Genomic DNA, 72089 nt, shown 5'->3' with positions numbered 1-72089 from the left:
CAAACTGAATCAACCAATAAAAGTTTGCTAAAGATTATCAAAAGAACACTAGATGATAATAAGAAGGCATGGGATTCCAAGCTTCATCTAGCAGTTTGGGTTGACAGAGTGAAAATTAACAAAGCAATATATGTTTCACCTTTTGACCTAGTATATGGAATTCAAGAAAGAAAGCCTCAAGAGAACCTGATTTTTCTATATAATTACATCCAAATGTATGATGAGGACATCATAGATGACATGCAAGAAAGGATAGATGAATTGGTAGGACTGACTGAGATCGAGATTGAAGCTTCTATCAAGAATGCTAAATTGCAATTACAGGCAAAACATTTATATGATAAAAGGGCATTTGCAAGAAAAATTGAATCAAATGATTTGATATTGATGTGGAATGCTAGAATGGAAGACAAGGATAAACTTAGAAAGCTTGACCCAATCTGGCTAGGCCCATATCTGATTCATGAAAAGTTTAGAGGAGATTCATATCTTCTCAAAGAATTATTAGGGAATATTCTCAAATTTCTAGTTCATGGACAATTCTTAAAGAAGTACTTATGTTCAAGGTACTTATTTTTCCATAAATAGTAGTTTAGGTTCTTGTATAATTGTAAATTCTTGTATATATTTTGTTCTCTCTCTCTCTCTCTCTCTCTCTCTCTCTCTCTCTCTCTCTCTCTCTCTCTCTCTCTCTCTCTCTCTCTATATATATATATATATATATATATATATATATGTTTTGTGTTTTCTTATTGTGTGTGCATAGCTCTCTCAAAAAGTTGTCAATTTGCCAAGTGTGTGGTCTGCTTAACCCAAAGAATTTGAATCCTTATATGGATTCTAGCTACCTATTATCCCAAGATAGAGCCATTGTTGGCCTATTTTTCCACTTTATTTAAATCCTAAAAATATGTTGTGAAAATCCAGTGTTCATTCTATGCAGTTAGGGATTTCAATTTTAATGTGCATAGTGTTACCCTAGAAAAACCCTAGCTTCATAATCTTCATTCTTGTTTTCTTTCTAGAAACTCTCTTTGTTTCAAAATGTGCTTCATTTTCTTAAAAGACTTCAAAAAAAATTGAGGTGCAACCATGCGACCAAGGTGATCGCATGGTCGATGCATGGTTAAACTCTTTGTATTTTATGGCACGACGATGCAACGTAGTTAAGTGCTCATTGTTCACCTGGTCATAGTGGTTTATTACAAACAATTATTTTAGACAAAAAAGGTGTGACACAGTTAACTAAGGGTTGATTGTAGGGTTGCATGGTTAAAAGTGAAGTCAAAATTAAAGCTACAACTACGCAAAAAGGGTATTCACGCTCAGTCACAACCCTATTAAGAGCACAAAGATAAGACACATGGAGGCATTTGAGAGAAATATTTTGTTCTAACATAAAGATTATGGTGTGACGGTGTGCCTGAGGTTAGAGAAATGTCAATCACCATTTCACAACCTAAAGTTCAAATAGTCAAAGTAATGGAGTGACTTAATGACTAGTTGTGATCGCATGGTCGAAGGCTTAAAGATGCAGTGCTATGAGATAGTTGCAATGGTACAAAATTGTTAGTGAAGGGAAATAAAATACTTGATCATGTAGACACGAGGTTTGATTTAAGAAGAAATGTAAATTGTGACTTGGCGATCAAGGTTAAAAACTTGAGCAAAATTCTTTGATTGTGTGGTCACACAATTAGAAGATGAAGGATAAGATCAAGTCATGACCAAATGATAAGAATTGACCACATAGTTGCATGGATGAAGATTACAGTTAAGTGGTAACCAGATACCTAGCAAAGCTATTAAGTATGGTGCATGAGATGTTAGTCACACGGTGACGCAGTTAAAACCTTAAGGTGAAAAGGAAGCTACGAAGCAACAAAATAGTTAAGAGCTTATAAAGAATTCAATCTTCAAATGGTCGCAAGCCTAAGATGCTAATGTTATAACCAAGCCACAATGGTGTGGCTTGTATTGTTTAGAGATTCACAATCAATGAAGCACAATAAGGTTAACAGGGTGCAATCATGCAACAAGGTCAAGAAATGAAGAAGCTTATGTGGTCGCTCAATAACATAGTTAAGAGAATGGTATAAGATATAAGCCACGAAGCAGTGACCATGATATAATGAGACTAATCGCTCAATCGCACAATTAAGGGATTAAGTATGAAATCAAACAGTGAAGCAATGATCAAAGGTTTCATATAGTCATGAGTAATAACAGGATTTAGCAGATAAGCGTTGCAAAGCCACAAACAACTAGCAATGTCTAGTGTTCGTTTGTTCACAGTATTAAAAAATTAAGAGAAAAATGACTGGTGTAACCTCATGATTTCTAGAAAAAAGGCATTGTCTGAAAAGATGCAAAAAAATATTTTGAAAGCTAATAGTACAAGCATCATAAAGCCAGATTGTGACACTTTTTGAGTTTTCAAAAATGATCATGCATGTTGACTTAAAGACACCATTAATGTTTTTCTCTAGGCTTAACTATTATTAAAAGGTAATGCAACGGATTTCTAGTTATAGAATTTACAAAATTTTAGAGCCAAAAGAGAATTGAGTGCAAATTTGTTTTGGAGAATTCAGTTGTATAAGAAGTGTTTGGAGAAATCAAATTGAGAGAAAAATGGCATGGGAAGAGGATAAGCTAATAGGAAAATTCAATGGAGAAGAAGCCGCTCAAGGTGTTGAACAATACAAAACAAAACTAGCCAGTCTGTATGCAAAGGAGTGGGATTACTTTCTCTCAGGATCATCCCATGCCTAGATAGTGAATTCCCACATTTTCAAAGACACATATAGCTTTTACAGAGATGCGATCATGCCAGAAACTAATGGTACTAACTTATTCTAGTATTTTTACAATAATAGGTTTGTAAAACCACCTATCTACAACCCTCAGAATAGAAACTTAGCAAAGCTAATTATGCCAGAGGTAATAGTTGACATAGACTTGGTAAAGGCCCTAATAAAATCTTACAATCCTACAACTCATGGATTCTATAGGAAGGATATGAGTCTATTATGAAAATTGGATAGGGAGACCTTCAGAGATGTTTTTGACCTTAGAGGACCAATGAAAAGGGTCATTGAGAAAGAGAAGATAATGAGATACTTAAGAGTCAAAAGAATTTCTTCACTAGAAGGGTTATGCAAAGACATATCCCTAAGTCCGAAAAGGAGAAGGGAAAGCTCCAAAAGAAGGTAGGAGACTTCATGCCTCTAGAATCCATCAACAAATACTTCTAGTATACTTTGTTTGGAGTGGATAAGGTGATTGGACTAGATGGCACAATGAATGCTCCTAGAAATGTGTATATCAGGGCCCTAGACATACAATATTCACACCACAATGTAGGGCATGATTTTGTGACACTTATTATAAATATGATACACAATGAAATTACTACTGCTCAAAGAGGAGAGATGGGGAAATTTAAATTCTACCACTACTCATTGTTGATGCATATCATCCTCTACAAAAATATAGGCCACATCATTCTTGATTTCATTGAAGGGATAGAGGAGAATGGAGAAAACTTGCCAATGCAACGATGGACAAGATTATGGCAAAGGATTTATTCCTATTCCAATGTTATTGCTTTTTATAATGATTTTGTTTTCCCAATTTCAAACATGTTAGTTGATATAGTAAAGAGGGTTCCTAGAGGGGTTAAGATGTTGATTAGACCCTTTGCATTCCCTAATGGGGATAGGAGGTTAGGCCATGATTGGACACGCCTTTTTCTTCTTGAAAATTTTTCTTTATTAAGGGTTTATGGATTCCCCCAACCCCTTCACGTTTTTCCCAAATACATTCCAGAGAGAATGGGGACAACAAAAAATTTCTGGCAACTAGTAATGATGAACATGGAATGCCTAGGGCCTACAATGAAAAATGGTTCCTTTGTTCTTAGAAATGTCAAAATAGGAGAATTTTTCATAGGTAAAGATGTAACTAAGGAAATAGATGGATTTATTAGTGAATTCTCATTGTCCATTGCTCTTGCTAGGACCTATGATCCTAATGGCCTTGTTAGGAATGCCTTGAAGTACATGAGGAAGTACATTCTTCCAAATAGAAAACCCTATTGGGAAGAAGATGTGATAATGAATTGTTTGGATATAGAGGACTACAGAGACAAGACCTTAAAATGAAGAGAAATTATCAAAGTAGAAGAGGAGATGAAAAGAGTTGATCCCTCCTTTAAAAGTGTAAGGAAGAACTAAAGAAGACATATGTATTGGAGCAGAGAGTGGCTACCCTCAAGAATGAGGTAAGGACTTTGAGAAGTGCAACCAGACCTATCATAGAGGTCAAAGATCAAGAGACCCAAACTAATGTTGATGTAATAGATATGGTAATGGACCAATAGATGGACATGGAAAAGTTGGAAGAAGGGTAAGAAATAGAAATCATAACAATGGAGAGAATGCTCTCACACAAAAAAATTGCTCTCAAACATGCTTCTTACAGTATTCACAATAGCTACATCACACTATAGGGAGCAGAGTACCAATGTACAAAGGCATTGTCCATTCATTCTCTCTTGTTCATTAAGTGGGGTCCCTATATTTCATTTTCTGACATATTGGTCCCAATTTTTCCCTGAAAGAAAAAACTACCCAAAGAAACCATCATTTCCACAAGGAAAATGGTAAATAATGGTTAAAGAATTAAAAACTTTTTTTTTTTGGTAAGTTGTAGATAATAAGCAATAAAATGAAGAAAATTGCCAATGGTACACCTGACTTCATACCAAAAATTATTGATGATGATAATAAGATGAGAGAATGACAAGAATGGGCAATTTCTTTTGATAATATTTTGAAGCACGAAAGGTTTGTTGCCTATAGCAATGGAGGAACTAACATAGAAATAGTTTTTGATATTGTTGATTTTCTATATAAGCTTGAAGCAGATATGAACAAAACTATTGTGGAGGTTAGATATTTAACTGATGCGAAATGGAATAAATGCCTAAATGAATTGAATATAGTTAGGGGAGTCACTTGGCCAGATGAGGAGTCAGATATTACTATCTGGGAGGTAATAACTGACATAAAGGTGATTCCATTTGGAGATAGCAATTGAATGATGAAGGAAAAGTCAAAGAACTTCAAGGAGGAGAACTATCTAATAGAGACACCTTATCTTTGTAGTTCACATGTTGCAAGTTTTCTCTCATTACAAATTACAAAGTTGATCCTGAACATCCATACTAACAACTATTCAAATTTTGGCTATCTTCAACATTCTTTTTGCAACTATTTTTTCTCATATGTAAAACTTGTTGTATCTTGATTTTGAACATGTGTCTTCCCATTTGAAGCTTGTTGCAATCCTTTTTTCTATAAAAGGATTTCCAAGATGTTGAGTGATGGTTTGATATTTTATTTTAAATAGAGTTTTTTTCATCTTGTGAGTCAGTCCATGCATATTGTATAATTTTGATCCAAAGATTGAATGAAAAACATTAACAGTTGTTGACCTAATAGAGTTTTTTTCTGATAGGGATTGTCATTGAATTGTTGATCTCATATTGGTTTTGACAAGTGAGTGTCAACGCACTTAAGCCAATTACTTAGTTCATGCCGAACTAGTAATGCATGCTAAGTACAACATGTAAATATTAGACCATGTCGAGTTGCAATGAGTGTTGAGTCACTTGTGTGCTAAGTCACTCAAGTGTCAAGAAGATAGACCATGTCGGGTGATTTAAGTGCCCAGTAAATAGTAGATGCCAATCAGTTCAAATGTCGAGTCAAAATAGTGTATTTCGAGTATCAAAAACTACATATGTCGAGTGACACAAATTGGAGATATTTTTTTGTTATGGCACAAATAACTATGTAAACCATTCTTTAGCTGACCTAAGGATAGATTTTGATCTTTTAGAGATAAGAATGAATCTGCATGCAGATTCCCTATGCAATTACATGCAGCCAATTAGAAAATGGGAAGGTTTAAGTGGCAAAATGGATGAATCTCAGTTGTAGATTCATACCTAACCCTAAGCCACCTAAATCTTCTTAAGGAGGACCAAGCCCTAAATTTTTAACGATGTTGAGAGTTTTGCAAAGAGGTGAATGATCAAATTAGAGAAGCGAACAAGACAATTTTGCAAAGCATTCAAGGTGACTTAGTAGTAAGAGTAAATTGCATAATCAGTTAAGTGAAGAACAGAGGATAGAGGATACAACATTGATACATTAGATCGTGAAGGATCAATTAGAGATTGGATAGAGGTGATAGGTTATTAGGCAAGCAAGTGCTAACCATAGGATCTGTGCTGAGACATTTTGACAGGTGATTTTAGTTAAATCTCTTAATAGAGTAGTCTTAACAGGGTGCTTACTTAATTGTGTTGAAGTCCTCTAACAAGACACACTTCTAACAAGGTCTTGAAATCCTCTAACAAGGTGGGACTTAACAATCTCTGTAAGCCTTTAATAGGGAAGATCATGATTCATGGTCAAACCATTGTAACCTTAATTGGATACACTTTATTTCTATAGTAGTGAAGATTTGTGGGTGTCACCCCCACCCCAATTTTACCTTCTCATTTGGAGGGTTTCTGGGTAATCATATCTAGTGTTAAGAGTGTGTGTTTGATTCCATGTTTACATGATTGATGCATATGCTTTATATGTTATTTCAATTTATTATGCATGTGATATACGAAAGGTGAAAGTTTTATAGATCCAAGTTTAAATTCTTGATTCATGCCACCCCCCCTCTCAAAAGTTTACTTCTTTCCCACTTGTAATTCCAACAATTGGTATCAAAGCCAAGTTCTCTAAAAGATAAGCTTTATAGCTTAAAGGAAAGATCTTGAAATGGAAGTCTACGAATTGGGAAAGACTATTGAGAATTAGGAGATTGAAGTACATCTTATACGACATCAACTAAATGAAGCTAGAGATGCTTTAAAGAGTTCCTTGAAGAGAAGGAAATAAATTGCTATTGTAGAGAATGACACATTATACAAAGAGATAGACACCACCAAGCTATTTGCATATGGTAACTCTAGTGAATTTGATGCATTAATTGTAGACCTAATGGACAAGAATAGAATCCAAGCTGAAGAAGTCAGAAATCTCAAGTTGGAGCAAGAATCACAAGCTATACTACTATGTGAGGTGACTAAACAAAAGAAGAAAGCCATGGAAGTCAAAGCCATGATTGAAGAAGACAACATAATTCTAGCAAATAGATTGGAGGAAAAGTCAACAGAGCCAACCAAGATCTTCAACATGCAATTGGATACTCTAAGTCAAATGATGAATGCCAACTATGAACTAAATGTCAAGGACATTGAGATAACCACATTTAAGTTGCAGAATGAACGACTGTAGAATGACCTAAAAAGAGAAAAGGAATTTGTTGAAAGTTTCAACAAGCCAAATGAAGCCATCAAATACTTTGAGCAATTACTAAGATCCCCTAGATCTAACAAAGATAAATCAGGATTGAGCTACACAAGCACTAAAGAAGGAGAATCATCCAATGTTGCTAAAGAAAGGAATAATAGAGGTAAGAATTCCAAACCTACTTGTCATAGTTGTGGAAAGAAAGGACATACTGCTAATGTGTGTAGGAGCAACAATACAAATCAAAATGTTAAGCCTAAGAACATGGTTAATTGTCATAAGTGGAATAAACAAAGTCATCAGGCACATGAATGTAGAACCAGGACCATGCATAAACAAAAATTTGAAGGAGATTGCTACAATTGTCAAAAGTATGGACATAGAGCCTTTGAATGCAGATCCAAGTCCATGTGGTCATCAAAAAAGCCAATAAAGGTAAGAAGCTATGGAAACTCTTATAATTGGGATTATAATACAAGATATAGTTACCACTATTGTCAAGAATATGGACATATTCTTGAGAATTGTATTAGGACACACTTCAATGGTAACTACAAAAGGTGGTTGAGTCAAACCACATGCTTTAGCTATTTGAAGACTTGTCACATTAGTAAGCATTGTCCAACTAGATCAAAGGCACCAAGTTGTGAATTTGATAAAGGCAAAGGCAAGGCAAATGTTGAACACACTAGAGATGGGATGAACAAGACATGGAAAAAGAAAGATGCCTACAACACATCAAATGAAGAAGGGATCACTTCACCCAATGGGTCAAGTGATCACACCTCATCAAATTGAACAATCAAGAGGTATGTGGGATTGATATTTAAAGTATTATATCATACATCAATTCCAAAAGAAGTTAATACTGAAAGGACTACATTAGCATGAATGAAGATGTAAGATGTTGTTGAAAATTCAAGATTAAATCTTTAAGTTTTCATGTTGTTGCCGAGCATGGAAAGTTTTCAATGGATGCCAAGTAGAATGCTAGTTGATGCCAAGTTTGTAGTATCTATCGAGTGATGATAATACTAATGGATGCCAAATGATTTTGAAATCAAGTTGATGCCAATTTTATAGTTGTACAAGTACTAAGCATTAATTGCAAGGGTTTTGAAGGGTATATGGTCATTTTTCACTCATTTTTTATCATTTTAAATTCGATCAAAGAGAAAATAGAGCAAAAGGCAATTCAAAAACTTGTTCAAAGAGATTGCAAAGATTTTAGCGATGATCTCACACTAGCATACAAATTTTATAAGGTATTTATCACAAGTCAAGCTACATAGTTTTTATTGTACGCAAACCCTAGTTTGACAAATGGCATCTAGCTCAAGGAATGTAGAAGGTGTAAGAATTTTCCTTAGGGAAAAATCACCCAAGACCAAGAAGCACAATAACTAGCACAAAATAGACTAACAAAGTATGATCAAAATAACAATATGATATTCAATTGATGTTGTATTGATTGTACTCTATTGGTCTATTTTGTGCTAGTTATTGTGCTTCTTGGTCTTGGGTGATTTTTTCCTAAGGAAAATTCTTACATGGTATTAGAGCTATACCAAATTCTTACAGAAGGGAGAGAGGTTTTAAATGTTCAGGTAGTTAGTAACGAGGTCAAACAACACATATTCAAGGCCATCCCTGACATATTATACAAACAAGATCCCTTTGGCACACTTTCAATGATCTCGCCTAAATGTTATTATGGTTCAGGATGTTAGGAAATGTTACAATTGTAAGATTGGTAGCATTTGAGATCTAGAAATCAGAGAAGCCTACAATAGATTATGTGATAATGGTGTTCTAAAAGAAGAATATAAAATTGTTGAGAAAAAGGGTTTGATCCGTGCCCTAGATTTTCCTATTGTTTTCAAGACTGAATGGATCAAAATTGTCTTAAGCTAAATACATAATGGATCCCTATGGCTAGAAGGAGGACCAATTAAGATATCACAGAGGATAATTCATAGGGTGACTGGCTATCCAACCTTGGATTGGCCCAAGACTCTGAGGAGTGATTCCAAAGAAGTGATAGAGAGGAACACAGGGGAAAAGTGGAACAAGAGAGGGATGGCAGTTGATACTATCACTAATCCACTACTAGACTTTGCCATTAGGGTAATCTCACAAAAATTCTATCAATCTATCAGATTGAATAGTGTACCTTGTATTGCAGTGGATGTTGGCTATAAAATTGTGAAGAAAGATCATACTTATGATCTAGCTGAGCTACAGTTACAACAATTGATGGAGAACCTAGGAGCTATAAGGAAAACCAAAAGTGCACAATGCAAGTTTTGTTCAGTACTTATTTGTATATTCTTTTATGCGCAGAATACATTCCCCTCTTTTGGTATAGTTGGATGGAAGACCAATAGGTCAATAACAGTGCAAATAAATGAATTTATTGCACAAATGGGAGAAAATTTTGAAACATTGATGACTAGCTACTTTGAGGACTTTAAGAAGTCAATGAAACAAAGAATGAGGATACCAGTTTCATTAGTTGAGCGACACTATAATCATATATGCTTTCTAGTTGATGCTGATTACACCTTTATACAGGCTGCTACACCAAGGGTCAGATGGTTAAGACCACTTGGATATGAGATCAATGTTGATGAAGCATCAACAACAATTGCAACACTTCTAGTAGAGGAAGTTGACACGACTGCAAAAATCTTTGGGAACTATGATGTGATGAAATCAAAGATTGAAATGGAGTTGAAAACTACCTCCACACTTAAAAAGAAAGATAAGCTAGTAAAGAAGCTAAAGGCTAAATTTGGTGAAGGTGTACGTGAGGAAGAAGAGGAAGAAGATGAAGAGGATGAAGAAGAAGAACAAGAAAAAACACAAGGACCTCTTGCATTGACCCAAGACCTAGGAAAGGACAAGGAAGAAGAAGATATAGAAGGTGTCGAGGAAGAAGAAGTTGAGGAAGCACCCATACAAGCCGAGCCAAAGAAGAGAAAGGCTAAGGCACAACTCATGACCAAGGCAAAGAAAGTTGTCAAACCTAGCCCATCTAAGCCTACTGCTCCTACCACTAGAGCCAGCACACGTGCAAACACATAGAAAGCCAAGGAGAAGACTAAGGCTATAGATCAAGGAGGCCAAGTGCAAAAGAAACAAAGAAGAAAATATGTTGCATAGCCTGACTTAGATGAAGAGAAGATTGAATTAGATGATTTGAGTCAATTCAAAGTGGTAAGTCATAAACCACTTTTTGATATTGAAAATGTGTGTGAAAATGTCTGAAATAATGCAGATTTGTCTAGATTTAAGCATATTGATTTTGAGAAACTTGAGAAAGAAGAACAAAAGTTAGTAGAAGATACCCTACATGCAATGATGTCTAAACTTAAGACTATGCCGTTAGAATTTGCTAACTCAATACCTAAGAAATTATATGATTTAGTTGAGCAAAAATGCCATTATTGTTTAAATTTGGAAAAACAAATAAGGGAAACTACTTTGGCCCAAGTAATGCCAGAACTGACAAAAGGGCAAATTGATAAGGCTACTAAGAAATATGGAGTTAGGTTTAAACCTAAGTATAGAGCCTTCAACATACTTCAAAACAACATTGAAGATGTGGTCGAAAAATCTACCCAAATATGGAAACTAATCTATGGGTTGACCACTGTAAAACAAGGGGAAGCTAACCCTTTTGAGGGTAAAAATGATGATAAAGATGAAGATGACAAAGAAGATGATGACATGGCTACAGCTGAATAGTAGCAAGATGAACAGAGTGTGCACGACACAAAAGTGCCAAGTGTTAGTCCCCCACATGACACAATCAAGTCAACTGAAACTATTATTATCAAGGATGTTCTTAATACTTCAACTCATAACATCAATCCTTTGACTGTAGATGACTTGAAGAAAATATTGGACCAATCTATACTACATGCTAAGTTATGTGATAATCTAGTCTTGGTGAGTGTAGATAAGCTCCAAAAGGCAGTAACTGATATCACAAGGAACAAGGTAAAACCATAAGAACCACCTTCTACCATCCCTTCAATTACTCAAGTGCAACCTTTGATTCAAACTATAGTAGATACACCCACTAAGGTTGATACACTTGTGAAAGTTGTTACTCTTGAGAAGAAGCAAACTAAAGAAGAAAAAGATAGTGCAACTAGACAACATGAAGCAAGACAGATAGTTTTATCTATACCTGAAGCACAAGGACAAAGTGTTATTCAAGTCATTGTATTAGACAAGAGACAATCTGAAGAAGGTGAACAAATGCCTAAGGTAAAGGAGCAAGAAGCCATCCAAGCACTAGTAACCCTACCAACATCTAACACTTCTCCTAGAAAAGTTCTTCAAAATCTGAGCACAAAAGCTATACCATTGCAGATCTCAGTGTCAGGCTTAAGCTCTTCAAAAGCTAAAAAGGTAATTCATGGTGATATCACTCTTGATGAAGAGATCATTATTCCAAAATTTCATTATGATATAATGACCTTAGATCAAATAAACATTTTACAACAAGCTTTAGAAAAGAAGAAGCATCAAGAAATGCTTAGGAGAGAATACAGACAGAAGCAAGCTCTTCAAGTAATAAAATACATCTTTTTAGATGCATTTAGTTTGCCTACTCCTGAAGACACCAAGCCACTACTAGAACAATTGTCAGACATAGTGGAAAACGTTAACAATGAAGACATTGATACAAGTGCTAAACTTTTAGAGTGGTCAAAAAAGAAATTCCAGAGCAAGGTCAATGAGAAGATATCTAGTGAAATAGCACTGACTCAAATTGCATTAGCAAGAAAGGTTGAGGATCTGAGGAAGGTACTTGAGAATAAATTCTTATTGTACATGAAATTGTGTGACCCTACACTCTTCACCCAAGAAACCAGGCATCATATTCTAAGCCTGGAAAGAAATCTCAACATATCAAGTACAAGGTTGCCTTAGAACCCAACTCAGAGTGAGAAGCATTTTAATACATTACTTCAAACACAAAGTCAATTAGTTGTATTAATAGTAGAAGAGGCTAGCATAAGAGTCAAATTGATAAGTATGCAGACATCTCTCACCCCTCATATGGAGATACTGCACAAGGAGCTAGGCTATGCAGAAACTTTGCTAAAGAAAGACCCCAATATTTCTACTCTAGATGGCCTAGTACACCTTGCTATCGAGCTTGCCATCCAACTCAAGTAACTAGATGTTGCATGTGACAACTGGGATGCAGCTCTTAAAATTATAATGGAAGTCCATAAATCATTTTTGGACAAACACATTATACATATATAACCCCATTTGACATAAGTGTCAAAAAGGGGAGAATATCCTATGGGGGAGACATATAAGGGGGAGAGGGCAAAAAAAAGGGGGAGAGAATAAAGAAAGGGGAAGAAATATAGAACAGACAAGATAGAAAATAAGCAGAACAAATATCAACTGAGGGAGAGCATGAAAGAGTATAAGAGCATTGAAGTCAAAGAGTATCAGTTAGCAGAGACAAATCTACTCAAATAGATTTTGGATACAGATCAGACATATTAACTTAGGGGGAGTTATAAATTTTGAGATATATAGGTTATTGCAAAATTTTGAAATTTTGAAGTTTTGTATATAAGCTAAGTCATGGATATGTTATACTTGCGAAGATTAGATTGATTATGTATATTCAAGTGTTTTTTGACACTCATGTCAAAGGGGGAGATTGTTGATTTCATATTGGTTTTGACAAGTGAGTCTCAATACACTTAAGACATTTACTTAGTTCATGTCGAACTAGTAATGCATGTCGAGTACAACATGTAAATATTAAACCATGTTGAGTTACAATGAGTGCCAAGTCACTCATATGTTGAGTCACTCATGTGCTAATTCACTCAAGTGCTGAGTAGATAGACCATGTAGAGTGATTCAAGTGCTGAGTAAATAGTAGATGTCGAGTAGTTTAGTTGCCGAGTCAGAATAGTGTATGCCAAGCATCATAAACCACATATGTCGAGTGACACGGATTGGGCATATTTGTTTGTTATGGCACAAACAACTATGTAAACCATTTTTCAGCTGACCTAAGGATAGATTTTGATGTTTTAGAGATAAGGACAGATCTACATGTAGATTCCCTATGCAATTACATGCATCCAATCCGAAAATGGGAAGGTTTAAGCAACAAAATGGATGAATCTCAGTCATAGATTCATACCTAACCCTAAGCCACCTAAGTCTTCTTAAGGAGGATGAAGCCCTAAATTTTTAATGATGTTGAGAGCATGGCAAAGGGGTGAATGATCAAATTGGAGAAGCAAACAAGATAGTTTGCAAAGCATTCAAGGTGACTTAGTAGTAAGAGTAAATTGCAGAATCAATTATGTGAAGAACAAAGGATAGAGGATACAAAATTGATACATTAGATCATGAAGGATCAATCAAAGATTGGATAGAGGTGATTTGTTATTAGGCAAGCAAGTGTCAACTGCAAGATCTATGTTGAGACATTTTGATAGGTGATTTTAGTTAAATCTCTTAACAGAGTAGTCTTATCAAGATATATGAAATCCTTTAATAGGGTGCTTACTTAATTGTAAGTTGAAGTCCTCTAACAAGGCACACTTCTAATAGGGTGTTGAAATCCTCTAACAAGGTGGGACTTAATAGTCTTTATAAGCCTTTAATAGGGCAGGCCTTTCACAAGGCAGATCATGATTCATGGTCAAACCATTGTTACCTTGATTGGATACACTTTATTGCTGTAGTAGTGAAGATTTGTGGGTGTCATCCTCACCCTATTTTTACCTTCTCAGTTGGAGGGTTTATGGGTAATCATATATGGTGTTAAGTGTGTGTGTTTGATTACATGTTTACATGATTGATGCATATGGTTTATATGTTATTTCAATTTATTATGCATGTGATATATGAAAGGTGAAAGTTTTATAGATCCAAGTTTAAACTCCTAATTCACTCCCCCCCCCGGCTCAGAAGTTTACTCCTTTCCCACTTGTAATTCCAACATGAATTGTATACAATTTCAAAGAAGTTAATAGAAAATGTAGAAAGCTAGTTGTTCATCCTAGATCTTATCTCTTCTTTTATCTGCATTTTTTTCTCTAAAATTTAATGGAAATTTTTATTAAATTTGAGTTGTAATTCACTCTAAGTTATTTTTCAATTTACTTTGCTAATAATCTAATGGGTAATGTAAATGCTTAATGTAAATTGGAAGAGCTTTATGGTTTTCATTGAAGATTTTGATAAGTATGAGATCTAGAAATGAATATTGATAATCTTTTCACAAAGTGTTAAGACAGTTCCAGAAGTAGATGTCTAATTCATGTGAGTTGATAGCCCAATAGATAAATCATTGGTCATCCTTGAAGTTGATCTAGTTCAGAATATCTTATATAGTGCAAAAAATCATATAAATCAATCATTTTAATATTATGTTGTTGAAGTTTTGAAACATCGTCCTGTACTTGATTCATGGAGTTCTAGGGTTTGATAAAATAGCTATTTGTCATCTCTTTTACTATCCTAGAATTAGAAGAATTAGGGCTAAGTAATCTATTATTTTGGAATTCATGTTGAGAGTTTGAGTTTTAAAGACATAAATATTGAATTCCCTGGTATAGCCACCTAAATTTTGTAGAGTTCAAAGTGGAAAAGACATCAGAATCTTGTTAGTTGGTCCTTTTTATTTTTCTTCTTAGAATGCCCATTATAGTCTCTAGTTGATTCCTTGTATCATGATCTTTTAAGATGTTGCTGAAATTCTATCAATCAGAAGCCAATAGTATGCATAAAATAATAGAGCTAAAAAATGAAATAATTTGTTATGCATAAGCATTGAATACTAAAGATTAGAGATATTTGTCCCACATTCTTCGTGTATGAACATTCATTGATGTTTTTATACAGAATAACTAACACTATTAGTGTCTTAAAGACATGAGCCTTTTGAGGCATAAAGCACTTGCGTGGGACCCAACCAACTCAATAATAAGAAGGATATTTGAACAACATGATCAATGATTGAGAAATGATGTGGCATATCCAATAACTATCCAAATAATGACATGTGGCATGCATATCGAGATAGATGAACTAGCAACATGGACATGTGGCAGAACATCACATTGTCGTGAGTGACATGAAGGATGACATGCGACAAAGTGACATGATGACATGTGGAAGGGATGATGATGAGGCAGGCCCAAGAATAGAGCAAGGATATTTAGATTGGATGACTATTATATTCTCACCAAAAGAAGATGCTCACTAGTTAACCAATGTGACAAAGAGACCCAATAATAGTGGACATGTCACAACGGGTCCAACATTGAAGTGGCAAATCTGGCAGTGAATCAAAGTATTCTACGTGGCACTAATGTGGCATAAGGATGACAATACAGTCAATTGGTTTAGATATACCATTAGGAGAATGCCACGGGTCGAGTAGGTTGACTGAGGTTGACCCAAAATTGGAGGGAGAGTTAAAATAAATGGTTAAAAATATATAAAAATTAAAATGTTTCCCTTAAATATGAAGGCACGGGATTTCAATTTTTTAAATATAAAAGGGTTTTTTAACATAAAGGTTAGACTTTATATTAAAGTGAAATATTTGCAAGATTTCAATGGCTTGTTCAACATTGAAGTTTGTGATCTTCAAATGGACGCCGGAGGCATGATTTTGACCCAAATATATGACTATCACATATCAACAGAAAAGTCAACTCGAAGTCTAGTTTTCATTTTTGCCATCAAATCAAGTGTAGGTAGCAGTGGGTGAGAGATATTCTCATACTTGTCTAACATGCCTCCATTTTCAACTGTATTTCTTATTTGACATATCATATTCAATTTTGAGCTAAATGGAGAAATGGGTTGCTACCAAATTTGGAGAGGATCCTGATAGTGGTGTTATTTTGTCTCCTGACCCATTTAGTGAGACTTTTTACAATTTTTTATCAACATATCTGGTTGCTTTCCAAAGGGTTTTCCCATCATTTTGGAAAGATATTTTGGAAATTTTGTTTGGCACAATGATGAGATCTAATTTCATATTGAGTTGAGGAGAGAGGAGAGAGGTTTTACTTTAGCAATGCATGAAGAGTCAAGTGGACAAGTGGCAGCTATTGATTAGATCCAGGAATTTCATTCTTCTATATCTTCTCTTTCTCTCTTTTTTGTATAGGGTTGGTTCTAGTCTATTGAGCAAGGTTTTAGCTGTGATTCCACCTTTTCTCAGCATTTTTTTCTCTGTTTGAACAACAATAATGAAGTCACAATGATAAGTTTTGGTTTGTTTGGTATTTTATAGGTTATTTCATACATCTTGAATATATTTATCTCAAAGAAATAAATACAAAACAAAAAATAGAAATAGTTCCATTCTGATTCTTGTCTCCTATCTCAATTGTTAGCAATCTTTTGTGATTTGTGGAAAAAGAACATAGATCACAGTTACATCTTGTTTAGGGTTGTATGTCTTAGTATATTTTGTTGTTGATTCAAAGAATTAAGCAAATGCTTGATGTATTCTAACAAGGTTATAGATTTTATGGAAGGATTCTGATAAGTATGAGATTCATTGTGAAAAATAATTTCTAATTTGCAAAGTGAATAGAAAACTCACAAATATCTTGATGTATGTTGTAGTTTATGAATTGCCCAATGGATTAGGCATTGATCTCAACTAGGAGAATGCATAATTTGTCATTTCATATCTGGGTTATGATGAACTCAATCAAATATAAAAATCATTTTCCCTTTTATGTTGAAGATGTGAAAGGATTACCCCCACTTAGCTTGTAAATGCATAGTTCATGATATTAGCTATTTCGTACCTTTTTTATTACATGAGTGAGGAAGATTCAAGGGTTAATATGCTTTGTTTAGATTTAGATCTATATTTTTGCACTAGTGATATGGATGAATCTAAGGTCTACCTGCATAGATTTTGTAGAGCTTGAAGTATAGGAGTATAGCCTTATAGTTTTCTTAGGTTCTAATCAGAGTGCATCCATCATAGGAGTTAGCTTTCCTTAGAAGTATTTTGTTTTCAGCTTCTTGGTAGTTAAAATTACTGTGAAATCAAAAGCCAACACAAGTCTTTAAGGTGCATTCAAGGATTTCAATCCAAGTAATAAAGGGTTCATTGAAGTCTCTCATTCCATTCAATCACACATGTATTTCATTTCCTAGATCTTTATTCTTTCTTTGCTGGAGATAGTGTAGTTGGTCATCAAAGAAGGAGATCTCCATTCATTCACAAGCACTCAAGCATTAAAGAATTTGATCATACTTACATCCATGGGCTTATGATTTTTCACTTGTGTTTCTATTTAATGTGTGAAGATATCCTACATCATATATACATATACATACAACCATTCATACATCGATATGGATAGTAGATTAGAATCCATCCATAGAGGTTTGACAAGCAAGGTAAGTATTTATATTTGTTTTTATTTTGAATGCTTTCTCATTTCAAGGCTAATTCCTAAACAAAGGCTTGAAAAAAGGAACCTCCCCCCTGCAAAAAAAACTTTTTTCTTGTGTGTAGGAGCATATTTATAGACTTTCAAATATATAGGACCATAAATTACAATGATAGGGCTTATCTTTTGTTGGAGCTTTAAATTTGAACCTTTTTTTTGTGGTATGAGTACATGTCAACCTTGACCTATAGCCCATAAGTTGACATGTTCTAGGGGCTTCTAGATTTTCATAGTTCACATATTCTAACTTGCATGTTTCAAATTTGGCTTGGTTCCTATTTACATTGTAGTTTGATATTCTATTTTAAGATCCAATCATGTTTCCTCTACTATCCCTCAAGGTGAGTTTGAATTACACTTTTCAATTTAGAGCACTTACTTTGGCATATTGGATCTAATCTCTTTATTTAATTGATTGTCATATATGCCTCTATTATACTTGCATTACATATAGTTAATCAACTTACATTTATCAAATGTAATTAATCAATTCATTAATTAAGGGGAAGAATAATCATTAAAAGATATCCTTTATTATACACATTTGAGAGAACTTGAATTTATAATTGGAGCCCCTATATCCATTTTGGGTGTTAAACTAATTCAAGTTCTCTCGAACATTGAATGCCCCTCTTTCTCTTTCCCTAATGTGCATAAGATATTAAATAACACCTTTAATCCCCAATGAACCTAATATATGTTGCACCTTCAAATTTCATTTCATGTATTATACTCAAGTACAACATAAGGATGCTTCAAGCATTTTGATTTAGCAATTGATAATGTTACAAAATCTTACTTGTTTTTAACTAAGAAACTAATTGGGAGCCAAGTAAATAATCTCCAAACAATTACTAGTGGTGGAGATTAATGGTGGTGCAAATATAGTAGTATCTAACTATATCTTTGAACTATATAGTGGTATCTAGCTATGTCTAGGTCTATTCAAATTAAGTGCAAATATATCTCTTGTTATAATTCTCATTGACACATTTGGATAAGAAATATAACCTTTAATAGATCTACATAACTATTTCACAATAAATCACTAGTGTCCATGATCTTTGCTTCACTTGTGCAACATATAATCCTTTCCCTAATTCATCAGCCTTTGTCAAGAACTAGATTGGCTAAACCCAACTTACAATTTTTATTTCTCGCACTAGAATCAATGACCTTGATCAAAGAATTTTAGATTAAAATAGCTTAAATCATTCATAACCTCATTGAGATCATAACTTCATAAAATGTTTTATCAGTCACCCATAAAATGTTTTATTAGTCATCCATAAAATGTTTTATCATTTTTCTTGACATGTGGACCAAGAACATAAAGGACACTTATCACCAAATTAAAATTCTCTTCAAATCTCATCACCTTGATTGATAAAAATGCCAACTCATTAGACACATAATCAAAGAACATTCATTGGTATCATGAAGACCAAATAAGTAATCAAATCTATCTCATTCATCAAATTTGCTAAAAAAAATTTATCAACCCTTAAGAACATTATTACCTTCAATTAAAACACTTGTACATTCCTTGCAAACCCTCAGTGTCATTATCCCTTTGAAATGAAGGCATACCACAATGTCCTTAACATAATCAAAGCTATGCAACCAAAGATCTCATCTTCAACACATATACAAGACTGATCTTTGCAACTCTGTTGCATTACCAAATAGTAAATTATCCAAGTACCTTTTGTGGTCTCATAACTTTCTCAAATCATCATGTCAACACCTGACTTGGCATGAACCATGTAGACAACCTACAAATCATCCCATGAGGTAAATGATTATTGATCCTCAATAACCATTATTTTCCATTTCACTGAACATATTATTTTACTAATAAAATTATTTAACAGACACACTGACATCAATGACAACACAATCGATCTTGCCAACATAGTCAAATGTAATAGTCCTCCACTCATTTATATGTAACTTTTTTGCATATGATTTCAGTGACTCATCTTTCTTGGTCAACTTACATCCAATAACACTTGTAGCACATATTAGTTTAGAATTCTCCAAATGAAGTTTCATTTACAACTCCTTGACATAGTTGGACTGAGAAACGAAAATACCTTTACCATTTTGGTTTACTTGGAACCCGAGAAATTAATTCAACTCAGCAATCACAGACATACCAAATTCCTTATGCATTTATTCTATACATTTACCGCACAAGTCATCTTTTCATCCAAAAACAATTTCATCGACATAAACAATGACAATTATAATTTAATTTGAATAAATATTTAATAAAAATTACTACCTACTAACCCTTTCTAAACTCTCTATCCAATCAAATACTTATCTAATTTACCATACTAGGATCTTGGTGCCTCCTTTAAACCATATAACTCCTTCAATCTATGCATAGCACTTAAATTCTCTTTGGATATGAAACCTTTCAAGAATGATGACTTAACATCCATGTGATAATCTTTGAAATCTTTATATGTTACAGATGCTAAGGATATTTGGATCACCTCCTTTTAACAAACACGGACACAAGTCTTATCAAAATCAATACCTTTAATATGAGTATAACCCTTTCATACTAATCTTTCTTTATTCATTATTAACTTACCATTCTCATTAGACTTATTCTAGAAAATGCATTTTGCACCAATCACATTTGTATCAATTAGTCTGGATACAAGTTCCCAAACCCAATTCTTCTCAATTTGATCAAGTTCTCCCTTCATTTGTCTTACCAAATTATGATAATTGCATGCTTCTTTTCTACAAATTTAGGCTCAATTTATTAAATTAAACTCAATAAGACTTGCTCTCATGTTTCTCTACTTCTAGTAATAATGCCTCTATTCTTACCACCAATAATTTGGTTATTAGTATGGTTTCTCTACACATACCTTGGTATCTTAATTGTACATGTTAGACCCTTCCTTGCCTCCACTTCTTTCTTATTATCATGTTTTTCCCTTGAATGTTGTATTAGACTCATAATTAATCTATTTCTCAAGAGTTTTCTAAAAATCTTTATCAAGTTTCATATTCAAACCTTTAACAACCTTATTCAGTCTCTTATTGTAACATTGATACACTTTTGTCTTTGTAGAATATCCCATAAATATATCTTCATCAAATCTAATGTCAAATTTGTCTATATTATATTTATCTCTTTGAATGTAACATTTACCTCCAAAAATCTTGATATACTATAGCTCATATGAAATCTTCTCACATTTATTTGGGTCAAGAACTATGTTAAGTGTGTGCACAACTATGTGAATTGCTTCTCTCTAGTAAACTTCTAGTAGATATGATTCCTTGATCATTGTCCTTGTTTCTTATAGTATCATCCAACTCATTCTTTCCACTACACCATTATATTGTGGTATTCTAGTAGTTTCAAACTATGTTTTTCATATCATGTTTCTCACAAAAGCTTTAAATTCATTAGAAATAAACTCTTATCCTATGTTTGCTCTCAAAAACTTAATCTTTCTATCACCTTCATTCTCAACTCTAGCCTCAAATATCTTAATCTTCTCACATGCTTATGATTTTTCTCTTAAAAGCACAACCCAAGATAATCTTGAGTAATCATCAATGACAATTATAAAATACTCATCACCTTGTAAGATTCTCTCTCTTGTCAAACCACATGGATCAGTGTGTGCTAGATCCAATAAACAGATAGATAAATGTTCCTTTATCTTGACAGATTTTTTCCCCTCTATTTTCCTTTTTAATGTCCCTTAAAAATAGTATTGTCTAGTTTATACAATCTTGGCAAGTTTGTAACAATATAAGATGAAGTTATTCTTATGAAACTATCCAAATTGATGTGGAAAATCCTCTAGTGCCAAAGCCAATTGTCATCAATTCAAGATAGTTAAAATACTTTTGTAACTCCTTTAAGCTAATACATGTTCTTTCTTGTCCTTTTTCCAAATACAATCATCAATATGGATCCATTCAATATCTCATAACCTTCATCCAGAAACACGTCATCATAGCCATTCTTACATGTCTATCCAACACTCAAAAGATTGTGACATAAACCATTCATTTAGTAAACATTGTCAGTATTATGTTTTCCATAAAAAATAATTGAACCTCTACCAACAATTTATGTTGCCTTATCATGACCAAATTTAATAGAACCACCATCATATTTTTGTGTTATAGATTTGCTCCTATAATTAGTCATATGGTTAGAACATCCACTATCAATCACCCACTCATTCTTATTTTTTTAACATACAAAGTGATCTCAATATTATCATAAAATTCCAAACATATGTTGGAAATATCAAATCCAAGTTTTTTTTTAATGTTCTTCAACATAAAATAATATTCTATTTCTAACTCATCATCTAATATGCTAGCATCTTAATTCTGAATCATTATCTAATATGATAGCTTCTCTATTAACATAGTAATATTTTTTTATTGTACTTCTTAAACTTTTGTCTAGGACATGTCTTCAAACATCTTGTAGCCAAATAACTAATTTTTCCACATCTAAAACATTTTAGGGTAACATACCTTTGTATTTTCTAATACCTTTCTTCATCTTCCTTACAAAGTTTTCTTCTATCTCATATGATTCATCATCACCGATCAAATCTTCCTTTGTCTTTGTTGATTTGAATGTTATCATATATCTACTCTTCTCTTTTCTAAACTCCCTCAACTTAAACATGATCAGAGTGCCAAACAACTCTTCCATAGTAAACTTCTGCAGATCATAAAGTTTTCCTATGACTACGATCTTTTCACTATAGTTATCCAATAATGAATCAAAATATTTGTCATGACACATTAATCAATAATGTTGGTTCCTTAATTTTTGACATTCACTACATTGTCAACACTCTGAAAATAGCTGCTAACATCTTCCCCTTCTTCTACTCTCACATTCTCATTATGATATTTTATCTATTATCTTCTTAGATAACTTTTTTCTATCATTGCCTTCACAAATAGCTTTCAATTTTTTCCAAACTTTATAAGTAGTCTTCAATGAAATAACCTTATCTAACTCAATTTTTCATAAAGCAGTAAAAATTGCATACCTCAATTTCTGATTCTCCTCACATGTAGTAATTTCATCTTGAGTATTGAAACCATTATGTGGTGACATATAATTTTTCTCCACATGATTCTAGATAGCGTAACAGATTGAAATCATATATCCTTTCATCAACAATTTTCATGAAATGTAGTTTGACCCATCAAATGCAATAATTTTCAGTTTGTGTACTATTGGATTTGCCTCAAGTAGTTAATCTCTTCATCAAGGAACCAAATTTCGATACATTGCACATGTCAAAAACTAAGAGGGGGACTAAATCAATTATTTAAAAATAATTCATTAAATTTAACTAAATTGATAAGCACACCAAGCATTCTGAAACTTATAACAAAAATAAACATGAAAGCATGAACACAATGAGCATCGCTCTAGAATTTATGTGAAAACCCAAACTAGGAAAAACCACGCAAAAACTAATTCTTGTGAAATAAACTCTGACTAAGGTGACATTGGTTAAGCTAATTTTTACAAAAGGGATCACTAATAGTTTTACATCGTAAGTTGGCTCATTGTTGATTATGCTAACTACTATAAAATATAAAAAAGATGCTAATTACTGACATAAATAGGTTCACTGCCAATGCAATTAGGCTTACAACCACAATATAAGAAATATGATTGAATCCACTACTAAAACAACTGTTGTTGACACTTTACAATATAAAAATGATACATTAAAGTCAATTAATTTTTACAATCCATGAAATTCTATTTGTAGTACTTCTAGATTAGATTTTTTGGATCACACTTTGTGATCCATCATATTATCATAAAATTATATTATTATTATTATTTTATCTTATTGTTGTTATTATCATTTGTTATTATTATTTATATTATTTTTATTTTTATTTCTTTGTTTTAGTCTGTATTTTTTTTCTTTTTTCTAAGTTTAGGCCTCTCTTTTTCTTTGTTGTTTTGTTGTTATTATTTATTGTTAATTTAATTCTGGTTTAATTGTTGAGTTTTTAGTATTTTCTTTATTTAATTTATGCTATTTTTGGGTTTCTCCTATTTTGTAGAGTTTTTTCCTTTTTCTTATGTCTTTTTTGGGTCAAAACTCCATTCCTTGACCTTTACTCTTTCCTAGTGCCTCTTGCCCCCACTTTTTACCCCTTCTGTTACTATTAGATCTGCATTCATTCTATCTTTATGGTGATTTCTTTCATCTTGATGGTGGATCATAGAGTCTGATCCAAAAATGTTGATGCAAAATCTATATACATAAACTATTCTAGAAGCACTGCAAACATAATGATATCATACTTTGCTATCAATTGCATCAACTCACATAACCTTCAATGCATAGATCTTTCCTTGTTGGATTCAAACACTTCATGTATTACAAGCATACAAGCATCACACCAAAAATACAAATCATCTATCTTCATATATTTCTCATTGCATCAACAAGGCCAACCTAAATCAATTTGAAATAGGTTACATCAAAGAATTCCCATGGTGGAAAGGAATGAAACATGAACTACCTCACTCAATACAACATGCCTTATGTATGATACCAACATACGTGATTTATATACATTATACAATAACTGACAGGATTGAAGCACAATGAACATGCTCAAAATAGGACCAAACCCAAACAAAAATTCCACATTATGTTGCACACTAAATGAGATGTGCATGAACACAAATAAGGATAAATATTTAAAGCATAGCCTTTGGTACACACATCTATAAATGCACCAAAATAACCAACTCATGAATAAATTACATATATTCATCAAATATATTGACATAAAAAATAAATGTTAATGACAATAACAAGAATATCATTAACCTTGCAATCTAACAATGAAACCCTTCAAATATCTTAAGATTGTTTTAACTATATTGTAGTCAATTCTATGAGGACTAAACACATATCTAGAAATACCTCCCACTACTTGGGCACTGTCTAGTTTAGTACAAACCATAACAAACATCTAATTAGCAACTAAATGCAAGAAACTCTTCTCATTTTGTCCATGTCAAATGAGTGCATTGGACAATTTTGAAGAGATAACTTTGTTTAAATTATAAAAAGCACTTAATGATCAACAATCCTTAACATTGAACCTTATAAAACCAAGTCCATATAATTACTTTGGTCTAGAAATAAATTTATACTCATTCCATTGGTTCTAATTTCCATCCCAATAATGTGTTTGGTTGCATCAAGATTTTTTGTTTCAAATTTAGTTGCAAGTTGAGAATTTAGCTATATTTTACACATCATAGAACTTCATTCGAGGCCATATAAAGATATTTTGAGTTAAGGGGAAAATTAATTTAACCTTTTACCACACTTATTTGGTTGTATCATATCCATATCCTCCTCCTAATCATCACGTAGGAAAATAATTTTCACTTCCATTTTCTCATCCTCTGAATAATAAACAACAACAATACAAAAAAAATTCTAATGGATGTCATTTTTGCAATAGGAGAAAGCATTTCATCACGATCAACTCTCAACTTTAGGGTAGCCTCTAAAAACCAATCTCTCTTTATACTTCTCAATACCTCCATTTGAACCAATCTTTTTCTTGAGCACCTATTTGCAACCAAACATGGTTTTTGTCCTTTAGGAAATGGTTTAAGATCCCACATATCATTATTTTTAAAAGCCAATATTTCTTTATGATGGAAATATTTTTTTGATTCAACATATTCATACCTAATGCATCTTTTATAGACTTGGGCTCATTTATGATAGTATTAAGGGAAAAATACATTTATAATCACTAGGTGGATACCTTCGAGGTTAATGCCTAAGTCTTGCAGACCTTCAAACAACTTAAGTTAAAAGGCCCCCCTATTCTTTTGAAGATTGATAGCTAGAATTTCTCCTTAACTTCTTATCTAATAGGTAGTCTTGATTTTAACTTTATCAAGAGTACGAAGAAATTGAATCACATATTCCTATTTACATTGTTATGGCTTTAATATAATATAAGATTTAGTTTCTTTTTAAAGATATCCCACTTCTACTATGCATTACTTTTTGCATAATCAATCCCAAATCTTGAATCCTTATGTGCACCATAATTGTATCCAATAAAGATTCATTTCACAATGTTCTCAAATCTTGTTCAATTCTCCTTCAACATGTATATATGCCTTATAACAAAAAACTCTAAGATGTCTCAATGAAAGATTATGATTTGACCATTCATCTAATATAGACATTTTATCAACAAGAGATAATGTAGGATACCTATTAATCAAGCATAAGGCAATATCAATAGCTTTAGTCAATAACTTTTGTTCTAGATTAGTACCACTCAACATACTCCTAACCTTCTCCACCATTGTTCAAATTAGTTTGTCTGCAACTCTATTATGTTGTGGAGAATATGTAGTTTGTTAGCACAAATGCTGATGATACTACATTGGGGGAGTATCCTAAGCATTGGAGAGTATTGACATGTTGTATTCATGATTGTGTTTGTCATTGATGTCAACATAGCAATAAGTCTACGAAGATTGCCAGAGTAACATATAGAGATCTTAGTTGTACGGACAATGTTTTGATTATCTGGTGATGTATGGCTAAGGATATGTTCTATACTGTGTTCTAATGCTAAGGTTAAATGCACAAAGTCTAAGTTGAAGATGTACGAAAGATATGCTTAATTTACAGAGAGTAGTGTAGAGACAAAGTGCGTGGGAAGCAGTTTCTGATGTTTGTATGATATCTTTCATTTGAGATGTAATAAAGAGATGTGTAGTCAGTTAGTGATAGAGGATAGTCTAATGGTGACATCAACAAGTGCACAAACCCTAGTATTGTACGTGTAATTTTTTGTATAGATTGTGAGCCGACAGTGATATTGTAATTGTGAATTAATTAATTATCTTATTATAATTAATTAGGAAAGTCTCAAGGCTGACTCAAGGAATTATTTTGAAGATAGGGTATAAAGGAAAGTTGTTTTCCTTTCTTGTGTAGTATGGAATATAATTGAGTATGCGAAGTGATCAAGGAAGTGTGAAGAGGAGCATAGTGCTTATTGAATACGTGCAAGCAATCCAAGGGATTATTGGATGTGCGTTTTGTGATCTGGTTACAAGATTTGAAGGAGAAGAAGTCTGGTTGACAGGACGAAGGAAGAAGAAGGAAGTACATTTCAATTCTATTATTCTGCAAGGAATAATACACATATCATTTGGATAGTGGGTTCATTGGTCATGCCTTAAAGTTGTTTGGGTAGTGGGTCCAACTGTTTTCCACAACCCCTAACAGGGTTGGAATCTCCCAACAGTGATTCAAAGTCTCCTAACAAGGACTGATATGTACTAAATGTATTTATGGACTCCTAACAAGGTCCATCCTCTAATAAGGAACTTTTATATTAGTACATTATTTTGTGGGTACCATCCCCACCAGGGTTTTCCCTCTGATCAAGGGTTTCCCTAGTTAACATATCTAGTGTTATTGTGTATATCTTGTTGTGGTTTCTGATTATATTACTCATATGGTTAAGTTTGTTTAAGGTTGATAATTGTGATAATAGTTGCATAACTGAATATCAAGTACTAGATATTGTTTCAAATCATGAATTGGGGCTTGGAATTCAACTTCAATATTTGTTTCCTTAGATAGGGGCTTTGAAGCTCTAAGAATTGGTAGACCTTCCCAATCCCTTATAACTTACTCTAGATGTTTTTAGAGTGTTCCTCAAGGCTCTGTCCAAATTTAGATTGTGCCACTCATTTTGAGGTGACTTCCATATGGCTCTTAGATATCAAAAATTGAGAATCATGTACGTGCTTGCCTAGAGGTGGAGAACTTGTGCTCTTGAAAGAGAGGTCACAAGTTCAAATCCCACAAGGGGGTAGAATATGTACACTTACTTTGTAGCATAGTTAAGTGCCTCCTACAAGAAATATAAGGCAGTCCCATATTACTATCACCATACATAAACCCACAAAGATATGATTGGTATTGTAGACTATATGAAGACCTTTCCTTTGTTCAAAGAATAGATAAAAGAGAAATGACTTTTCCTTTCATTTCCTCTCTCCACCAACACATAACCAACACATAATAAAGAACCTTTCCACTTTCTTTGTCACCCAACAAAGAAGATAATAAAAAACCTTTCCTTTTCTAAATTTACAATATATTTTAAAATATTATTTAAATATCTACAAAATGAGAAATATAAATCACATAATAACAAAAAACCAACTTATTGTAATTTTATACCTCTTCGTGCTTCCTTTACTCGTGTGGGGTAGGGGGCTGGAAATTGGAAGAAGCGATTCAAAATTGATAGTTGATGGCCAATGGGCATACATATTTTCATGTCCATTAAACCCCACTCAGGCATAAATCCTTAATTCCTGACGCCTCACAACTTCACATATCTGACTTAACCTTCTGCGAGGAAGGGCATGTAAATTAGTTGATTGAATCCTATCAATGGCGGCGACACCTTTACCACGATTTATATCGCCAGACCACGTTCTGAAGTTGCTGAAAGCTGAGAAAAACTCAATGGCAGCTCTGGCCATCTTCAACAACGCCACCAAACACACGAACTACAAAGACAATTACGCAATCTATCACATGATCATAGACAAGCTGGGTAGCGCTCAAAAACTCAACGAAATGACTGCAATTCTCTCTCGAATGCAGGCGGAGCAATGCTTGTGCACGGAGGGAATTTTACTGGCCGTTTTCAAAGCTTTCGCGAAAGCCCGCCGAGCAGAGCCCGCTGTCGAAATCTTCAGAAACATGGAGACTCACTTCAATTGCAGGCCTGGTATTCGCTCTTACAACGCCCTCCTCAACGTGCTCATTCAGTCCAATTCTCTCCATTTAATACCCCAGTTCTATGCGTACTTGGAAACAGTTAAGATAAACCCTAATTTACAAACATACAATCTTCTAATCAAAGCTCTCTGCAAACTAAAGCAATATGAAGAGGCGCAGAGACTATTGCTGTTTGAAATGGAGGCCAAAGGTTGTGAGCCCAATGCCGTGAGTTATGGGACTCTTATGAGTGAGCTCTGTAAGGATGGGAAAGTTAACGAGGCTGTGGAATTGTGGGAATTTATGGGTGAAAATGGGTGTAGGGCTGATGTTGTTTGTTATAATGTTTTGATTGATGGGTTTTCGAAGCTGGGTGAGTGTGATGAGGCTTTGAGGATTTGGGACAAGATGCTTGTAGACCGGTGCGTGCCCAATGTGGTGACTTATAACTCTTTGCTGAACTGTCTTTATAAGGAAGGGAGATTTGGGCAGGCTGAAAAGATTTGGCAGAGGATGGAACTGAATGGGTGCAAGCCTGATGTTTTTTCTTATGGGACCATGATTTTTGGGCTCTGCAAGCAGGGTAAGGTTAGGGATGCTGCAAAGATTTGGTCTGTAATGAGTCAGAGGGATTGTAAACCAGATGTGGTGATTTATAATACTTTAATCAATGGGTTTTGCAAGGAGGGTAAGGTGGATGAGGCCGTTATGGTCTGGAGGAATATGGTTGACAATGAGTGTGGTGCAAATGTTGTCACCTATAATGTATTGATCAGGGGTCTGTGTAGTGTAGGGAAGGTGACAGAAGCAATTGAGCTGTGGCAGGGTATGGATAAGAAAGGTGGCAATAGCCCTGATGTTATTACTTACGGGGTTTTGGTTGAGGGGCTGTGCAAAAAAGGATATGTTAATGGAGCACTTGAAGTTTGGAATGAAATGCGGAAGTTGGGGTGTGTTCCAAATGTGGTTGCATATTGTTCTATGATAGATGGGTTGTGTAAAAAAGGGAAGCTGGAAGAAGCTGCTGCAATCTGGCAGCAGATGGCTGAACATCGATGTAAACCGAATGTTCAAATTTATAACTCACTGATAAATGGTCTCTGTAAAGAATCTAGAGTCAGTGAAGCACTTTGTATGTTTGGTAAAATGAGGAAGGAAGGTGTTTCCACTGTGGCCACGTACAACATTCTTATCAATGGCCTCTGCAAATTAGGAAAAGTTGGCGAGGCTGGTCACCTTTTAAAGAAGATGCTGAAGGTAGGTTATTGTCCAGATTGTATTACGTTTAGCTCCTTAATTGATGGCCTTTGCAAAGCAGGAAGAATTTATGACTCATTGAATATCTGGAACGAACTTAAACTAAGGCCACAGGATCCAGATATCATGCTTTATAATATAATAATACATGCTCTTTGCAATGTGGGTAAGGTACAAGATGCCCTCAAGATTTTGTCTGACATGAAAACTGGAAATTGTTCTCCAACTATTGTCACTTACAATACGCTCTTAGATGGTCTTTATAAGATGAGGGAGATAGATAAGGCTTCTGATATTTGGAATGAGATGGTCGAGAAAGGTTGTGGACCAAATATTGTCTCATATAACACTTTAATAAATGGTCTTTGCAAAATTCATAAACTTCAGGAGGCCACAGAGATATTAGAGGAGGTTCTCAAGAAGGGATTCCTTCCAGATAATATTACATGGAACATACTTGTTAGAGCAATTTTCAAGAAAAAGGTTAGAAATAATTATGTTGAATTTGTTGGATGAATGCCATGCATTATACTTTGATTGCTTTGTTTGCTTGCCTACCTAGCATCCAACGGAGGAATGCTTTCAAGTTGGGCGCACTGAAAGGTATGAGACATTTTTCTATACTTTGACTGCAATTGACGTTATTAAGTATAGTGCAGTATAAGATACTATATTATAGACCTTGGTAGGTCATTCTTTTTTCTTCCACATTTTTTAGATCCAATGCACATATAATTTGTATTAATCCACTTGAATGTTCTGCTGTTAAAAGTTGAGTTCATTTGCTTAGTTATTCGAAGTTCATATTTGTTCAAATGGATCCCACTTAGAAAAGCAATGAGATGCTGATTGAACTCTCTTTTTTCTGAACTGCAAATACATTTAAGGACAGGATGATTTTGAACCTTCTGGAGGTTGAACTAAAGAAGCGGAAGAATTAGTTGAGACCTAATATCCAGATAACTCGAGCAAGTCTCACATTGATAAGTCTTTCATTAGGTCCATCCTAGACCAAGCCCCTTTGGGTAAGTTTGTAACTTCAACTTGGATGAAAATCTCTATAATTAATGTAAGCAAAGGAATATTAAATGAAATACAAAGAATCAATTAAACTTATGAAATAACCTGCCTTGTAATACACATAAGCCAAGCGAGCATTTTTCCAATTGAAATCTTGTTCAAAGGACTACAAGGTTGAGCAATCTGTATTGGATCTTGATAAATGATTAGAATGCTGGATACAACCCTGGTTCTAAATGGTGGTTGTAGTCATGCTTAGTTAAGCTTAAACCTGATAAAACATGCCTAGTCACCTTTGATCTACTGCAAAATAACATGTTATTTTTATAACAATTGACTAAGTTATAGTTGTAATAATAGATGCAAAACTTGTGAGTACTTTTGAGTTAGATGACCAAGTGAGTTGCTTTCCCAGCGAGTTTTATAAAACCTGCAGCCATTCTCTGGTGTAAAACTTGCAAGTCATGGAAAAATCATGATTGTTTGGTTGTGACTCATCCATTCTTGCTTCTATTCAAAATCTTGTGGTGACTGGTTGCCTGCAGTTTTAAAAAATGTGATTTTCACTTCATATTCACCCATGTCTGGCAACTTAGGGCATGTGATGACATTTTCTGGTGGGGACTCTGCCTCTCATCCCTGCCTTGTATTGTGATAGGGAGTGTGCTCAAGGTGCTACCCCTCAACGTTGTTGGGGGTGTTGCCCCCAAACCCCCACAAGGGGCACCCATCCTGTTGGGGGTGTTAGCCCCGGATCCCTATTAGGGGTACCACCTCTTAAACCAATTGAGATATCATACCAGATTAAAAACTTGATTACAATGAGAGGGTGACAAGGAATTGAGGTGTGACTCTTATGTGTCCAAACATAGACATTATTATTGTACAACTTGTGAAAAATTATTTAGACAAGACAACTTGTATGTATGACATGGCTAGTGGAAGTGGCATTGTAACTTAGTTGTAGGTTGAACTTGTTTTTTTTTCTAAATTTCATTTGTTTTTGCTTTGTAAATCGCTGAAGTGGGAAATTCTAGTAATTAAAAAGTCATAATTGCATGTACTGAATTAGATCGACACAGCACATGTCATTTTGCTGTCAAAAAGGTGGCGAGAAACAACAATATTCTTTGCGTGCCAAAAACCCCTAAAACCTGGTGATTACAGAATTCGCATGCCCTTTACAAGAAACTCTTTACAAAACCATGGATCAAAGACTAGGACATTTAGAATTGCACAAAATGAACTATCTAATAATCACCCAGATACAAGCATCCACCATCAAACACCTTCATAGAAATTACTGTCCATCCCTGTATCAGCGAATTGGAATAACCAATCCAAATTGTCAACCTTGTCAGCTTTGTCTTTCTTGAGAAACATGACCCCATTGCCTAGTGGTAATGATGGCCGAGTTACTCTTTTCCATATTTAATATAAATACCTGACGAGGATCCACTGCTCCAGGAATTAGTGGTCTGGGGTATGCTTTGGCCAAAGGATGCCCACTCCAATCTCTGTCCACACCAAAGATGTCGATGTCATCAAACAAGATGTCCGGTACGAAGATTCTTGCAACAGCAGCAATGCGTTTAGCTTCATTCCTTCCATGTTCAAAAGAGAGGCTAGGAATCTTGAGGATATTTTTGAATCCCTCTGTAGCAAGTGGCATCAGACAAGTAATCTTTTCCCAGAACCATTTTTATTGCTTAAACCTCTAGTTGATGAATGCAGGGGATCTTGTGGTCTTTGGAGATGATTTTTAGCCATAGGTCTAAAATTGTTACCAGGAATGCCATTTACTTTTTGTTGCTCCTTAAGTGGATGGGGAAATCCATGGCTTTGAAAGGAAGCTATCACCAAGTGACTAGAGAGAAATTTAGAATGCAGAAACCAACCTTGATTATGACTTTTCTAATCCTCCTTGCATGGTTCCACTTTATTCTCATTAATGTTCTATTTTTGGGGATCTAAATATATGTCCTTCGGCCTTCCTCTATTACAGTCTGCCATGCCATCGGAGATCTTTTAGTTTCTCACTAAGGGCTGATGTGATATTTCTGTAACATGCTAAATAGTAAAAATATGAAGTTTAATTAACCGATTAACTAAAGGAAAAGCATCAATCTTATCCTAATGAAAGGGGATATAGTTAAATCAGATACTTTCACATAAAGGGAAAAATACAAGATAACTGTAGTTTACATTTCCAAATAACTAGAAATTGTAAGAATTTGCCTTAAGGCAAAATTCACCCAAGAACAAAGAACTCAAACACAAGCACAATTGTAGACCAGAAAGAGTATGATCAGAATATTGATATGTATTTGATTCAATGTCATGAAAGTACACTAGGAGTGCCTGTATATAAAGGCTTTTGAGATGCATCTAGAATGCCTAGGAATCAAAATCATGATAAGTCATACAACCAGGCACATGTCCACCAGATATGGGTTATCCTCCATTAAGCACAGGAGTAAGTGCGATCATAAGAGGATAACACGCAAATTTATGTTGTAGACACCATGTGCTAAATTAGGAGTGCGAATAACTGTGTTGTCTACATGACAACTCAGTTAATGATGCAAACTCCAGTGTTGTAGACACCATGTGCTGAATTAGAGTTGTGTACTTCTGTGTTGTCAACATGACAACTCATAAAGGTACGCAAACTCCTAAGTGTCACAAAATACATAATAAAATAATGCAATATAATAAAATAATGCATTAACCTAAGTAAACTTAAGTAAAGTGTAAATAGTAAATACGTATTTACACCAGCACCCCCCCCTTAAGTGCAACTTAGGGGAATGCCCTTAAGCTTACAAAAATTAGGATGAAATGTGTGATGGGTCCCGGCTACTAGGCCATGTTAGGTACCCATGTACGTAATGAAATGCAATCTCTCATAAAGCGGAGAAAGAGGGAAAACCTCATGGGAAAAACCCTCCCCCAAAATGAAAGATGAAAAGACAAGATGCATGGATGGATGGAAGAAACATAGGCAAAGGTACAATCCTGAAGATATATGGTGGCCCTGAAACTTGCTCAAGTGTCCCTGTGTTGATGCTGATGGTTGCCCCTTCCAACAGTGCTGGAAAGAACGAATGTAGATCTGGCAAGGATGTCTGTAGAACCGGTCCCAATGAACCAACAGTCTCCTCAACTGATAAAGAGACCTCCAAAATTGCTGTTCATAAGGATCTACAATACGTCAACCTGTAAAGATCGATCATGTAGAGAATGGACATGAGGGTTAGAGTGAGCCCTCGCAACAACTGTAGAAGGATCATTTCATCAAAGAGAAGATGTACATCATCAATGATGTCTCCCAAGTTTGCTATGTGTGACTCCCCGAACAAACTTGCAATGTCTACCATGTAGTCATCCACTGCCGTTGGAGCTGGAAGACAATGTGTACCCTGCTGTGCTGAACCTATCACTGTGGCAAGATATGCATGTGGACTATATTGATGCTGTGACCTCTCACTGCAACTGTTGATAGAACCCCATGTATCTGAATCGGTTGAAGCACTATTGCTGGTGTCACTATCGGTTTCCACAATGTATGAAGTGCGGAGAGGAGTAGAGGATAAGCTGGGTGAACTTTCATCAAAGTGAACATCCTTCTCCACAAAAATCTCATGAGTCTTAGGATCCATAAGTCTATATGCCTTAACATCGTGTTCATAACCAATGAAATTACAAGGCCTAGGTGGTGCCTTGCATCCCTTGGAAGATAGGTTTGCCCATGCTGGACAACCAAAGACTCTGAAGTGACTCACAACTGGCTTTCTACCGCACCATGTCTCAAAAGGAGTCTTCCCGTCTAAGGCATTATGAGGAGACCTGTTAAGTATTTGAGTGGCACTGCTGATTGCTTCGACTTCAAGTGTAGGATCGAGAGACTTGTCTTTAATCATGCAACTTGCCATGGACTTAAGAGTTTGAATCCTCAGTGCTGCAACATTTGTCTTGTGCGGACTGAATGCTGGTGAATTCTGAAGATCAATTCCCTCAAGCTTGCAAAAGTCTTTAAGTCTTCTGTCCGCATATCTGTTAGATTAGGTGAAAAACTAATCTCCCAAGAACACCTGCATGCATAACCCTGTCACATGGATGAAGCAAAGAACAGAGGCAAGGAAAAATCAAGGAGGCCAAAAAGCCAGATCCATCTTATGGACATGCAAAGAGCAATATCTCATATAACCCAATAAGTGAATCAATAAAATACAAAGAGGTGAATCCTCATAAAGGAATCATGAAACCCGAAAAGGGAAACTAAATCCTAAAAAAGCTAGGGTTGCACAATATAATTAATAAAATATTAATTATATGCACCTACAAGATAGCTTAAGCAAACTAGAGTAATAGGCAACTTAATTAATTAAATCAAAGTGATTTAATTAATAAGTTAGAACAAATAATTACTCTAACACCCCCCCTTAAGCGAAGCTTGGGAGGAAGCTAACCTAGCACAGCTATGAAAGAGAATTGGGTCCCGGCAACAAGGCCTGATCAGGTACCCAATCACAACAAAATCTCTATAAAGAGGAGAAATAGAGAAAACCACATGGGAAAAACCCTACTCCAAAAAGAGATAGCAAAGAATGTTCCAGAAGAAGGAACAAAGAGATCAGAAGAGAATCATTGAAGCGTGAAGAACCACAAAACTCTGTCAAAATGCTGATCTGTAGAACCTCCATGGAAATAGAAGGCACGAACCATCAACCAAAAGAACCTCCATGGAAATAGAAGGCACAAACCATCAACCAAAGAAGCATAGAACAACAATATAACCTCCCCTTAAGGCAGGTGAGGTGACAGGCAGCTGAAAAGATGGGCCAAGAATCTCCTACAACACAGGAGCCAAACACATCGAGAGTGAGGTACAAAACACCAATAAAGGCACGTGTCATCGACACTGCATGAGGAATTAGAGAAAGAGGTCCTATAAGCGGCAAACAACTATCCCCCCATGGCACTTTATAAAATAGTGCGAGTACAACGAACCACAATGATGAAAAGGATCCCGAAACGCAAGGGTGGCACTTTATCTCAGTGCGTTGCATAAAGATGCTTACAATGAATATCAACAATGATCAGAAAAAACATAAGGCTGAAACAACAGAAGGTAGAGCCCAAAACGAAGCAACTGAAGCAACAAAATCGATCTCCGGACCTGAAACAAACAGAATATCCACCAGAATGCTAAAACGCAAAAGACTGAATAGGATGTGCCTGGAACAACAACCAGCATCATTGGAAAGAGCATAGAAAGAGCTTTCCAGCGATATAAAGAAGTCCAAAAACGGAGATCGGAAGCTCAAGATACGCCTCCTGGAGTGCAAAATAGAACATCTGGCTTTGACTGCCAAAACAGGCAACCAAACTGCATCAAAACCCAAAAACACCTGTACTAGCATCTCCGTCTTGGGACCAGCTTTCCGACGTAGTTTTTGGATTGGAAAAATATGTCCGTATGCTCAAGTTACGGAGAAAAAACCTCCAGGGCCTCTGAAAATGCAAAAAATATTAAAAAAAAAAAAATCTTTTTAAAAAAATCTCCACCACCAGCGGAGCGGCGGCTGGACAACAGGAGGGTGTAGGGCCACCGCGGGGCGGAGCAGTGGCGGTGGCTGCCGGCGGAGCCGCTGTGGGCTGCTGGCGGACCGCCAGCGGTAACCGCTAGCGGTGGCCGTCAGCAGTGACCGCTAGCGGCTCCGCTGCGGTTAATTAACCGCCGGCGGCTAAAACAGCCGCAAAACCAAAATTTTTGCAATTTTTTAAATTTTTGCCTTGAATTGCGTGCAGAGGCCGTACGACCCTGTACGGCAAAAAAAAATTGCGTCCCAGACCAATGGTGTCCAAAATGGACAAATTTTATATGGATTCTGGGGTTCTTGGGCGCTCTGAGCACAACGGTGATGTCCGTTTGAGCCCAAACTGACCAGAAAATAAGTTCCCCCCTAAATCCACATAAAAAGCTTCCGAAACCCTTGAAAAATGCAACTTCTGAAATGCTTCAACAAACCACGAACAGCGAGCAGCAACCTCGCTCTGATACCATGTTAGATTAGGTGAAAAACTAATCTCCCAAGAACACCTGCATGCATAACCCTGTCACATGGATGAAGCAAAGAACAGAGGCAAGGAAAAATCAAGGAGGCCAAAAAGCCAGATCCATCTTATGGACATGCAAAGAGCAATATCTCATATAACCCAATAAGTGAATGAGTAAATACAAAGAGGTGAATCCTCATAAAGGAATCATGAAACCCGAAAAGGGAAACTAAATCCTAAAAAAGCTAGGGTTGCACAATATAATTAATAAAATATTAATTATATGCACCTACAAGATAGCTTAAGCAAACTAGAGTAATAGGCAACTTAATTAATTAAATCAAAGTGATTTAATTAATAAGTTAGAACAAATAATTACTCTAACAATATCTGCTTTCATTGTCCATCCGCAGAACCTTGATGGCTTTCCTTGATTTTTGTTCAACATGACTCTTGAAGGCTTGAAGCTTATCAACCACTTCATTCTTATGATGAAGGAAGTAGACCCATGTGAAGCATGAAAAGTGATCAATGAAAGTAAGGATGTAGCGGCCTTGGCTGACTGATGTCTCTACAAAAGGACCTGCTAAAACTATGTGAACCAACTGAAGAACAATTGGAGCTCTTGAAGACTTCCCTTTATCATACTTCTCCTTGAGATTCATATCCACAGTACATGATGAACATTCACCCTTAGAAAAGTTGATGTTAGGTAGACCTTTGATCATGTGTTTTGAGCAAAGTTGTTGAAGATAGTGTAAGGCAAGATGACCATATCGTTCATGCCATAGTTTAATTTGTGAATTAGATTGAGTCAACAAGGCATGTGAAGGGAGACTTAGGCACAAAGTGGGAGAAGGAATAAAGCCTCTTGTCATGATTGACTTTCCCCACTGCAACCAATGAATCATCTTTTAGACTTTGCACCATCATTGAATCTGGAAGGAACTCAACTTTGTTGCCATCTCCAAGGTGAGTGATTTGGTAAATTGAGAGGAGATTAGAGCTTAGGTTTGGAACATAGAGAACATCTTTGAATTCCCCATTTTCCATCTCCAAATTTCCTTTCCCTTCAACTTCCATTTTTGTATCATCTCCCACAAAGATGTGCGGTACCTGTGATTGCTTCAATGAAGAAAAGTCTCCCTTTGAAGAACCTATGTGATAGGAGGCACCTGAGTCAAGAATCGATTCCAATGAAGAACTTGTGTTTTCCATAAGTGCTTGCCCTTTTCCCTTTGAAGTGGGTGGAGTTGAATCCTTGGAGGTACTTGGCACTTGAATTTTGTTCTTCCTGAGTAGGTTTTCCAACTCATTGATTCTCTTAATCTTGCAATGATGCTCATCATGATTCGACTTTTTTAAATATGCACAAAAAAGTTTGTACTTCTTTTCATTACTTCCCTTCTTGTTGGAAGAAGAACCGCCTTGTTGTGAGTAGGATTGTTGTGTCTCAGACTATGATTTTTGCTTCCACTACTTCTTCTTGCTGTTGTTAGAATTTTTCCCTCCTTGACTTGATTGGTTCTCATCACTAGCCACCAATGCTTTGGTTTTTGATGTCGTGAGAAGTCCCAAATCTATCAAGTGAGATTGTTCAAGAATCAACATTTTTGCAAAAGCATCAAATGTAGGCTTTTGGAAAGCACTTTCCATGGTTAACCTGTGAGTATTATAACTCGAAACAAAGGAAACATATTCTGAAGGTAGCCTCTTAAGGATGTGATGAATCAACTTTTCATCCTTCATGGGATTTCCACAATCTTTAAGTAGTGCCCTATACTTATTGGCTTTGTTGATTGAATCTTGAATTGTGTCAAAGTTCTTTGGATCCAATAGTAGTAGATTGTCCTCAATCTGAAAACCCTTTTCCTCATCCACCTTACCATACAATGATTCAAGTTTGCCCCATGTAGGTTTGGATTCTTTGAAATTGGAAATGTGGAAGAAGAGATCTCTATGTACACAATTCTTGATAATTCCTAAAGCCTGTTGGTCTTGTTTTTTTTCCACTCAACGAGTTCTGTAGCATCAGTAGGTTTGGGTATTGTACCATCAACATAAAGACTTAAACCTTTTTCCATTAATCTACTCCATGCAATATCTTTCCATGTAGAATAATTACGTGGTACATTTAGGTGAACACATGATGCAGAAAATGAAAAGAGTACACAAGAGAGACACAAAACACAATACATACCCCCCCCCCCCCCCTTTTTACTCAATCAAAAGACCCCCCCAAAAAAGATGCTTTTGACACTTTATATGTAGTGCGTGTACAATAGGCCACTTGTCAAAATGGACAAAGTGGACTTTTGATTTTTGCTTTTTACAACTGCCTTTTGAGGCCCAAATCTGTCACTAAGCATTGTAGCTTAGATGTACAACAATTTTGAAAAATAATCAAAGCATTACAATGCAGAAAAGGCCCTAGTTCTGAAAGTGAGATTTTTTGTCCACACAACCCTATAATCTGAATGCAGATCTAGAAAGTAGATGAAAAATAACACACTTTCAAAAAAAAGAGAATCTGAAAATGTGTCCAGATGAGCTCATACGGAGCGTTTGAAGTTGCAAAATGCAGGATTGAACAGGTACAGTTGCCAAAAAATGCAATTTCTGAAAAATCCTTGCACCAAAACCAGAAAAGAACACCACCACTGAAAAGTTAAGGAAATTCTACCCAAGATAAAAAAAAATCGCACCTAATTTGGAGTCCGAATGACCAAGTTATGGCCTCTCAAAGTCAGGTTGCCAAATCAAAACCGCATCTGAAGAGGGGTCTAGGTAGGAAACTATGTGCTTAAATTTGACGGTCAAACGGTCGTTGCTGTAGTTAGAAAAGGCCTGGGAATGACTATCAGATGACCGTCAAATTTAATCCTGTGTCTGGTTGACGTCAGTGAAAAAAAGCCTCCCTAGTGACGTGTCAAGGCTGTACCGTACGGACAAAACATGTGGTACTGTACGTATGCACACATGGCAGTACGACAGTCCAAGCAAGCAGTCCACGTGGCTGTACGAAAAAGATGACGAGGCTCCTTGTTGGCAAGCTAACGTGTAGTGCGGTGTGGTAAACGTGGCAGGTATAGCTGGCACTGACTCGAGCGCTATGTGGCACCTACATGTCGTATGATGTGTCTGAACACATGGTTGAGGACGTGGCGTGCCGGGTCGGGAACTATCTCCACTTGGCAGCTAACGAACGGGTCCGCGTGGAGGTTGACTGGTTACAACGAAGGTGACCGCAGGGCACCACATGGCGGATTGGTCTTCGTCCGCGTGGGTGTCCTATTCGCTGGAGGCTTAATGTGCAGTGTTCGGAATTTTAAAAAATGGCGAGTGCCGCCGGACGAAGTCTATTTAACGGCAGGTGGTCGTAAACCAAAAACGCGGGCTGGAAGTTAATTAAAATCAGTGCCAGGGAGTGGGGAAATATCCCACATTGACCCCGCGCTGAGTTTTAATAACATTTAAAACACAAGCCGCTGAAAATGGTAAGAAACACAGACCGCCAGTAGTTGTGAGGCTAGACCAGATGAAAAAGGTCAGTGTTGGCTGCCGGATTTTGTGGAAAGACCGCCGGTAAGCACAGAGTTGCTGCTGGAGGTTGATGAAGCCCGATGCCGAACTGAATATGGAATATTCCTGTCCTGCAATAGGAAATAAATTCCGTGCAGGGTGCAGGGCCGGGATGTGACTTCTCGGTGCTTGTACCAAAAAAACTTTCTTTGCTGCCTGCAGGGCAAATTTTTTTCGAAAAAATGCAGACTTCAAAAATACTTGCAGAGAATTTAACAGATCCGAATTGAATGAAATTGCAGATCTAAAAAAATCATACCCAAACTTGCAAATCAGGCCTTTGGGTGCTAATTTACAAATTTTTTTTGCCTCACGATTGACTTTGGCCTAGGGTAGCCAAATTTATAGGCAAGTTTCACCGAATCGATGTTCTAGACGCAGTGGTGAGGTCTGTTCTAGCGCTAGATGCTCCGAATGACTGCAATACATCGGATTTGGGCTGAGGTGTTGAAGCAACAAGATGGTCTCGAACGACTATGTGAAGAGAGATTCTCCAAGAGCTCTGATACCATGTAAGAATTTGCCTTAAGGTAAAATTCCCGAAGAACAAAGAACTCAAACACAAGCACAACTGTAGACCAGAAAGAGTATGATTAGAATATCGATATGTATTTGATTCAATGTCATGAAAGTACACTAGGAGTGCCTGTATATAAAGGCCTTTGAGATGCATCTAGAATGCCTAGGAATCAACATCATGATAAGTCATACAACTAGGCACATGTCCACTAGATATGGGTTATCCTCCATTAAGCACAGGAGTAAGTGCGATGATGAGAGGATAAGCCTACAAAGGTGTAGCAAGCAAATTTATGTTGTAGACACCATGTGCTAAATTAGGAGTGTGAATAACTGTGTTGTCTACATGACAACTCAGTTAACGATGCAAACTCCAGTGTTGTACACAGCATGTGTTGAATTAGAGATGCGTACTTCTGTGTTGTCAACATGACAACTCATAAAGGTACGCAAACTCCTAAGTGTCTCACAAAATAAATAATAAAATAATGCATTAACCTAAGTAAACTTAAGTAAAGTGTAAATAGTAAATACGTATTTACACCAACAAAAACTAACAACCATTTCAGCTACTAGATTCACATGACATTCAGTTAATAACTACCATTCCACTTACATTTTATAAACCAATTTGTTGACTTTAGGAAATATTCAAAATACATGATAGCATCATATTCATCAAATGAAATACAAAAAGGAAACTTAAAAAGGTCCTTGTGTGGTGCAAGCCTTGACATTTGGAAGAGAGAAGTATTGCCATGGGCTTAACCTCCCAAGTGCGGACCTTTAGTATCCCCACACAATCTCCATTGAGAAAGGCCCTCCCTACCCTGCGAATTGGCTTGGGACACCACTATCCATGTATTGAGCATCCTGGTGTTAGAGTGTCGATTAGTCAGTTGGCAAGGTTGTGGACACTTTCCAGTTAACCTATCTCACAATTGCTAGCACTCCAACCTTTGGTGATCACAGTGGTAATCATGCCATTAACTACCTTGGCCAAGGATTTTGGATGGGCAACTTAGATGCCCGATCACCCACCGCTTGACTTGACAACAAGAATTTATACAAAGGATTTCCATGAGCTAACTTAGTTATTGAATTTGAGTGTTATTACTGATTATAATTTCCTCTCATTGCAGGATTATTCTCACTCTCTCCCTTCATCTTGACCATGCTAGTCCTCGTTGGTGTTTACTAGGGAGGTTCATTATATGATATCTGGTTCAAAGAGTACTTATACATTTGCCATCTTTCATGCTAGTTCGAGCCTATGGCATCATAAGTGAGTTAAGCTTTCATTCTGATTATTACTTTATCATATAAAGCAACATCCCATCTCAATGATATATTAACCATATCTCTGGATGGGTCAGTACTCGTGACAGATACATATGTGCTTTCAAATTCAATAATATCATAGGTAAAAGCCTTTTGGCAATCAGATAATTCCGTTCTTGTAACAAGTTTATAGTATAAAAAGAATGCTTCAAAATAACATATCCCAATTCTGGAGTTTCAATGGAAAAATAAATATAGAGGCCGGCTCTAAAAAGCAATCAAGTAGTTCAGATTGCATGACTTAAGCATGATAAACTGTATGTAAATGTAAAGCATGGCCTGATTCATTTGGCACAATTTGAGAAGTATGAATGGAGCACCCCCCTATGTTACCAAGCTTTCAATTGCATCTAGAAAGGAATATTAGATCAGTTCACAAGCTTGACATAATCTGAGTCAATCGCCGATTATAGCATGAACAAGGAAGAATTTCTATGGTAGTGAAAAGTATGAAAAAGAGCCAGGCAAGAGGGTGAGAACAATATGTATATAATGCATCCATAGAGAGCTGCAAGACAAGCAATGGTCACCCGCGTGCATGCTCAGCTATGCAAAAGATTGAGGTGACAGAAATTTTTTCGCATAGCCTCCGAATTTCATATTTTTAATAAAGGAAAAGACTATAGCCCGATGTCATAAAGGCGACAAGAAATAAAGGGTGGCCACTAAAGGCAATTAAATAAATAAGAAAAATCATAGCCAAGGTTTGAAATAAAAGAATAAGGGTGGCAACAACATCTTCGCTCATGCCTTAGTATATTAATGTCACCCCATTATATACATACATGCATATACATGCATGCATGCATATATATATGCCAAATATTGAGGTTCACATACGTATATATGTCTGTGTGTGTGTGTTTGTAACTTTGTACACTTGCACATTTTATACCCACACAAGTATGAGTATAGACACGATATTATTATGCTGAGATGTGATAGCATTTGTAAGATACACTGAGATTCATCCATATAATTAAGGTAATATTTCTTATTTGAGTTTTTATAATGTTTTTAATTTAATTGGTTAGCTCATGGTTATCCTTTGTACTTTTTTGCTTGTCTAGCTGTTTCATCCTCGGTCCAGGTGGTTAGATTTCATACTCGATGGTTGACAGTGGATTTGGGTGTCCTATTCCTAAATCCCATTTTGGCGACATTCCCCCCCTTAAACATGCTCTTGCAAAATGGAAATGGTTCCGGGTAATAACATATTTCCATAATTTGAAATAATAATAAAATATCACATAATCATATTTCCAATTTCTGATATATTCAATTTTCAATTCTCATCATAATGGCTAACTAACATGTCACATGAAGCAATAATTAATAACTGAAATTCCATTTCACAAAATCACAATATCTCAACAACTTTACTGATTGATCAATTTCACGTGAACAATTATTCAACAAATTTACTGAACAACTAACTTCATATGAATTTCCAATGGCTAGATTTTTTTTTTTCAAATGTAGCAAAATTTGGGATGTAACAATTTCCCTTTTAGTTTATTTTGAGGCTAAGTGAGTAAATGGGAATGTCATTTGTGATGATGGTTTGCCCAAAACTTTTACCACTTTATTTAACATTGGGTGGAAGCAACCCTGTTTCAATCCTCTGTTTGGTCTATATGTATTAAATTTAAACTCGAATTTGAATTATATATGGTTGAAATCCGTAATATGCTCTACTAATTTAGTGATATTTGTGTTTTTAAAGAATATTAAACAATAATGGATTAGAAAATGTACGCTGATATTACTGGTCCAGGTACATTCTTCGCAAGGTCTGGGCTCACTTTCTATGAGGTTCCTTATGCATCCTACACACCAATTTGGCCCCCAATACTTAATTTTATATTGCTTGATTCCTGATCCGAACCCTGCCCTCATCATTTGTTTACATATCTTGGCCCATGCAGGTTCCAGTTCTCTGTTGGTCTATGTGCATTAATTTTAAAACTCTAATTTGAATAATATATAGCTGAAATCCATAATAGGCTCTATGAATTTAGTAATGTGTTTTTGAAGAATATTTAAAAAAAATATGAATTACAAAATCTTCAATTTTCTTGGAGTTTTTAATTTTTTTGAGCTTGCTGAGTTATGGTGAAGTCTGAGTTTCTCAACTATGGTTTTACAATACTTTAAGCAGAAGACAAAATTGTTCTTAATATATTTTTTCTCTGACTTCCTAGTTGAAAAAAACTGGATCTGATTACAAATCTGAACTTACAAGGTTCAAGCTCTCTTAAAAACTTAATACTATCGGTATCTAATATAAGTTATTACCAAACAGAGGATGAGTAGACAGTAAATGATTTTTTAACTTATTGTAAATCTCAAGATATTTCAATAAGATAATCCCAATACAGTTTTGGCTAAGCATAAAAATTAAATAGTAAACTCTATTCAGTTGAGATACTTTGAGCACAAATTGTATATACCTAGATAACCTTGGTGTCTCAAGTAAGTATATATGCTAAGTTGCCAGTTCGGATTCTAGTACGGATGCGGGTTCAAGATTCAGGTTTGAAATTCATCCAAATTATTTTGGTTTGGCTTCGGGTTTGTGTTGTGTTCGTCCAAACAAGTTTTTTTCATATATATATATATATATATGTAGAAATACGCTGCAGCAAATAAGTTTCCTGCAGATGTTGACTTTGTTTTCTGCAGGCATTGATTTTGTTTTCTTTGTAGGTGAGGACTGAATATTGTGAGTGTAGAAATACATGGGGGAGCATCGTTTGTCAAGAAAACACGGGAGTATCACGAGTTTAGCTAGTCGCATTAGCTAAAAAGCGACCAAAAAGAACAAATTTAAAACTTATCTTGACTTTGGCAGATCATATTCGTTCGCCATTTGCTTTGGGCTCGTCAACATCAGTGAATGCCTGGCAAAATTTGCTGCAAAGTTGACCAGGGTTAGATTTGGCAAATTTGCAGTGAACGACAGACAAAAAACAACTTTTAAACGAATTCGAATTTGCTACGAACCGACTTTCGAATTCCAGTTTGCCGGAGTGAATATGGTGTACTATATATGTTTTCAAGACAAGATAATACATGAACTATACTAGCTTGTGTTTTTCAACAAGTCCCACCTACAACTAACTTTTTTATGGATTTTCTTGAAAATCAAATTGTATGGTATATTTTCTCTGTTGGCATGATTCATGCAGATGTCCTCAAGAGTTGTTAAGGCAGTTTGGTGATCGTCTTGAAGCATAAGTTTGATGATGATTGGACTAGTTATTGTGTTGTCATTGATGTCAACTTCATAGTTTGGTATGAATTGTTTATGGGTAAGCTAAGTTTTTTATTGTGCAGATGACAAATCAAGTGTGCGGTTGATTTGTGTGATGAGTTAGAGTGTGCGATTTCTATGGGAGACTCAGAGTTGTTTGTAGTTGTTGTATCTATATATTCATGTAATGTACATAAGTATTGAGTGAGTTATGATTGATTGAAGTAAGATAGTGCAATCGAGATGATCGGTTATGACAAACAATGGATGATTTGATTGGTCTCTGAAATGTGTGATGTTTCAAGTGATGAAATTCATGATTTATGATGTTTACTAAGTTGTTTGATCATGGTCAGAGTTGTGTATGATTTGGTTTACAGGAAGACATGCTTTGAGTAGATTGAAGACAATTCAGGAAGGAAAATGAAGAACAAGTTGAATGTTTGTGTTTGATTTTGAACCAGTAACATGTTGGCCGTTTCTGGTAGATCTTTTAGGTTGATAAGTTAGTTAATGATGTGGCAATGACTTGAATCAATAAGTTTTGATGGATTGGTTATACATTGGTAGTTGTGATGGAATTTCTTGGAAGTGTGTATATTCATTGGAAAAAGTGATATTGCCAGATGTTCTTTGTTGAATGGATGTGCAATTCAAGTGGTTGATTGCATGGTACCAATTAATGATGGATTAGGGTTTGGTAATATGTTTTGGTCAAGCTATGGTTGATTTCAGGTGTAACACATTAGGTTAAGTTGGTGGATCAACCTAATGTTGAGAAGTATATTTACAGGGCAAGTGTGTGTGAGTGGATATTTCAATTGACAAGGATTGTGTGATCGAGTTGGTAGCTGAATGTTTGCAAGCAGATGCAGATGGTGAACTGAATTATATCTGAATAAGCAATGCTGAAGTGCTATTTGTAGATCGCTCTTCTTGGTTAATCTTAACAAGCTATCAGAGTAAATTCTCTAAGAAGGTTACTTTTAATAGGGTGAGCAGGATCTTTAACAGGGTCTGGAGTTAATTACTTTAACAAGGTGGCTCATTAGTTTGAGTTAGAAAATCCTTTCACAAGGTTACTCCTAATGGGGTAAGATCTTAACAGGTCTGAGGTAAATCCTTTAACCAGATGACTACCAATAGGGTCTGCCATTAATCGGGCATCATTGTAAGCTCCTAACAGGGCCAAGCTTTTAAATGGTGCATTTCAAAAGAGTGCAAGATACTTATGGGTATTAATATTCCTGCCGTGTTTTTTCCCTGTGACCTAGAGTTTCCACAATAGATATCTTGGTGTTATTGTGTTACTTGTGTGGATGCTTTTATTAGTTGTCTTATTGATAGTTTCACAAGTTAACATGGAATGAATGGATGAATGGTTAGACATTAGAACTGATATTGGTTAATCAGTTTTGTGAAATTGTGGTCAAAGCTTGAAGTTAGTGGATTACTGATTCACCCCCCACCCTCTCTCAGTAATCTTGGACCTTAAGTATATTAACATTCTCATCTTGATTTATGCCTGTTTTATTGATTAATGTTTTGCATAATTTGTTTATGGTGATGAAATGGAAAGAATATTAGTATGATGTACCGTCTAGGCGACCTTTAGTTTAACTGTTAATATTCATGTCATACTTTTTATCATCACACCTTTCAAATGTTAAATTGCTTATAATTTACATTTTGAATTTTATTAATTGAGATGGAAGGTTTTAGTTTATTGAATCCCGAGATACCAGCATCCAGATATGGATATGACATTTTTTGTGAGCTGTATTTAATGACTGTGATATGGATACATCCATGGATGTACACATGCACACATCAATACATCCGCATACATATATTTACTATACTATTTTTTCATAGATTGTAAAGTTAAAAATTGGTATTAATGATCCTGGGGCTTTAATGGACTGAATATCTCTCCTTTTCTTGTGTTTATTGGATAAATGCTTTAAAGTTTATTCATTTTAGAAATGGGAAATCCCTATCAAGATATTACTCTGTAGCTGAAAAAAATAACCAGTCATTTTTGCCCATTATAAAGGCTGTGCTTTTAACTTTTTGGCCCACAACTAATAACATTCCATTGCTGTTTTGAACCCAGATGTTACTGGTTCAAGAAGTTGCCAATTTCATTACTATTTGTAGATTTTTAATGTAGTGAACCAAACCATAATCATGTATTGTAGCTTTTCTCAAAGAAAACAAATATAATGCATTCTTATCTAAGTTACCAATTCGGATGCAGATTCTGGAAGCAGATATAGGATGTGGGGAATGTTGTTTTTTTTGGATGCGGAAGCGGAAGGAAACGTGTATGTATATCTGCAAAGAAATGCAAGAAATATACAAAAAAAATCATTTGATAGTATGACCATTGTACTTGACCCTTTATCAGAATTCAAGATATTTCAAAATTCACATGATATATCAATATGTGCTTGTCCAACATTAGAGTTTAGTCTTAGACAATAAGTCCAAATAGGTCATGTTCAAGATTCCAACAAAATAAAAACCTAGTTAATGATTGAAGATTCAATAACTAATATGCATTAGAGTTTGAATAATTTAAACTCCTTTGAGAAAGCTATCTCTCGCCCTTCAATCAATCCTCTTTGAAAATGCTGAACTTGGCTTCACAATGGCAATGCAAACTAGAGACCAAATGAGAAGTGGCTGTAGGTGAAAACAAAGTTCCAAAATGAGTTGTGAATGCTTCAACATTCACCTTTAGGGTCGTTTTAGGGTTTCATAGCAATAAACAACCTAAAAAATTGAATTATAACATGTGCATATTGGGCAACTTAAGTGTTTTTTGGGTTTTTTATAATTGTTTTAGCCGCTGGGCCTGCAGATGCTCCTGGATGTGTCCTGAAGCCCTGTTCCGGATGCATCCAGAACCCGTCTGCATCAGAATCCGCACCCGGGGGTTTCCAAGAAGAATTGGTAACTTAGATTCTTATAAAACAGATTTATAGCAGCTGATTAAGCAAACAGAAGGAATCTCATGCAATTGTGGTACTCTGATTGAGAACACCACAGACAGGTGGAATGTTCACTACTGGGACTTAGCTCAGTCTGCCCTAAAACTCTCCTCTAGGGTTTGAAGAATGCTTGGGAATCAGATTTGTCACTTTAGTTTCCTGATATAGGTTCTGCAACCATGTTAGTATGATAAGATAAATAAACATGCAAACCGATATTACACAAATAGAATTCCAATTCCCCCTATAATATTCAAGATGTACATGTGGGATTCCTTTTATATTCTATCTATCCAACTTATCATCATTATGGAGCACCAATTGGGAGACTATAATGCCTCGAGCTGTTCCACCCAGCCCAGGAGCACAAAATGACAACCTTTATCTGGCCTCCCAGTCCCACTTGGGGTGTTCTCTATTGGGTGGCTTCCTAGCTACTTGCAATTCTTTGCATATACCGATGTCTCCCCTCCATAATGAGATAGCCCAATGGATAAGAATAATTAAGGGAATTTGTCACATTATATACAGGCAGATGCAAAGCAAGTTAGAACATATACTATATATATCATCAGCAAGGTGGAATATATAAAGCAAGTTAAGAACATATAATAGATATATCAACAGTAAGGTAGAATATATAAAGCAATTAAGAACTTAAGAACATATAATATATATATTAACAAGAAGGTGGGGTATTCTTTGTCAGATGCAAGTCCAAAAATCATCATGCATTCCATTACAGTATACATGATATCACTGACATATATAGGGGCTGCAGATTAATATATGTATTTTCTGAGTCAGTATCCTTATCTGATTACTAGGTAATCTGATGTATCGATTGAGGGTTTTCCTTATATATTTTCCAAAAGAGGATGAAGAGTCACTCACTTTAACCAATAGAGCCACCCTTGAGACTTAACAATTATAATCTCTGCTTTTATAACTGAGCCACCACCACTTGTTAACTGTGCCTTTTCAGCCTTACTTTTATTGGTTACTTTAATAGAATTAGATGATAATTATTGATTATATTATGGCACTCCTATTAATCACATATGTTCTTCATTAACAACGTGGCTGTTGGTAATTGCCCTGTTCAGTTATTTGTCCAGACTAAAGGAATGCCAAGTTTTAGGAAGGAGTATTGTCATCCCTTTTGTGTGGTTGATCAGAATGATGGAGTCTTACGGAGTAAGACAATTATTTGAATTTATTTAGTTAGAATAGTGATGAGTTAATGTGTTATAGCTGAGTCATGACATGTTGCTGTCTATTACTGATCATTGGTTTTTAATCATTGATACTTGATTAGTCAGGCAAGATTCAATTTGTTAGTTTATTAATCTCTTCCTTAGATGAGGTATGACAAATTGACTATAGGTCCCAAATATAACAGGATCTCACATTGTACACAGTAACTAAAATGACAGAAAGGGGGTGGTTGCGTGTCAACAAAAACTTGTGAACTTATATAATTTGAAGATCTTTTATAGGTCAAATTGATATTCAGTAATAAATATAATATAAGTGATGCTTAGTGAAATAGTGAAGATCAAAAGGCAGTACTAAAACAACAGATAAGTGGTACAAAATTATTTGAAATTACTGTGTTCTAACTGTGATCATGGCTCTGAATTTTTTTTTTCTTTCAATTTTATTAAGCCAAGAGGATTTCTATAGTGGAAGCAAATTTGGTTCTAAACAGTTATGCTTTCTTAATAAATTTGATGTCTACTTTCATGTTTGCTAAGTTGGCAGTTGTGTTTAGTATTTTCACATAATAAATGAAATGAAAGAGTTACCAAAAGAATAAATGAAATGTTACTGATGATTCCAAGGTAGTGAAAGGGTGGAATAACTCATGATTCCATAGCAGTGAAAGAATGGAGCAAGTGATGAGTACATGCAACACTCAACACTCATCTATTAAATCATGGTATGCATGTGCTACAGGAATTCCTTTGAGTGGTGCATTTCCATTGTGCTACAGGAATTGCATTGATTTATGGAGCAAAGTGTGAAGATGAAGAAGAAATGCAGTCCACCACATAATGGAATATATTTTGAGAAAGAGAATTGAATGGAACAGCAATATTAGAAGAAGGTAAAGTTGGGACTTTGGCATTGAATTGCAAAGCATAGATGGTTGACAAAAGGGTTCAGACAATGCTAATTGTTCACTTCTCTACTGTCATACGAGAATGTGGAATTTTGTAGACATTGAGACATCCGAGTGATTTTGAGGTATTTTTAGAATTTTAAAAACTTTTATTTTGAAGAAATTTCAAATTTTGACCTATTGGCAGAGTGGGCCAACGTCCCTCGCAGGGTTTGTGACATGGCTTAACCACCTCCTGTGGATCCAATAAGTCTAGTGGTTGTTTCGAGCATTGACAAGTCGATCTTTTGGAGCAATGGTAACCCTAGCTTGTAACATGACCAAGATGAATTGGCTCAAACTATGTATTATGTATTTGTTTAGTTGCTTAGAGTAAAGTTTGTATATTTGGTTTGGTCAAAGTTTGTAATTTGCACGGTTTAATTTCTCATAGGAGAAATTGCTGATTTAAATCTTGACATTAGTTTTTGAAATCAAAATCTCAGAAGGAAAATCATAAAAAATTTCAGTATCTAAAGATCCACTTGTGGAATACACTTAGCTTTGGCCAGAATCTATTAAATTTGCACACCAAGGCATGCATAATAAAAAACTTTATATGCAGTGATCTCAGTGTTTGTCCATTATAACTTATGTAATTTGTTGAAATTTGGTAACAATCGATAGAGATTTTGCAAAGATTTTCCACCTGCAGAATCAAAAAGCAGCAGCAATATAGGGATTTTATATCAGCTATTTTGTTGAAACTTTTACCAGTAGCAGGGAGGCAAGGAGTTGATTTAGATGATCTGTAGATGAAGGAATTTTGTTAATTTGGAGAATACCTCTGGTAATCATAAGTGTGCATAGATCTGTATCATATATAAAAAAAATACTGTTGTACACAGATATTATTGGATAATAATATAAATAATATACTATTATTATTCGATAGTAAAAATAAGTACATATGGCTTATATTTAAATTAAATATTTAATTATCAAAACATGTTCCTCATATTCAGAATTGGGCGCTCCAATTGTAGATAAGAATATAGATTAAAGAGGACTCTATTGGAATTTAAAAAACAGAATGATTATATTAACAAATCAAAAGAAAAAAGCAAAGTTGTCTAAATATAGACAACTAAAAGTAAAGCCTAAATGATTATTTAAAATAACATTATAAAATAAAGAGCTAAATATGGCAAGAACCTAGGATATGAAAAATAGTCTAATACAAACTCCCCTCATGGTCATTCTATCAACTACCCTACAAAAGACTATACATGTCTTGTGGTCATAATTTTTTCCAAACATTTTGTTGCTGCTGAGACCTTGGATTTGCAAAGTGTCAATAACCAAGAGTACTCAAAATCTATCAAGAAAAAAATAGAGAAAAACACCTTCAGAATGCTCTACAACAAGAGATAAGAGCCTACCGCTGACTTTGCCACTAAGATGAGTCTACCATTAACCCTCCCAAAGTCTTGAGTTTGCCAATGATTTTGAGCAAAAATTGGCAAACCCTCAACATTTGCACATGAGCAAGATGCCCCAAAGTAGACTGCAAGATACAATGATTGGCCAAGAACTGTTTGTAGATGAGCACTATAACTCAAAACAAACTACAATAAGCTATGGTTTTTGTGGGAAAAACTAACAAATCCATGAAATTGAAGTTTACAAAGCATCATTTTTTGGAAAATATGGTAAAAACGCAAAAACAAGAATGCTGACTTAAAATCCCACGTGAACAAACAACTTCACGAATTACAAATCTCATAAACAATTTATGAGGATAAAATCGAAAATTCGAGATAGCTAGCACATAATTTAACCGTAGATTAGCATACAAAACATCATTTAAAGAAAAAACCTAAGTTTTCATGGTACCTCCCCCCCACGCCCCCGCACTAGGCAAAGTTTGAATTGGTTCGCAGTATTGGTCCGGTTCAGACTTGGTTCGAGCAGAGTTTGAATTTTGCCTTGCGAGTTCGATCCGGTTCGAACCCACAATAAATTGGGCCTCGCAGATGGATGGAAAGTGCTTTTTTAGGCAATAATAAAATGTTTTTTGGTGTCCACAATCCTAGAAGTTGTTAATGAATTTCTTATGGTGGCCTCTCATTGTTATTTTATGTTTCCAAACAAGTTATTTTGTCTGAAGGAAGAGCACATAAGTTTTTGAGCAAGCGTCCAGTTGTGCAAGGAGTTTGAAGATTGATTTGTGGGTGTTCTTCAAGTGTTTGTGCATCATTCATACACATTTACAAGCTTGAAATGGTTGGAAAAGGTAAGATCTTATTCCAATTGCTATTGCTTTTGTTCCAGTTTTTTTATTTTTCCATTTTTTTCAGAATTTGTCATTTTCTTGCATATAAATTATGAACATGTATCTAATTTCTTGCCATAGGGAAATGAATGAGATCTACCTCTTCATCAGTAGGCAATACCGAACAAAGAATAGAACCCAACTCTGATTCTCCTCTATGGAAGTATGTAGACATTATAAAACCCTAAGTTGCTGATTCGGGTTTGGGGACGGATTTGGGTTCGTGGGTTTGAGCCAAAAAAAATTTCCATTTGGGTTCATGGGCGGGTTTGTGCGTATATATATATATATATATATATATATATATATATATATATATATATATATATATATATATATATATATATATATATATATATATATATATATATATATATATGCAAAAAAAAAGAGAGAAACATGCATAGTTGTAAAACTAACTTACGAAGTCATTTCATAGCATGAATATATCAATGTTACTTGATCATTGATCAATGCCACATGTCAAAGCTAAACATTAAATACGCTCATTAGTCAATGTTAATATTGTAAAGAAAATCATACATTGAAAATATTAAAAAATGATGTTTTAATGTAATTTGAAACACTTTTATGGCCCACAGTCCCGATCAAGGACCCTGCCTAGACTCGGATCCGGACCCAAGAACGAATCTGGATCCGAACCCAAGCTCCAGGGTCCGAACCCGATAACTAAGATAAAACCCCATCTAGGAGGTGGTGCATTCCATTGGAGATGTTGGGGTTGTGATGTAGAAAGAAATAGTGCTTATTATCATGTGGTAGGTCATTTGTGTGGATACATTGGCAGAGGAGTCAAGAAATGCCCTAGCAAAAGAGGTGCCCCTATACCAAATGAAACCGTATTAAAATATATTGAAGAGCATGAGGTAGCAAGAGAGAGAGGATGTCGGACAACAGAGCTCAACAACAATAAAATTAAAAGTAAAAGAGCAAAGGGAGTGCAACCCACCCCAAATTTTATAGTACAAGACCACCCCTTTTTTAGTACCACAGCAGACACTGACACTGAATTTGTCCCCCTTGTACACAAAAGAAAGGGATCACTAGAATCTGCTTTTCAGAATAAGAGTCGGAAAATTGCTAACATTAAGGTGGGAAGATACCTGTATGCAAATGGGCTGTCCTTTAATGTTGTTCGCTCTCCATTTTGGAAGGACATGTTGAGGGGTGCCAATGAAGCTCCAAGAGGGTATTGTGGCCTTGGGTATGAGAAAGTGCGCACCACCTTGTTGGATCAAGAGGTCCAATGGATTGAAGATCAATTGAAGCCCATAAGGGAGTCATGGGTTGAGATAGGGGTGACAATTGTTTCAGATGGGTGGAAGGATTCAAGGAACCGTCCCTTGATCAATGCCCTTGCGGTGTCCCCTAAAGGGGCCATGTTTTTGAAAGCAGTGGATTGTGAAGGCCAAGTAAAAGATGGGCCATTTATTGCTAATATCTTAATTGAGGCCAGTGGGTGCAAGAAACATTGTCTAAGTCATAATAGACAACACAAAGAATTGTAGGGCAGCTGGTTTATTGGTTGAAGCTCGATATCAGCTATCTTTTGGACAGCTTGTGCAATCCATTCACTCAATCTTATGCTACAGAAGATTGGGAACCAAATTGAGTGGATCAAAACAATGTATGAAGAGGCTGAGGATATCCAAATGTTTGTCACAAACCACCACACAACTCAATCTCTTTTCAGAAACCACTCAAAATTAGAGCTACTAAAGGTAAATGAACTTAAGTTAGTAATTTAATTTTTAATATTTGACAATTTCTGATTTTGCATATTTTGCTTGTGCAATGTATATGCTATTTTAAAATATGTATCTAATAGTTGTTTTTTGCTCTAATTTATGTCATATTGCTGAGATCCGTTTTGTATCACATATAATTGTCTTGAGACGACTTGTGCAAGTGAGAGATGCACTTCAAGGTATGGTAATCAGCCACAATTGGGGTGTATGGAAGCAAAAAAACACTAATAGAGTAAACAAAATAAAGGATAGACTATTGGCTGAGTCATGGTGGGAATTTGTGGAATATCTCCTTAAGATCACTAAGCCCATTATGAGCATGCTTAGGTACAGTGACATGGATAGGCCTTGTCTTGGAGAGATCTATGAATCACAGTCCTCTTGACTACTACAATTTATTGATCACTGTAGAATCCATCTCAACATGGTTTACTCCCTCTGAATCAATACGACTGACATCATTGAAGGTTGACTGAATCACATCCTCTATCTGCTCCCTCTCTTTCAAGGTTGCCTCTAATGAAATGCCAGGGTCTCTCTAAATCTCAATCTCCCTCTTCTTGCAATAGCATTCTTGGAGGAAAATATCAAGGCACATAACTCTTATAGAATATAAAAATAAGAGAGAGAATACTATAATACTCAATAATAATAGTATTTAGTTTTTTTTTCTAATAATGATAATCATATTAACAAAAAAATATCATCTCTATTCTAAAAACAATATTATTATCCTTTTCTTATTATTATTTAAAATAACATTCTTATTTATGTCCAGAATTTTAGTCCATTTTATATTCCTAATAATAATATTAGGAATATTTCCCATAATAATATTATCATAACTTTATAACCATTTTATTTGAATTGATAATCATTCAACTAAATAAAGCATACTTAATTTTTCTATAAATAATGTATAGAATTAAAATATGTAACTTTACCTTATCTTCAGAATCAAATGGTGGGTCCCTCTTATACCCATCTGAAGTGCCCATGCTCTAACCTTATAACCACGTGCCAACGTCCCTTCTTATATTAATTCATGTGCCAGTTCATTTATGATTAACTCCTTTTGCATGGGATATGGCACCCAATCGCCTCAAGGATAATTTTGCCTCTTTAGTATTATTGGGTAGCACCCTACCCTTTTTACTTTCATATTCGTTGCGTATAGCGTTTAGTCCACGTAGGTGGTTTTGTAATGATTTGAACGTTTATTTTGACAAGCTTCCTTTATTGATTCCAATGAAAATAATATTAACTCTTTTCTTGTATGACACCGGTGGTCTTGTTATTCGATTTGGATGACTAATGTGCCTTTTATGTCTTGGTGTCCATTTTTCTCTAAACGCCTATCAGCTCTTGCCAACATGTTTGAAATATGGTTTGATCCCTATCAATCAATGTACTATCCGCCTGTTATTTTAGTGTCTTCTCTTATTATTTGCCGTCTTTGACTAGATTCTTCCTATTCCTTCTACTTGGATAACTATCTAACCTAGTCGCTGCCATTGTGATGCCTCATTTTAATTATGATTAGATCCTCTTCAATGTGTGTTTGATACCATTTTGAAGCTTCAAGCCTAATATGGAAGCAAATTTAGAGACACAACAAGGGCTACACTGGCCATAAAACGATATGCGAATATTCCTTACCGGCACAGTAACAACCCGTACTTCTCTTGAAGATACATGATATAGCGATGGCTAATGAAAGGCTTCAAACAAGTTGTAATGCACAATTGTAGATATCAACCGTTGCGTGCATCTTCTTGTAGGTTTAGAAGTAATTAGGCCAATCAAGGATTTGTCAATATTATTAAGGTTTGTATGCAAGCTCAACAATGACATACATAGAATATTATTATAGGAACCTTAAGCGCCAAGTATGATGAGGTTATTAATAATAGTCATCAACGACACAATATAGTGGCAAGACTGTATGTAATGTCTCTTCTAATATGAGGCTTTGTCTCGTGTCATGCTCAAAAGATTATGAAACTTGTTGATGACACTCATTTCATAAATCAGTTTTGACGTTGCAATTAACCTGGCTCAGTATAAACTTATGATTACCAACTTTGACTTTGCGTATTATTCTCGCTGATAAGAAAGTTTATAAATGTTGGAAATTTAAGAGTCCGATAAATTATTGTAGTGATATCCTTTACTAATAAAATTTTATACATGGATTTTCCAATGTTTGTAGAACATGAACCCTCCACAATGTATACCAAGTCATCCACGTGGCAGGGCTATCAATACATTTCTAGTTTTCTCTCATTTCACTTATTGTCAAATTGACTTCTAAGCACACATGCATCCACTGTAATCTCTCAGATGCTTCCTATTAATTGGCATATATATATATATATATATACACACAGGCCATAATTTATATTACTTGATGTCACAATAATACCTAGGAGGGTGGCTCGTATTTTGGAATACTCAATAGATCTTTCTTCTTTTATACTTCCCTAATCCATCAAGGAGATTATTGATTGAATCCCTGATCAATGTGATATGTGATAAATTTGACATTCATACATCTCTTTCTTATGGTCTCCCATGATCCGAGCATTGTTACTATGGCAGTTTCAACAAGATCACTTCGATCTTTTTCTTCTCTAAGCTCTTTCATTTCAGAACAGACAATCAATTGTTTCATTTTGTTATTGTTTCTACTACAAGCATGTGCAATGTTTATTGTTGTTTCCTCTTCAGTAGAGATATTTGTTACGCATAGAGCTCACTGGATTGTATGTCAGGCATCTTTGTACCATTGTTTGTCACGGTCTCTGCTAAAGTGTTTCATTTGAATTGACTTTATCTTTGGTTTCATGAAATCTCATAGACTGGTAGAGAACCTAGCTCTGATACCATGTTGGTTTTCTAGGATCACTACAAATGTACTAAGCACTACCATGTATGTGGTATGTGTTTTCCAATTGGTAGAGATTTCTTATTTATATTGAAAATAAATCAAGAGGAGGCCATGCCTATTCATTAAAATTATATATATATATATATATATATATATATATATATATATATATATCTTCAGTTTTTAGTCTTAGAGTTTATCCAACTGAAGCTACCAAACATTAACAAGTCCATCCATACTTTTTTGCATTCATAACTAGAAGTAGTAGGAAATAGTAAGAAGTAGAAGTTTAAGTCAAATTGGTGAAGTAAAATTTTTAGAAGTGTATTGTTGACAAGTCTTGAATGAACTAGTGTAAGTCCCTTCAAGTGATAACCAACAATCACATCATTTTAACTGAGGGAGTGTCCAAAATATAGAGAACCTTGAAATCATCTTGTGATCTTACTTTGTAGGCTTAGCCTTAGATTTGACCTTATATCAAGAGAGGATTGAGTATATAGTGTTTCATTTTGAAACATTGAGTATTCAATTCTAAATGTTGTAGTGGACTAAACTCATATCAACAATACCCAGACCTCTGATACTATGATACTTGAAAAATAGAATGATTGTTAACAAACCAAAGTATAGACAACTAAAAGTAAAGCCTAAATGACCATTAACTAAGACTCTAGAATAAGGAGCTAAATACAACAAGAACCTATGATATTAAAAATATTCTAGTATTTATTGCATATGCATTTCTAAGTTACAACAACAAGATAATAGGCTAGCTCATTTGAAATATCAAAATACCCCTTGAATTACACTGAGACACATGTAGATTGCTAGTAACAATTGCACTGCTAGAGGACCCGAAAACGACTACATTACAATCCTATAACATTGTTGTATGTCCTCTTACATGAGGAATTGATTATATGGTGATTGGCTAAGTCCACACAAATTATCATTTACAAATAATTTGTTAAGTAGTAAACAAGTGATTATTAGCTAACAATGTTATAACCTAAGAGGTGTCATTAAGCAATTAAGAAAATCAAGTAGATCTGACACATCCCATTCTCCTGTCCATTCATTCCTCAAGCGTGGGAAGACATTCAATTTGTCTTCCCAACTCATCGAAAACACATAATTTGTCTTTTTCTTATCCTCTTGGATATGCTTAGTTTAGAGCCACCAATCTAATCGGCTTTACTTGTGCAAGTGTGAACAATATATATTAGAGACAATGTCTAAGGGATCACACGATTCAAATAGTATATCGGAGACAATATCCATTCTTGTGGAAGCATTCATCATTAACCAGACAACACTAATCGCTTTGAAGCAATTACTTTCAATTGCATTGTAACAACCACTTTTTCTAGACCTTAATTATCAACTAACATCTCAATGAAATATAGTACTAATTCACATTCATGTGCATGAGAAAGCAGTTACAATCAATAAAACAGAAAATTTCATAACTAACAATTGAAGACACCATCAGTGAATTTAACTAGAAACTTAAAGTCTACTTATCGTAGAATTCAAAACCGAAATCCGTCTAGGGATGCTTTTGCAAAACCCAGATTAGTCCATAAATACTGCTTAAAGAACAAATAGCTATACCACTTTATCGTAATGACAAATACCAATTTATCATCTAGGGCTTCAAATACCACTGTATCATTTAGGGCATCAAATACCACTGTATCATTTAGGGCATCACATACTATTGTATCATTTAGGGCATCAAATACCACTATATCATCTTTTTTCCAACCTTTGCTAACTATGGTAACGACATTCAATTAGGAAAATACGCTCATATTCATTATTCAAATAAATGGAAGATTGAAATAACAATCCATTAGATAAACCTATTCTCTTGCATATAGATATATACCATGTCCGGTTGGAAGATCAACCGATCTAACTGGTTGCCAATTACATTGACGAGAAGAGTTGCTTCATTTAAGGAAATAACTAAAACGATGATATAAATCAAACCATCTTATCTTCTACTTGAATAAACATCATAAAAGTAAAATACCTGTTACCAATAAATGTTTGAATGCTTATCTTTGTCTGATGGACGTCCTGACATGTTGTGAAGAGGGGAAACATTGTCAGTGGCTTAACCACCCAACCATGGACCTTAAACTTATCCCCACCCTTTTTCTAACTAGAAAGACCCTCCCTACGCAAATAGACATAGAACACTTTGTCAGCCACTGAGCATCCTAGTACTTAATCCCACCACTCGACTTGACAACAAAGTATATGAATTGGACATGCATGAGCTATGAAATGATTCTTTAAAAGTAATGAATTGTTGTATGAATTTTGATAAGTTTTCTTGTTCTTGCAGAATTTTTGCTCACCTCTTCACCCTCTTTCTTGGCCATCCAGCCGGGTGAGTCCTAGGTGTCATATCTTAGAGTAATTCAACTCTTTTGCTGAACCGCAGCTGGTGTAAGGAATAATTTAATTTCAGTACAGTCTTAATACATTTCTCAAGACCCGAGGACTTCTCTTAAGGATTTACAAGAAATAGCTTGAATTTGGAATCCGACTGAAAATAAGAGATGTCTTAGCATATCATATGCAATTGATTCAGACTTAACATGGATAGATGAATTCATTGAATGTACTATTCAATATTACAGTCAAACAATGATACATAGAAATCATGGACACAATTCTTGCATTTGTATTTTCGAATGCATACATATATCAAATACGAATTGAGAAGGCTGACCACATAACCTGATTAATAAAGATATGGAGCTGGGCTTGAATCCGTATAGTCGGCTCTTGAAGTGTGTATTCCAATATGCAGAGCTCAAATTAGATAAAATAATGACTCATATTTGTCCTCAATCCAATTGCAGCAATGAGGGAGCAGAGGTGAAATGCAGAACTCGGGTTTTTGGTTCTTCTGACTTGTATTCGCAAGAAGACATACGAAAAAGATATAAAGGCTTGGAAGAAGCCGTGGCTGTTGCAGCGGTATTATAAAAAGAAAACTGGCTTCTTGATCCAACGATAAAAAGAGATGCCTAGTGTACATTCTCGTCTCTTATAGAGACTAATAAATATGAGGAAGAATTCGAAGGTCACCTAATAAAAAGGATAATTTATAAATTTACACACACAGACACACACACACATTATTTCAAATGGTGACATCATATTATTATTATAATTTTGTCCAAGGTTATATTTGTTTGGATACGCATATTTAAATACGTGTATACTTGGAAGATTATTTTATCTTCATGTCTTCTTAGGGTATACACATATTTATGTATATGTATATTAATATATATGAGCTTGTATAATTTAATATTATGGCAGCCCCATACTTTTATGCTTATGTTTACATACATATATATGTATTATTCGAAATGATGAGAATGTCAACATAAACCATTAAAGGTCTGTATTATGATTATGTTAAAATGTTTAATGTTTAATTGATTGTCCAACTAGCTCATGTGTATCCAATGTGTGTATCTTGTTATGCAGTCGCTTCCTCAACCATAGTGATTCAAGATTCATACCCATTTCCCCAGTGATTGTGATGCCCCTGTGTCCAATTCTTTTCTAACAATGCTTCCACCCCTTTGACGTGCTCCTTACAAGGAAATTCTCCACAGTTAAATCATATTACCAGAACAAGTTATTAATCATAAATGATTATAAGGGCTAACCGCCTTTTCAATTCCTATGAATTTATGATAAATATCCAACTATCCGCAATAGCTTTAAAATATCATCATAACGGTTAACTAGCATGTCATCTTCATATGAAAATATAGCGATTAACCATCTTACCATTTCACATGATTATAGCAAATTTCAACTGTTAACTGACTTCATGAGAAACCTCAATGGCTATATGAACATTTAAATTGGGTCAAAAATTGGGATGTAACATGCATAATATTATCGATATATTAGATACTCATCATACTGCTGTATTCCTATAAGCTGTAAATATCAATTGCTTAGTTCTATTGTAAATTAGAGATAGTATAATTTATGTATCACTGCAAGCGATAGAAATCATCTTTCACATTTTATAGATCCAATTGCATATCAGACATTGAATTTGCCATATTGAATACACTGTATGCATCATAATTTTATATCAAATATTACAGTTACCTAATAACTGTCATTCTTTCACATGTTTCCACTGAATATATATTAGAGATCAGACTCACATTCATTTATCATCCTTTACTTGCTTAATTCATATTCATTTGACATAGTAAGAAGAGTAGATTGAAGTATTAGTCCCGACACTCCTGCACAGCTAAAAAGGTGACATTGCATTAAGCCATTGACTATTGGAGAATATTTTATTGTAGTTTCAAGAAGATCTGATTATCAATAGCCAATTTCTCCTCATTGCACCAGTGGAAAAGAATTAAATAAAATTAATGCTAATGCATGGCCAATGTAGATTAATGGGATTGGATTGTAAATTCACTACAATAGCATTTTTGATCCATAAAGGAGTTCAACTCTAAAAGGAGGCAAAATAATACAAGCTACAATTCTATGAGAACCAAAAACAATCCTAACCAAGCAGTGCAGGTAAACTGTAAATGGGTCATTATATGCAATGCCATATATTCCCCACATCACATAAACATTATAATTATTAAATAGTAACACGTTTCAAAATAAGAAAGTATTATTGATATACAACAGGGCAACAAACAAAGATTTGTCCTAATATATATTAAGATAACATTTCCATCATCTAAAGCTATTTGAAAGTTGATGAAGGTAGGCTTCCTTTCATCTATTGATGCACTTGCAAGTACAGTGCATCCATGGTTGTGCTATTGCCTCCTTTCCCCTTCAATATTTCTTTTTGCATCCATGACAACTTTCTTGAGCAATGATTCACTTATGTCAAATAGAGTGGGTGAGTAATCAACACACTAACCAAATTCTACCAATAAGTCATGTTGAAAGGAAAGTTGTCTTAGAATATGTAATGTTCCGAAGTCTGATTCACCTTCAGAGACTGGGTTGCTCATGTGTGAGTCTGGCGAGCACTAGAATCCAGCTCCAAATAATGTGTACACTTACTGGAATAGGTTGTACGGTTGGGCACTGGACAATGTACGGACCCGCTGATGGGTGGAGGTCTGGCTGTACGGTAGTGGGGAAGGGTCATATGACAAATACCTTGAAGGCTGTACGATGCTTGTATGGAGTCTGTACAAAAAATCCCTTGAAGGCCGTACGACCAATGTGGGTGTCTATACGGTCTATGAGGGGGGAGAATGATGTCCATACGGTAGGCTCAGGAGGCTATACGGTAGTGAGATGACTTGGCCGTATAGGATGGCTAACAGGGGCCGTACAATGTGAGAAATGTCATCCGTACGTTGGAGATGAAGATGTACGGAGGGGTTACTAAGTGTGTTGGAATGAGGGAGGAGAATGATTGCGTGTTGCTTCGCCACAGGTTGAGTTGCACTCGGAGATGCCGAACAAGTTGAATGTATTTGCCAGAAAACACCAAATAATGCCAGTGCAAGTGTTGAAAACCAATCAAAGATTTCTCTAAATAGATGTATTTGCAAACAAAGATAGTGCACAAAATTGCCTGATCTGAGCAAGTAACACAAAGACGGAATAGGGTGAGGGTTGAATCCCACCAAAACTGAAATAGCCAACTAGGGAAGATCTCTCACTTCCGAAATGGCGAACAATATAGAACTCCAATAGGAATTCGCAATACAAAGAAATAATCCAAATTGCCTGACAACTACTACCTACATGCTATGCTTAAATACCCTTCGGAGGAACTCCCGAGGGTTTACAAAGATAGCCGACGGCAACACCTACAGAAACAATTAAAATAAAAATGGGTTCGAGATATACTAAATCAATTGGAACCATAAATACAAATTATTATTAACTTGGACCCTATATTAATTAATTAAAGTAACTAACTAAAGGTTCTTTTGTTATATTATTTAAATTTTGGGACCAGTTAATTAATTAATTAAATTAAATTATTACATTAAAATTTGGGGACTTGATAGAATAAAAAATTAGCATAACTGATGTTGACATTCTTGTGGTTGTCCTTGTTACACATACCTTTAATTGAGAAAAGGTTGTCATTCAGGTATTTTTTGGAGAAGAAAGAAGCTCTCTAATTGAGCTTTCCTTGAGCTAGATGAATTGGATGTGCCACCATTCCATGGATTACAACCAAAGTCCACAATCTTTGGAATATCTACCTTGCTTTTTTTTGTCATGTTGGGATTCAAGACTGCTGATTTCTGCATTTATCATCATATTTACCAATTTCTTTGGCCTATCACAGCAAGATTCAGTTTTATTTCCCATTCCACCTCTAGCTTGGCATTGGGACATAGTTTGACATCCCAATATACAAACAACAATCCATGTGAGGTGGTGCTTGAGACAATGATACCTCTACTTATCTTCATCCTGCAGTAACTGCTAATAATGGTCCCCAAGGTCAGTCTTGGTACTTTCTCCAGTTGGCCAGCTTTCATATTTGGATGCCACGGGATGCTAAGTACAAATTTAACATTAACAAAACCAGGAAAATAGATGTTAATGTAATGTTTTTAATTCAAAAAATGTTTAAAAAAGTGCTCTAAACCCAAAATAAAAACATTTTTTTTTTCTTTTCTTATAAAAGGGGTAAATGCTTTGACCTGGAGCTATGAACTAGTGAAGCCACAAACGGGGGACCTTATCCCCATTATATTTGAACATTGATGGCAAGGATAACAACTCAACAACTTAACCATCACAACATGCCACTATTGGCCCAAAATAAAAACATTAAATCAGATGTATTTTGAACATTAAATGGATGACATTTTAAATTAAAGAAAACCAATGTTTTTTCAACCATAAATTAATAAACCCTACACTGGTTTAAACAAATATTTTTTGTTTTAAAAAATAAAATCAAATGAGTGATAATTAACCTGGAAACTGAAGTGAATGATTTATTTTGAACATAAATTGAATATGTTTACAAATTGAAGCAGAACAATATATGTTGTCATCCTTGTTGATATACTCACACTGGCTTTAGAAACAACACTTTGATTTAAAATTTATTTTAAATGACATGAAAACTGAATTGAATGGTTTGAAAACATGCCTAAGCATGTAAATGTAACATTTATGCATGAAATAACATTCTGGAAATGTTTATAAATTCTGTTTTATTTAAAACTCAGTAAGTTGCAGAATTTTGCTTTTGAATTACCTTGTTTGATTGTTCAAGCAAGGTTGCAAATGCAGTGTGAGAATTCTGCGAGGCTTGGATTTAATAATGCCAAAATCATATGTTTTTAGTGTGTTTTTGGCGCATTCACCTTCTGGCGTTGTCTTTGCAATGTTTGGTGAGTTCATGTGGCACACTCGTTGAGTACTTATGGTGAGTTGCCATTCCTTTTTGACAAATGAGTGAGTGAATATCTTGTCATAGGTTTTGATTCATGGGTAGTCTGGTTTTTTAATGTACAGTAGAAATATTTACATCTATTTCTCTTCTAGCAGACATTAAACCTCATGAATGTTTTGGGTTATCTAGAGGCTTAAAGCCTATTATTTAGAATGCAATAGCAGAAAAAGGTAGAACGAAACATAAAAGAGTTTATGCAGGTATTTTGTAATTTCTATCTACAAACCTGGTCTGTTGTATTTTGTGGAAAGCATTTTGATCAGATTACTGTTGTTACTAGGCATTTGAAATGCCAAATTGACATTCTTCAGGCCATTACTGTAGGATGGCTTCCTGTAGAAACTGGAGCTACAACTTTTGTTCTGAAGAGTAAGGAGCTTTGTTTTCCAAATTGAATACTTATTTGTGTCTGAGGCATGGCCAACTAGCTTCATAGAGATCGAATTAGCTGGTTCCCATCTTTTAATTCTTGTGAATATATATTACAAGAAAGTCAAAATGCAATGTTATTGACTCTTTTGGTGATTGAAACCAAGAGAACCCATCTGGATCATCTGTACAAGCACCTATCAGTGATAAATGACTGCAAGAAACCCAAGGCTCAATGGCGCTTACACAAACTTCATATTGCCAGCCAGACTCTTGGAAAGCTGGTGGGTAGATTCATACCTCTATAAAGTCATTTACAATTGTGTTTGGATAAATCTTAATATATCAAACATTAACATTTTTATATGATGTCTACATAGATTTTAGAGGTAAGAAAGTTGATTCTCTTTTTGTGATCACAGATCTCTTTGTCCATACCAATTCTCACTAGTAATCTTTTGGTTCAATTTCTTGGAGAATAACAATCAGGTTGGTTTGTATTTTTTTTTCCTTAAGGTCCATTACATTTCCAGATAAATTTACTTTTGAGTTCTGGCTTCTCTAAACATTCTTTTTTATTTGTCCTTGGACACCAAGATTAACTGGTATTTATTATATGCATTAATGTTATTTGTCTTCAATGTTTTGTTACAAACAATCATGGAATACTACAAGTTTCAATTTCAAGGAATAGTTTAAGGCATAAATGCTCAATCTCTATGATGCTGTCTACGATTTTGTCCCAGTACTTTAAGCACAGTTGTGCTTCTGATGGTTATTGTTTTCTTGACTAGTTCAAGGCTCAAGCAGTGTACACTATTCCATCTGTAGCACTGCAAATGCTCCGAACAAAGGCATATGCTCAATCACTATGATGCTGTCTATTGTTGTGCCCAATAGATGCACTTCCAATTGTTAATGTTTTCTTTAGTAGTTCAAAACTTTAAAGAATGGGACACAATTCCATGTGTATTGTTGTGAACTATGTGTAAATAGAAACAATTTTGCATAACAATTCTTTGCATTGTGTGCGTGTGCTTTAGGTGCCAACATGCTATTAGGAGGTAGGACTAGGAGATTATTTGTCTGTAAGTAGCCATCAAGTACAACTGTTCTCTTTTTGTGAATAACAAGATTCTCCTAATCATTGAGTTCACTATTGTGCAAACTTTCTAGCAAAACAACTTCTATTATTAAATTATGCATCTAACTGGGCATGCTTTTTGCTCAGTGTGCATAGGATATTTATGTAAGTCTCACCATTTGCCTATTCACAACTAATGCGGTCATGTGTGAAGCTGATCATTCATTTTGCTCTATATTAATATAAGCGCTTATTTGATAAGCAAATGGCCATTTTTATATGTTTTGACAGTTTGTAAATACAAAATATTCATTCCTTAACAGTTAAGTTGGACAAGATGTCCATTTGCTCACAAATTTGAAGTTAAAACATTATTTGCATTTGACATGATAACTACTTGTGCAAACCACATTATCAACTTTATCATGGCCTGTTAACTAATTGTTTGCTTGAGCAAACAATTTCAATGGATTGTGGAAAACTACTCACTACAAATCTTCATGGCCTGTTAACCTTGGGAAAATTCCCGGAAATCATAACATGTATATCAGTTGGATCTGTACCAATGAATAAAGTCAAATGAATTGGCTGGAAAATGGAACATTGTTTATTTGTGTTATGTTTTCTTTTACAAATTGCATTTAAAAATGTCAGAATGAAAATTGAAGTTTTGCACGTGCTGTTTGTTGTGTTGAAATTTTATATTGGATTGTTATGTATTATTATTTTTCTTAGCTTATATATACATCTAAAAGAGCGACCTATTTACACACACATATAGTTATAGTGAAGGAATCAATTGGGGCCTTCAGCCCATGGAAATCATGTATATATAGAAATGGTATGTGTTTGAGAAGGAATTGATTGGGGCCTGCAGCCATTAGAAATCATATACATATATATAAAAATTATATGCATTGGAGAAAATTATATTTTGGTCATATCCGTCTGTATGAATGGTTACCATTCCCATGGGCTATGGGCCTCAACTGGTTTTCTTACTGAACAACCAATCAGTATTATACTAACACACAGATATGAGAAAATTATATTTTGGTCATATCCATCTGTATGAATGGTTACCATTCCCATGGGCTGTGGGTCTCAATTGGTTTTCTTACCGAACAACCAATCAGTATTATACTAACACACATATATGAGAAACACATTATTTGCAATCCATGGAAATCAATTGGGGCCCCAGTTTATGAAAATGATTCATTCGTACAAATTCATTGGCTACCTACCACGGACCTGATAATTCTAGACAATGACAACATAAAAGATCCAGCTCACGGAAGTTAACAATTCTCTCCCCATGAAACAGAAGGCAATAATCGGAAAGTAACAACTAAAATCTGACTGAAATGTTTAAAAATCTAAACCTGTGAGCACAAAGAAAGAAAATGCTTCCATTCCCAGAAGATCCAGTCCAAGCTAGAGGAGAGGTCAATTACTCGAATTTCAAGAAGTGGAAGATTGCAGCTAGTCTTCAGTGACTGATGTTTTGCACCCTCTGCCTTAACATCAAAATGTTTTGGCTGCAGAATCTCTTCAACTTATTCAAACTGAGTAGTGAAAGAATCAAAGTCCTAGGTTCTCACCCACTCACAAAAGCCAATGGTTATTTCTCAGGGAAAGTGTCAAAATAGGCGAATTTGTCCCAGCAATGAGTGTATGGAATATGCCGGCATTTGCCCAGTTCCAGATCTGTGACTTTGTCATTCACCCCTCATTGTAATCCTTTGCCTTTACTTGATAGGAACAAGGTTTTGAGGCCCCCAAAACAACCATAGAAACATCTTTTGCATCTTGTAAGGAACTGTCACTACCTCCAATCTCATCTTACAAGAATCAATGATTTTTCTAAACGAAACCATTAGGTAGTGACCCTTTCTTTGGTACCCTTATTTGAGAGCAAGCTTGTAGGTTGCTTGGAGTAGAGAGAAGAAGAACAAACTGAAGCACTATGACTGAGCTTTCACACATATAATAGATCTAAAAGGGAAGTCCTCAAAGTCTAGGTACTACAATCATATGACCAACAACCCTCAAACCGAATTCGAGCCATGTTGTAAATAGATTTTGACGCATCTGGATACAAATGATGCCTTATAATGCTTTGATAGAATGTACTAATCTCATAATCAAACCTTATTAACTCTAATTAATTCTTCCAAGATTTGGGCATCAAATAATTTATAGAATTGTCACTAGGTTGCAGAAATAGGCATAGGAAGGAGCTGAAAAGATGAGTTTTTTATATCATGTGCAAAAATAACTCAAACCCACCTCTCAACAATAGTTTCAAAATTTAAAAATAAACCTTTGAAAATAAGGTGTTAATAGAGGGACAAATGCATTTTACATCCATTGAACAATTTTGAGTTGACAAGGTTGGCTCTCAATCAATCTACCCATAAGTGAAAGAGCACCTTGCTCTTTTGAGATTAACAAAATGTTTTCTTTATTGGAATGGATATAGTAATGGCCTCTTGAATCAGCTATAAAGGAATAACACCCAAATTGAAACTTACATGTTATCAATAGAATCCCAAAGAAAAATCCTCTACAAACTCCTCTCCTGGAGCACTAGTGAAGGCCAAGTTTAAGCTAGATAATATTTCTCACAAATACATTTAGAGTTAGAGACATTCTTGCATATTGGAAGCTCCTCATGACATTCATCATGCAATGGTTGAGTGGGAGAACCATCAATGTTACCCCTAGCTTCTAACACATTTAGGAACCCGTTGAAAATTATTCAGCTGCTATACTTGATTTTCATGACAAGTCACTTCTACAAGGTCCATTCTTGACCATTGTTTTATTGGAGCAGGTGCCATCCTTTGTATTATCATCCACATAGATCATCGGTCCACTAGTGGAAATTCTAGCAATATCTATCCAACACAACATTCAGGGGATTACCTTTTCTTTTTCTAATTTATAAATTGCAAAACATTATAGTTAGTTTTAATGTGTCTCTGTATATGAATTCAACATAATACAAGTTACCTCACTATGTGTCATTTGATAGCTAGGGCAAATATATTTATGACTTGACATAGCCTAGAGAAGCAATCTTCCACTAGGTGCTATGCTACTCTTTTCTCTTAAGGGATCGAAACCATTATAGACTTAAAGAGTCATGATGTCAAGGACGATAAAATTTCATATCCTAACATTTTCCCACTTGACATTATACATTGCAATTACATCCAAGAAATGCATAAAATGATAACATTAAGTGCAAAATTCAAGGCCTATGACCGTCTTGCCCCAAAATAACCTTTTCATGGTCATTGGCTTCGTTGTAAGGAATCTACAATATTATCAAGACTTTATAATTCTCAACCATTTATTCGACAAAGCGATAGAAAACATCAACATGCCTCCTACAAGCATGATACATAAGATTTATGGCCAAACAAATAACACCCTAATCATTACATCCACTCTTCACATTTTTGCAATCAAAACAATGCCAATACCAATTCTCTGCAACCATGCCACCTCTAAAGGTATATGTAGCATGACTTGACCACATTATAAGTGCCATGGTAAACTAAATGAGATTAGGAATACCTTGCAAATATCTAAACACCCTTTTAACAAAAGTACAATACTCTTTATTTGGATTTGACGTAAACTTATCTAGAACTCCCATTGTTTGGGCAATATATTAGTTATGCATATTAAAAATCCACAACATAGTATCAACATTCTTATCTAGCTTAACTAAAGCTTTATGCAAACCCAATCTTGTTGATGTAAAGCCCAAAAATATATTTTGCAACCCCTAAGTCGATATCAAACGTGCTCGAAAGATGATCCTTGAGTTATTTAATCATCATCTTGCTATTACCAATAAATATGTCGTCAATAAATAAGATAATCACTTAATCACCAATATTTTAAATATAAACACAATGATCTTTCTCACTCCTAATATAAACTTCAATGCAAAGCATCAAATTTCTCATACATCTTGTGTGATTGTTTCAGACTTGAAGGTCTCCTTCATCTGCAAACCAATTGTGCTTTCCCTTTTGCAATAAAATTATCAAATAGTTGCGTATAAATCTCCTTTTCAAGCCTTTAGTGAAGAAAGCAAGTTTGACATCCATGTGCCCTATTTCAAATCACAAGCAACAACATTAGACAATATGAATTTAACAGAAGCCAATTTAGAAATAGAGGAGAAATTTACAACAAAATCATCTTTCTTTGTGGTCTTGTATTACTCAAATTGACCATCAACTCCAAATTTCTTTTATAATACTCACCCGCATCCAATGGGCTTCCTTTTTTAATGAGAAACTAACAAAATCCAAGGTATCACAAATATCAAAGACCAAACTTTCCTCCATGGCCTGCAACTAGGACTCATTTTCCTCCAAATAGAGAGTCTCCTTAAAGGATCTAGATCTGTCATTAGTACTCAACAAAAAAAATATACAACAAAACTCTGGTGGAGTAATGGACTCTACCTATTTGTCTTCCTTTGTGGGCTCATCCTGCACATCATCCTAACTTTTGAATACTTTGTTGAGCCCACAACTATGGAGAGGAGGGGGGAGGTGAATTAGTATTTGATACTTTTTGTTTAACCACTAGCTTCAATGTAGTATCAAAATAATATCAACAACAATTCAAGAAGAGAACATAGGATTTAAATAACAACTCAAAAGGGAAAAAATAGTGATAGCTACTTTGATATACTGCCCATAGGCTCAAACCCTCAAGAATTACAACCCCAAAAAACTATAATCACCCAGCAATAAGATTTGTAGAGACGTACCCACATAAGATTTCATTCACATTTCAAGTTATTTTGTAGGTACCAACCTCTAAGAGATGTCAATATACTCTTTAAAATAATTTGCAAGCACCAACCTAAGAGAGCTTGATCCCCTTTATAAGCAATATTGTAGGCATTACGTGTAGTTTTCTCTACCCCAAATCAAATGCTGAAATACATGAGTAACGAATGATGTGCACTTCATATCATAAACTCATTTGGATACAATATATCTTCACACGCTTCCTTCAATAGGTGAAGGTTTCCTTTTGTTGGTGCAAACTCCTAACAATCTTTCAAAGTCTTCCAATAAATACAATCTTCACTGTGTATAGAAGGTGAAACTAGATATACAAATGCATAAAATGTAGCAAAGATATGGAGTAAATATTGACTAATGCATTACATACAAAGGAGATCTAGCCACCAAATCAGAATGAAAATGTCATGCATCGAGTGAACCAAAATGTAGAATAAGATAAGATAATTTATCTTATC

At 35.1% G+C, this 72089-nt stretch overlaps 1 protein-coding gene across 2 annotated transcripts; it reads left to right on the top strand.

Annotated features, from left to right (window-relative positions):
- Positions 1 to 28227: 28227 nt before the first annotated feature.
- LOC149551558 (uncharacterized) lies at positions 28228 to 67008 on the top strand. 2 transcript variants are annotated; one of them, XM_089787050.1, is made up of 6 exons: positions 28228 to 30465; positions 30545 to 30585; positions 30875 to 31007; positions 65659 to 65703; positions 65871 to 65987; positions 66126 to 67008. In XM_089787050.1, exons 1-3 carry the CDS (start codon positions 28393 to 28395, stop codon positions 30921 to 30923), a joined length of 2163 nt encoding a protein of 720 aa, XP_089643176.1. In that variant the 5' UTR covers positions 28228 to 28392; the 3' UTR covers positions 30924 to 31007; positions 65659 to 65703; positions 65871 to 65987; positions 66126 to 67008. The 2 variants fall into 2 exon arrangements, with proteins under 2 accessions (XP_089643176.1, XP_089643177.1); XM_089787051.1 differs by lacking the exons at positions 30875 to 31007; positions 66126 to 67008 and having other exon boundaries at positions 28230 to 30585; positions 65871 to 65901.
- The last annotated feature ends 5081 nt before the right edge of the window (positions 67009 to 72089 follow it).

The sequence above is a fragment of the Cupressus sempervirens genome, chromosome 6 (assembly GCF_028749045.1).
Source record: "Cupressus sempervirens isolate cs-2001-9-10 chromosome 6, ASM2874904v1, whole genome shotgun sequence".
Taxonomy (NCBI): Eukaryota; Viridiplantae; Streptophyta; class Pinopsida; order Cupressales; family Cupressaceae; genus Cupressus; species Cupressus sempervirens.
The sequence above is the reverse complement of the archived record's forward strand: the minus strand, read 5'-3'. Positions and strand labels throughout refer to the sequence as shown.

Excerpts from the sequence above, each read along its gene's own strand:
- LOC149551558 (XM_089787050.1), top strand. The coding sequence starts at position 28,393 with ATGGCGGCGACACCTTTACCACGATTTATATCGCCAGACCACGTTCTG. Across the intron at positions 30,466-30,544 it reads GAGCAATTTTCAAGAAAAAG|CATCCAACGGAGGAATGCTT; the intron begins GTTAGAAATAAT and ends TTGCCTACCTAG. Across the intron at positions 30,586-30,874 it reads CAAGTTGGGCGCACTGAAAG|GATGATTTTGAACCTTCTGG; the intron begins GTATGAGACATT and ends ATTTAAGGACAG.